We start from the raw sequence: 72089 nt of genomic DNA, 5'->3' as shown, positions 1-72089 counted from the left end.
ATGTTGGGATTTATTGGGATTTTTGTTAGATATACATGATATCAAAACTAGGGCTTGATCTCTTTGTTTGGAATTTTGAAGTATAGCCTTTCAATTAACAATTGGTGTTTGGAATTCATGTTTTGACTTGTAAAATGAGAAAGCTCTAGATTTTTATGGAAACGCTAGAATGGGTAAAGTTAGAGATTTTGATTGTGTGTTGAGATTTGTTTTAGAAAAATGAAAACTTGTGACGGGGATGGAAGATCTCTTTGGAAATGAACTATTATTGGGTTGTTGGAACTATTTTGTAGCAAATGAACATTTGAAAATTGTTAATATTAATAGTGATGAACTTGATTTAGTTATGCTCTAGTATTGTCAATTTTGAAATACTTGATAGAGATAACTGTTTTGGATAACCGGTGGCGGGTTGCATGATTATTGTAGCAATACTTGGAAGCTAGGGAAATGGAGACTTTTGAACTCATACATCTCATTTGCATTACATGTTTCCTTATTTGTATTGTTGAACATATTTTGAGGAATTTGTCTTTGGATCTTTTGGAAAATGATTTAGAATTTTGTTAAATTATTAAAGTAAATAACTTGGTTAAATCTGGGATTTGTAGAAATGCTTACAAATTGTTTAAGTTGGCTTGAGGTCCTCGGTGTAAGTCGGACACTCATGTGGAGTCAAGTGCCCAACTGCCCTTCTGGTTAATAGCCAGTAAATGTGGACTTTTTGTAGTTCTAAATAGACTACTTGCAGACACATCACTTAGGGATTTCCAGGATGTTATTTATGATTTAATAATTTGGTTTATGAATGATGCGGAACTTGTTCCATTTTTGAAGGAGTTGCATTGTTGCATTATGAGAAAGGAAAACGTTTTGACATGACATTGCATCATATGCATTCCTGATCGTATACATGGTAATCCCATATACTATTGTAATGTTATCTCTAAGTGGCGTTGAGCTCATCCCTTAGTGGCAAAAAAAAAAATTAGGTGCCAATGAGATGCTTCCTCCTCGTTGAAGAATTGGAGCAATTGGAGCACATATGCTTCTTTTTGTGTTGTTAATTTTGGTAAAGCTTTTGAGTTAAATTGTCTTGGGTCGAACCTCTTTTTGTCACAAGGTTACGATGTAAGCCCATAAGGCATCTACTTGCTATTTCTTTTGTTGTAATAGAAGTTCACATGCTATAGATTTAGAATAGAAATATCTTGAATGTATTAATACCTGTGAATCTCTTGGAAATTTTGATATATGTTGATGAATGAAAAACAATGGAGGGGAAGTTATTTTGTTATAATGAAAGCTTGTTGGTTGTTGCGGATTCTATTATATCAAGCATGTATGTACATGATGATGTGTAATAAATGAATGAATGTGAGATTATTTAATGTTAATCAAGATCATGAAAATAAGGACGTTACAACCACCATCATTACACTACCACTACAATCCCTTTTTACGTCCACTATATTACCACTTTACCATCACCACAACCACTATCATTTTACCTTCACCACCATTGCTATTGGCACTGACGCCACTATTACAATATACAAATTGGAAGTTACAATTTGAAAGTAATAAATTTTAAATTTAATCTTGTATATATCAAATAATTTGGTTTAGTTGAGTAGTTAATTTTTGTCAAACAACTTTTCAATTTAAAAAATTTAACATTCAATTTTTAATATTTAACTTTCAACATTCAGTTTTCAGTTTTAAATTTTATTAAACACCACTTTATTCTCTTTATAAAATAAGAAGGTAAATGCATATCTCTCCAACTTCTCCATAAACTTTTATTTTTAAATTTATTTAAATTAATTTTATCTCATAAACTATAAAAAAAATACATTTATTTATCAAATATTTTGACATAAAATGTTAAAATAAATAAATAAATAAATAATCTTAATAAATTGCACTAAACAACTACAGAGAATAATCTCATTACACATTTGTGTGAGGCCACATAATGTATAGTTGGACGGGCTTTCACGGCATTACATTGTGATAGAATGACTAACTGCTCTTATATTTGGCACATTAAAAAAAATAAAATCAAAATCAAAACAAAAAATAAAAAACTATTTGAATGTCATTGTTATGTGGTGGGGGCAGAAAAGTTAGGTAGAAGCTCAAAGTTAAAGAAAAGCAAAACTTCTCACTTTAAAATTTAAGAAAAAGCTAAACGTGACCATTCCAAGGGCAACAATCAAACAACTTTTAGGTCGGTGAGTCTCCAAAGAGTGCATCTATCAAATTTCTTTCAACCCCACCTTTTTTGGAGTCACTTACAACTTTTGATTTAATTTTTGGAGTCACTTCACCCCGTCATCCACCAGCTCTTCCTACCCACCAACCCCATAGTCACCTTTGGCGGGGAAGCTGTGTGGGAGGGTTGCTAGAGATGGTGGTGGCAACGACTAGAGGAGAGGACTAGGGTGAGGATTTTAAATGTTGTGGTTGTGATTTCAAGGGTTAGGATGAGGGTAGGTTTGAAATTTTATATTAGGGTGAAATTGTAATAAAAAATATTATTTATAGATGGGTCTAAAAAAAAATTTGAGGTGGCAAATAATGCACATGCAAATTTTTTTTTTTTCACATGCCAATTATTCTCAATGCACATATTTAATGAACACATTTTTACTACACACATCAAACAAACAAAAAATCATAGTACACATCTATTTTTAATAATATCCTCATCTTCAATTTCAAAACTCTAATTTTTTTTTTTTTTTTTTTCCATCTACCCATCCTTTTCACTGTTGTTGTCACTCTCAACCCTCCAGTACTACTACCGTTGCCACTCGCAGCTACCCTTTCATCTTGGACCTCCACAGTCAACCTTAAAAGTGGGTAGTTCATGGCGAGGGGATTGTGGTAGTGTATGGTTCATGGTGAAAGGTGGTCAGAAGTAGGAAAGGAAATAGGCGATGGGAGAGAATGACGAAGGAGAGAGGCGGCGCTGGTGATGAAAGAATGGTTGTGGTGTTTCAGAAATAGGATTAGGTGGAAGAAGATAAGGGTATTATGCCATTTTTATTTTAGAATAAAATTATATTAAAGAAAAAATTCATTAAATGTGTAAACTAAGCGGAATCGATACATGGAAATAGAATTACTCATAACACACTCATCTCCAAATAGACCTTCCGTGGGAAATTATATTTGCTCACCATATAAACTCTCACTACACACCATAAATTCGGATATATATTTCCGAACAAAAGTTAAATGTTCGGATTTAAAGTTATGAACAAAAATAAATTGTTCAAATACACATTCTGTTCAATGGTTTATATCTGAACAACTGTTTTATGTTCATAAATTTATATCCGAATATTTGATTTTTGTTTAAAAATCTAAATGTGAACACCATTTATGAAGTATACTGAGAGTTTGTATGGTATGCAAATAGAATTATCCATGAGTATTGCTATTAGCACCCCATCAATTATTTTGGACATCCCATTTCTTCGGACCCCACTTATAAATTGTAAAACCTTTAAAATTTCTTTTCTCCCCCCAGATAATACCAAAATTATTCTTGTAAAAACATCCCCCCCCCCTATTCAAATGCACACCCCCACACCTCTCACACCCCAAAAAGCCTCTTTCCCAAAACCTTAACAAAACCCACGACGGTGGAGCCTCCCAAAATCAGTGGAAAAAATTTGTGGTGATTAAGAAGTTTTTTTCTCTACTTCATTACATGGTTTGTCAATCTGTTTGTTTTTTTTTTTAATTATCTTTTTTCATACGCACAGCACAATCCACTTTCATATTTCTCTTGTTGGTTTTTTTGTCATTCATCCATGGCCTCATTGTACTTGTATGCTCTCTGTATGAGCAAAACTAGGCAGGATTTCACCCATCAGTCGACCGCCCGGTCAATCGGCCAATTGATTACCCAAGGGTGGTCCGACATTCTTTGTTTGCTTGTTTCTGTTGCTGCTTCGGCTATTTGTTCCTGAACAAATAAAAAATATTTGGTTACTTGTTCTTGAACAAATAAACAACGTTTGGGCTTGTGTTTTCAAATTTCAATCATATGTTCAGAAGTTTAGTCCTGAAAAATTGACAAATAATTTTTATTATTTTTGCCATTTTTTTTTCAAGAAACTTACTCTTATAAAACCAATCTCCTCTAAACTAAGAATATCATCAAATTTATGAACCTCTTCTAAGCTTTTATTGTTGTACTCCTCTTGTCTCATAGAGTTGTAAATGTGGGAAAAACTTTTACTCATTGTCATTGTCGGAGAAGTATATATAATCAAATGGTTGACACCATTGCCGCCAAAAATATTGCCGTTAAAGGGTTTTCAAGTTTTTGAGGGTGGGTATGTTTTGAAGATGAGATTTGAGGAAGATGGAAGCGTGGTGATAGAGGTAGGTGTTCTTATAAACCCTAACTCATGATGTAGTGGGCGTGTAACTTAATTGTGAGATGAGATATCCTAAAATTATTAATATCCATTTTAGTAATTTTATTTAAAATTATTATTGTAATAAAAATAAAAAATAAAAAAACTAAACAGTTAAGGGTCCAAAATAATTATGAGTGCCAATAGCATCAGTCATTACCCACCTTCCATTGCTCTGCCCGACTTCTCTGTGAATAGCCCTTGACTTCACTTTTATTTACTGAAACAACACTCGCAAATATTACATGACAAACTGGAAAATTAAGTTGAGTTGTAAAATAACTAACTTATTGAAGTTGTTTGTTAAATTTCAGATTAATTTATTTAAGTAAAAAAGTAAAATTAAACATAATTTGATTTTTTGTTTTGTTTTGTCTTTTTTGAGCTTGGTTCAAATTCAGTTTAATAAACTTGTATGTAGTATAAAAACCAAATTATTCAAGTTTGGCTCTATCAATGCTTGTTGGAATGCTTCAATACTTAATTTAATCTTCAAAGGAAAATTAAGCCAACATTGAGGGAAATAAGGGGAGAGAGGAGGAAAAGAATCCAAGAGAAAAAGAAAATGCCTGAAAGATATAAATGTTTCTTCAATTTTCAAAGGACACTTGGTGAAGTTTTAAAGATTAGAAAGGATGTGGTGTCTTCTTAGAACTTGATAGTAAAAAGATACAATTTTATTTATATATGATATGATATGACACTTGGTGAAGTTTTAAAGATTAGAAAGGATGTGGTGTCTTCTTAGAACTTGTTAGTAAAAAGAAATATTTTTATTTATATATTATATGATATGATATCATGTGACAAAAGAAGATAAAATATCATAAGTATTTTATATCATTGCTTTTCTATCAAGATAATTCACGATACTTAACCTTATACAACAAATTATGATTTTATAAATAAAAATTTAGAGATAAAATCACTTTTTAGAAAGGAATGAAATATTTTAATTGCCAAAAATATTCTTATTGTATTTTTAATGTATAAATTAGACATTTAATTAGTGATGAGTTACTATCCTTTTAGGACAAAAATTTTAGCCCAAAAAAATTAATCTTTTTGGCACAAAATTATTTTGTCTTTAAATGCAATTATTAGCGTATTTTTGAAAATCTTCTCACTAAAAGTCTTTTTTTTTTTTTTTTAACTTTTCGGGACCACTTTTTAGTGACGGCTCTCATGACAACATGAATTGATTTACCAATAATCTTTGCAACAAAATTTTTATTTTGAAGATAAAAAAAAAGGGTAAATTACACTAACACCCCCTGAGATTTGGTCCAATTACATCCCACCTCCTGATATTCTGGAAATTATATTCTTACCCCTATGCTTAATAGTCTCATTTCACAAACCCTCTACTTACATAAAAGGCAATAACTCCTATTAGAGAAAAAGAGAAAATTACATTGAAAAAAAAAAGTAAAACAAATGAAATGAAAAAAAAAAAAAAAAGAGGAAGTGAAGAAAAGCAAAAAAAGAGAGAGTGCATGAATCCAATGTCTTCATTTTGTCTAAATAATTACAATGACAGGGGGGTTAGTGTAATTTTTCAAACGTCAGGAGTAATATGTATTAAATCCAAATTTCAGGAGATGTAAGTGTAATTTATCTGTAAAAAAAATAATTTTGAAAACTTTTATATTTTTTAGGGTTAAATCTCATAAATTCTCAACATTAAGGCTAGTAGAGATGTCGCAGAATGAAAACGATTTTCAGATTATTTTGTTTGGCAATATATGCACAAAACTTCACCTACTCTTTTGTTTAATAATAAGAGGACTGAGGTGCCACCATCTGATGGGCACCAGTTGTTTATGAACTTCATGATTATTAATTAGTCAATTGAGTGACAAAATTAACTGTCCAACTAGTAACTATTCATTGAATGAAATCTTGAGTTCTGAATAACTTAATTCTATTTGTTTATGTCAATTCTTGATATAATTTTTGTCAATGGGTAAAAAATAATATTAAAAAATTAAGAGATTTATATCAGATTAGATATCTAATTATGTGAGAAAGTCTAATAATAAGTTACTATAAACATAACACAAGTCCAACAATCAAACACATAAATCACATAAAAAAGAACACATAAACAAATACAAAGAGGGAAAACCTAGGGGAGTTGATAGAGGCATATATGATAGGTATACACAAACATACCTATCCATAAAAATAGGATAAATTACACTCACTTTTTTTTAAGTTTCGAAAAATTACAGTTAGTTCCGCACTTTTGACATAATTCAGGTAATATTTGCGTCATTTTTATCATTAATTCGTTAGTCATATAGATAAAAAAAATAATGTAGTCATATCTTCTATACTAAAATGTATATTTAACTTACTTTTTTTAGTATTTTCCTGCCATTTGCATTAATTTTGATCGTTTTAACCTTATTAAAATGGAGGTTAGTGTAATTATGTCAAAGTTGTGGGGCTAACTGTATTTTTTTCAAACCTCAAGGGATGTAAGTGTAAGTAACCCAAGAAAATAAGATGGTTTCCAATTAATTTTTTACTTTAAATTTTAACAATAGTGAAATATTTAAAGATGATATTTGACATGTATGTATAGAAACAACTTTTTTTTTGTGTGGGGGGGGGGGGAAGTAATTTTATAACAAAAAAGAAAAAAAGAAAAAAAAGAAGAAGAAGAAGAAGAAGATATATAATAAAGTACAACACACATCCTATTGGGAGCACAAACATGATCAAACTAACTACTCCCACCAAAGGACACGAAACTAACCTGCAAAAGGAAAAAAAACAGCTCTTACAACAAAGAAGGATTCGAACTTTCGCTCCACTACTTTTCAAGTTATGAAATTTCTCTTTGAGTTTTTTTCTATTTTCCTTCTTAGTAGCCTCCCCATTATTGGGGTCACTTGGAGATGGACTCCCTCTATCATTTAGAACTAGGGGTGCAACTTGGGCGGGCTCAACCCGAGCAATTCGAGTCCAGCCCGAATTTTTTTAGGGCTTGAACAAAATATTTTCAAATTCGGTACGGGCTATTGAGCAAAAATTCAGAAGCCCGAATTAAATTTGAACGGGCTTGGGCAAAGATGTCAAACAACCCGAGCAACCCGAGGCCCGAATTATACATATATAGATATATAAAAATATTAAATAAAAATATAAATTATTAGTCATTACATGATGTTAAAGTAATTTATGTTATTAAATCATATTGAATATATATTATATATACAAATAACATAAATTTTTCTTTTTTTCCTTTTTATTTTCACCCATAAATTATTAGGACTACTATAGTGGCATCTCTCTTATATTATATAAATTATTTGTTTTGATGATATTAATGATTTTCTATAATAAAAAAAATAATAAAAATTAAAAAAAAAAATTGAAATTCATTTACAATTCGGGCAATTCAGACAACTCAGGCAATTCGGGTTTAGCTCGGGTCGGGCTTGGGCAGATAACCTCGGGTTACAATTCAGGCTTGAGCGGGCTTGGGCAAGTCTCAGCACAACTTGAGCTGGGCTTGGACAACCTCTCAACCCGCTCGAACCTGCCCGAGTTGCACCCCTATTTAAAACATTCATTTGGCAGAACAGTTGTTGACTTGATTCGCCATTCCCAAACTCTCCCATTTCACAAGATTTGAGGATTTCAAAGACATTAGATATAGAAGAGGCGGAAGACCATCTCCCTATCTCTTTGTTTATTTGTTACTAAAGCTTGCAGACCATCTTTTCCCTTTTTGTTCTTCACCAACTCCCACTTAGTCGGAAGTCTACCAACAACCTTTAACATTGCAAGAATATGAATTAGATAAAAGAAATTTAATTATTGTGCACCAAATTAAACTTATATTTTTTAATTGAGCATTACTATTCAAGTCCAAAAATTAGACCCACTTTTAAAACTCAATGATGTGGCAATCAATTAGGATATCTAAGGCAATACTCTCTCTCAAATTTTTTTCTAATCATCAACCAATCATATCACTTACACATCATTGGTTCTAGAAAATGAATCTTGAAAGTAGGCTTGTATATCATTTTCTATTTTAATTCACCACCACTTAAGTCGGGCAAATAAAATGTGATACCTTATTGCTTACACAAAGTTGATACTATAGGTAGAATAGCAAGCTACAAGAAAAGCAAAAGCAAAAGTAGCAAATCCCAAAAAAAAAATTATTTGGGCATTGTAGACACCTCATTTTTTTACTGACCCTAAGATTTTGGCCACTTGAAAGCTTCCCAATGATGAAATAGTAGTTGCTTCATTCCTAGAAATACTTGAAGTTGTTACGGACTGCTGTATTACCCCATTTTAACCAAAAATCATCTTTTTGTAAAAATAATCATTTTATCCTTGAACTCGTTTTTAGCCAAAACATGGTTCTCTAGTCTCGATAGAAAAAGGAGAGCTTGGTTGAACTTTAATTGATGGTATTTTCCAAAATCAACTACCAGTTTTATTAAAATATTGATTGAGAGGCAAACCAGGCTTACTTGGGTTCAAGCAAGCCAAAAGCAAGAAAGCCCACACTTGCAAGACACTCCTAGACACCAAGTTAGAACATGCACCCGCATGTGTGTTGTGTAGCCACAGCTTGGTTGTGCGGCCGCACATGGTATGTACGTCTGCACCTTCTCCTGATGCCCCAAATCTAGTTTCAACTGGACTGTATCTACGATTTTAAAGGGAAGCAATAAGAGGAAGTGATGGAGACAACCCTAGCACGACCTAGGGTGTTCCCCACAGCTCCTCTTTACCTATAAATAGAGTCTCTACCCCTTTCTCCTCCCTTGAAAGGATGAACACTTAGCCAACTTTTGAGAGCTTTTTGAATTATTTCAAAAGTGAAACTCCACCACCCAACCCTAACTCCAAAAATTTATATCAAAGCAAATCTAGGGTTTGAAGATCTTGAATTAAAGTGAAGCTAGAACCTGCGGGAAGCATTCAAGCAAGCAAATCTTTTGGTTTCCTCTCTTTTCGGTTGCTTTCTTTAGTTTAATTTAAACCAACAAGTAAGGCTACTCTTTCTCTTGATTTCAGTAGCTTTTAAATCTTGTTTTCAGTTTGTAATCATAGCTAGGGTTTCAGAATAGCATAAAACATCACGTAGGGTTGTTATTTTTGATGGAATAAAGAGTGACCACACCATAATTTGGTGTGACTCACTTCACTCAATCTTCTCTCTCTTGAATTGTAAAGAACCTTCCCGCAAGAATATTAAAGCTATATGTTAGTTAGTTAATGGTTTGAATTCAAACATCAATAGACACAACTTTTAGTGAACCATGGTGACTGTTGTTATATGAAACAAATTCAAATATTATACCTATTCCCAAAGGTCACTTATTTTTATATAAATACTTGACAGCAGGTTTGGAATAATTTATATATGAACTAGAAGATTTCCATTTTCTAACTTTCGGATAATCGATATTCTCGTGTGATAAACACCTTCACAGGTATTTCGATCAATTACCATTGTTAAGATTATCTTTCAGTGGTATCAAAGCAAGGTTACATTATCGCAGATGTCAAATTTTAGTCCGGAAGAACAAAAATTTTCCGAACTCTTTTTACCAAAAATTCATAAAATCATTGATTATCAATCTTCGACATTGGTTAATTTGGTTTGTTTATTTAATCATCACCAACATATTGTATTTCCAGAAAACTATCCGAAGAAAATAACTATTGGTGGTGCTATTGTTCCAAATCTTGCCGAAAGTGAGTCCGAATTATACCGTTGGAAGCAATTTTATAAAATATTTCTCGATTCAAATTGCGTCTCCAAATTGGCACCATCTTGTTCTTCACAAAATTTTGATCATAACGGAGAAATTCGTTGTGAAAAACAGAGAAAATTTGATCCACAAGATCCAACTTACTGTGTGTGGTCTCCTACCCCCACTGGAGAAGACAACTAGAGCAAAAGAGCCGTTATTTATTCTAATTCAAAAGATCAATCAATTGGGCTCATACTAAAAAGGCCAAAAATTAGGAAAACAGCAAGGAAGTCTGTTCCCTTGGGCCTAAAAATTAAAAAGAAATTTTTTGGGCCAATCCAGCCATCGGCCCAAGTCAGCCAGGCGGAGTCCAGCAGCCCAAAGCCTCAAGGGCCGACCAACCCAGCGACTCAGCCTAGCAGCCCAGCGCACGCCCAGATCCGCGCGTCGACCCAGCACCCCGCGCACCGCACCCGGACCAGCGTCTGTCTGCTCCGCACGACCCGCGCACTGATCCGCGCGTTGACCCATACGTTGACCAACGGTTCAAGCCAATTCAGCCAAAACATTGAACCGACAAATTGGTTCAAAGGGTTTTTCAGCTCGGTCTCGCTCATTTCAAGGCCATTTTCAGTCATTCAAAAGCCAAAATTTTCAGAATTTTTCTAAGAATTTTTCCGTGGGTATTTGCTCTACATTTTCAAAAGAAAAAATTCAAGGAGAAGGCTATCCAAGGGTGTTACCAAGAAAAACATCCAAAGAACATTGTTTAAAAGGCACCATTGTGTTCCTTGGGCTCGTAACTATTATTACAATACTCATAAGCAAAGTATTGGGTTTACTAGGCCATTAGGTTTTCATCATTCTTCTTATCCAAGGCAACAATACCGTTCTATTCTTTTACATCATTTTCATCATAGGGGCTGATTCAACAACTACAAGGTTTTTCCTTATTGTTGTTGTTTTTAATTTTGCTTATTTTTATTTTTATTTAGTATTGTAATATTCACATTTGAATTTTCATATTCACATTTGAATTTTCATAGTAGCACATTTTGTTTTTAATATGACTATTAAAAATACAATGGATTCTTCGAGAATCGAGATGCTTAATGGAAATAATTTTCGAGTATGGAAACGCCACATTTCTTATCTTCTTACACATGAGAAAATATTGCATACTTTATCCACTTCTAAACCAGATGATGATTCTAATTGGTTCCAAAATAAATGGATAGAAGATGATGCAATGGCAAAGGCAACTATGTTACATAATATGAAAGATAACATTATTTCGCTATTTGAAGAACATGAAACTGCCAGACAACTAATCGAAGCACTAGAAAGTAAGTATGGAGTTCGATCGGATACTCAAATTCAATTGCTCTTGGACAAATATAATAACACTCGTATGAGTGATAATGATAGTGTTGGTGATCATGTTAATCAAATGGAATTAATTGCTAAAGAATTATCCAACACTGATCACTCTTTGTCAGACAAGATGCAAGTAACAACCATACTTAATAGTCTTTCATTATCTTGGGATCATGTTATCACATCTCTAACTCATAGTGGACGAGAGATTTCAATGGTAACATTGCCTGTACTCTTAATTTTGGAAGAAGAAAGAATGAAGCGCAGGCGTAAAGAAGGATTGTCTTCTAACTTGTTGATGGCACAATCTTCACCACAACCACAGAATAATACCCATACTCCATTCAACAAGAAAAAGACGACTTTTTTCAAGAAAAAATGGAAGAAGGGATTTCAGAAAGGATGGAAGAAACCACGAGAATAGCAAAAACAACAACATCACAAGCATCAAATTGGCCCATGTTACAAGTGCGGTCAAAAAGGTCATATCAAAGCCAATTGTCCTCAGAAGAAGCAGAAAAAGGAGCATAACCCTGTTGTCATGACAGTTTCTGAAGCAATGGTGCTTGAACCTTCATCAAATTCATGGTGGATTGATTCTGCTGCAACTAGGCATATTGTGCAAAATAAAGATATGTTTGTGGAGTTTACTGAAAAGAAGGCTGGTGAATACAGAATCTACATGGGCAACAACTCCTATAGTGATGTTTTGGGCATCGGCAACTGTCAATTCTCTATTAATGGAACTTCTATTGTGCTTCATGATGTGCTTTATGTACCCAACATTCGGCGAAATTTAATTTCAGTTCTGGTGTTAACTCAAAAAGGTTTTGAGATTACTTTTAGGTTTAGTACAATATTGATTAAGAAAGGAAGTGTATTAGTGAAAGGTGTAAGAGTGAATGATATGTACTCTCTTCCTATTGATAATAAAGTATGTATTTCTGATTATATGCATATTTCTACTAGTAATAGTTCTTATTTGTGGCATTTAAGGTTAGGTCACATTAATAAAAATAAAATGTCTCGAATGTTTAAAAGCGGCTTATTGCCTAAAGTATGTTCTGATGATTTTGATATATGTGAACCATGTATCAAAGGCAAAATGACTAGCAAGCCATTTTCAAACATTGGAAATCATCGGAATTACTCGAAATAATTCATTCGGACATTTGTGGGCCTTTAAGAACTAAAACTCATCGAGGCACGGAATACGTTATTACTTTCACTGATGATTATTCAAGATATGGACATATCTACCTTCTTAAACACAAATCAGAATCAATTGAAAAGTTTAAGGTATATAAATTAGAGGTAGAAAAGCAACTTGGTCGGTCCATTAAACAGTTGAATAATGATAGAGGTGGCGAATATGAAGCTATGGATTCTTTGTGCAAGGACAATGGCATAAAACATTTGTTTACAATGCCATACACACCACAACAAAATGGGGTCGCAGAAAGACGAAATCATACTCTCATGGAAATGACACGGTCTATGATGACTCATGCTGATCTTCCTATTCATTTTTTGGGAGAAGCCTTGTCCACCACTGCATACATATTAAATAGAGTCGAAACAAAAGCCAAACCGCTAACTCCTTACGAATGCTGGCATGAAACTAAACCTAATGTTCAAAATCTCAAAGTTTGGGGATGTAAGGCACATTTACTTATTCCCAAACCTTTAAGGGATAAATTCGGAAGCACAACTTGGGAATGCAAGTTTATTGGTTATGTCGAAAATGGGAGTGGTTATCGTTTTTACCATCTCGAACGTGGATTAATAGAAAGTAGAGATGCTATTTTTCTTGAATCCACTGATCTTGTTACTCCTATTGAACAAATTGAATTGCTCTCTGAAGTATCTCAAGATTCTTCTTTTCCTTCTTTATCACATAGTCCGCATATTCTCCCTGCATCATCTAATAGTGGGAGCAAACGCAAATTACATGACATTGTTTTACCTGCTTCGAATCCTGAGATAAGTGGGAGTAAGAGAGCAAGACGTCCATCTATGTTTTTGAAAGATCATTATGTTTTTCAAGTTGAAGAACTTAATAACTTAGTGGATGATCCTACTACTTATAATGAAGCAATAAGTAGCAATGATCCTACTCAATGGCTTGACGCAATGAATGAAGAACTTGACTTGATCAAGAAAAATGATGTTTGGGAATTAACTGATCTCCCAAATGGAAGAAAAGCCATTGGTTGCAAATGTCCATCTACGTTTTTAAAAGATCATTATGTTTTTCAAGTTGAAGAACTTAATAACTTAGTGGATGATCCTACTACTTATAATGAAGTAATAAGTAGCAGTGATGCTACTCAATGGCTTGATGTAATGAATAAAGAACTTGACTCGATCAAGAAAAATGATGTTTGGAAATTAACTGATCTCCCAAATAAAAGAAAAGCCATTGGTTGCAAATGTCCATCTACGTTTTTGAAAGATCATTATGTTTTTCAAGTTGAAGAACTTAATAACTTAGTGGATGATCCTACTACTTATAATGAAGCAATAAGTAGCAGTGATACTACTCAATGGCTTGACGCAATGAATGAAGAACTTGACTCGATCAAGAAAAATGATGTTTGGGAATTAACTGATCTCCCAAATGGAAGAAAAGCCATTGGTTGCAAATGGGTTCTTAGAAAGAAATTCAAAGTAGATTGAAGTTTGGAGAAATACAAGGCCAGGTTAGTAGCCAAGGGTTTCACTCAACAACCTGGAATAGATTTTGTAGATACATATTCTCATGTTGCAAAATTTGCCTCAATAAGGATTCTAATGGCTGTAGTAGCCAGGATGGATTTGGAATTGCATCAATTAGATGTTAAAATTGCTTTTCTCAATGGAGAATTAAAAGAGAAAATTTATATGATTCAACCTGATGGTTTCCAGAACCAAGGTAACGAGGATAAAGTCTACAAGTTGAAGAAATCTCTATATGGACTTAAACAATCTTCAAGACAATGGTACTTGAAATTCCACCAAGCCATTTTAGAAATGGGCTATGTTGTGAGTCCATTAGATCACTGTGTTTATATCTGGAAAAATGATGGCAAGTTAGCGATATTATCTTTATACTTGGATGATATATTGTTAGCAGGAAATTGTCCAGATATGATTATAAAAACCAAAACTTTCTTGGCATTTAGATTTGAAATGAAAGACATGGGTCTTCCAACCTATGTTCTAGGAATTAGAATTTCAAGAGATAGAAATTCAAAATTATTATATCTAGATCAAGAGAAATATCTTGACAAGGTGCTCAAAAGATTTAATATGGATAACTGTAATTCTTTAAGTACGCCTGTTTGCAAGGGACAAAGTCTTAGTAAAAGTATGAGTCCTCAAACTAAGTCTGACATTGAGGAAATGAGAAATGTCCCGTATGCTCAGGCAGTAAGCAGCCTAATGTATGCTATGACAAGCACTAGACTTGACATCTGTCATGTAGTCGGATTGGTAAGTCGGTTTCAATCCAATCCAGGTAAGGAACATTGGCAAGCAGTCAAAAGAATATTTAGATATTTAAAAGGCACTAAAAATTTGAAGTTATGTTTTGGTTTGTGTGATTTAGACATAAAAGGATACACTGACGCAGATTTTGCAGGAGATGTAGATGATAGAAAATCTACTAGTGGTTATGTGTTCTTGTTTGGTGGAACAGCAGTTTCTTGGTTAAGTAAGAAACAGAGTTGTGTTGCAAAGTATACTATGGAAGCTGAATGCATAGCTTGCAGCACAACCGTTAGTAATGCAGTCTAGATAAAACGATTTGTTGATAGTTTACAATTAGGTATACATGTCAGACCGGTCAATATGTTTTGTGACAATCAGTCCGCCATCTCATTAATAAAAAGTGGAGCAAATAGTTCCAAGGGAAAACATATTGATGTAAGTTACCACTATATTCAGGACATAGTAGAGAGAGGTGAAATTAAAGTCAGTTATATAACCTCAGAAGAGATGGTGGCTGACCCTATGACCAAAGGGTTGTCTCTGGAAAAATTCAGAGAACATGTAGCTAATATGGGATTGAAAAATGCCTAGCTAGGTGGTTTAGCTACTTATATAAGAGCATAGTCAGATGACTCTAGGGACGCCTAGATAACCGATGTTTTGCGACTCTATCTTGCATGGAAACATGTGTTTGGTCAGGTAACAAGATAGAGGAACTGATAATGTATGGATATCATAATTAGCATGAGATGTAAAGTCCATTATACGCAACGTGCTACTAGATGATATTGTCTGCTTGATCAGCAAAAAGTCATTGATAAGGTGTGTTAAGGAAAACCTTCAGGAATGGGTCTTAAAGGAAGTATTTAACAATAATTTCAGTGCAGGTCGATACATGAAAAATGTATGCGGCTGAAGTCGTCAATGGTGATTGGGTATGGACTATGAACCCAGCACTAAAAATTGATGCCGTTCATTTGAAATATAGTGAATTGAAGTCATCTGGAGTATGTTGTCAGTGGGAGAACACATTCGTACGAGTGCGGTCAGATTGGTGGCAAAAATATGCGCACGTATGGCCAAGTCACAATCAGACGTCGATCTATGAGGTAATTTCATAAATGAAAGTTGGCATGAGGCAAAATTTTGGTACCAAGGTTAAAAATGCTCAACTCAGGTTTATCATCTTATTGTGGTGTGTTCAAGTGGGAGATGATGGAATAAAGAGTGACCACACCATAGTTTGGTGTGACTCGCTTCACTTAATCTTTTCTCTCTTGAATTGTAAAGAACTTTCCTGCAAGAATATTGAAGCTATCTGTTAGTTAGTTAATGGTTTGAATTCAAACATCAATAGACACAACTTTTAGTGAACCATGGTGACTGTTGTTGTATGAAACAAATTCAAATATTATACCTATTCCCAAAGGTCACTTATTTGCATATAAATACTTGACAACAGGTTTGGAATAATTTATATATGAACTAGAAGATTTTCATTTTCTAACTTTCAGATAATCGATATTCTCGCGTGATAAACACCCTCGTGGGTATTTCGATCAATTGCCATTGTTAAGATTATCTTTCAATTTTGCATGTTTTTCACTTTATTCTGCATGTTTTGTTTTGTTTATATAAACAGCATGTTTAGGTTAGATTAATCACGTAGTAATCATGCATGAGGCTCGATTTAATCCTTGTATATTCTGCATGTTTAGATTATTTACTTGTTAGTTGATTTTTGTGCATGAAATCATGATTAGTAGCCTTAAATCGGGTTTAGGTTAGATTAATCATGTAGTAATCATGCATGAGGTTCTGTTTAATCCTTGTATATTCTGCATGTTTAGATTATTTACTTGATAGTTGCTTTTTGTGCATGAAATCATGATTAGTATCCTTAAATCGGGTTTAGGTTCATGTTTGTATGTTTAGTAGTATATTTGGGATCATGCACATTATTTATTCATATCTCTGCATGGCTTGACACGTGGCACTAAAATCTAGGTAAGGTTTCCTTCTTTCTTAGCATATACTTGTTCTTGGTGCATTATTTTAAATAATCAAAGTTAAATGCTTTTTGACGCAAAATTGGTTGTTTTGAATTTTTATTTTTATTTTTATTTCTTTATGGATGTTGCTTGATTTATTTCATGTTTATCGCCATTATATTCAAAAATATCTTTTTGATGGAAAATTGTAAGTTTTGGTGGAAAACATGGTTTTATTCATTATATCTAAATTGAGTGATATTTATTTGTTTAATCATCTAGTTCTAGGTCTAGTAAGAGTTTTAGAGTTAATAATGAATTTTGTGAAATAATTAATTATTAATCTCATAAAATATAATATTATTAGATGCCAATTACTTGATTGGGTGAAAAAGGGGTGCATCATTCAAAGACAAGTTCCCGAACCTTCATTATTAAGTTTTAGAGTTAATAATGAATTTTGTGAAATAATTAATCATTAACATAAAATATAATATTAGTAGATGCCAATCACTTGATTGGGTGAAAAAAGGGTGCATTATTCAAAGACGAGTTCCCAAACCTTGATTATTTGGTTGTGACGGATCAGCTCTTTTACTTAGTTTTCATTATTAAAAGTTTCTTAATTTCCCATAAAAATTAAGTGGCAACTCTATCGATGTAAGAAAGTGAAGTTGGTACAACATAAGTGTGGGAAAGCGTCTTATAACAAGAAAGGCATGACATCCACAAGCATTAGAACAAATTATAAAGTGCATATATTTTTAAATATACACGCATAGAAAGTCAAATCACAATATTTAAATTGTGGAAAATAGAAATACAAAATCTAAAATTGATGCACAAGTACATAAAAATAAATGAAATTTATAAATATCTACTTGAAGCAAAAACAAGACTGAATAAATAAAATAGAAGAGTACAATTTATATTGTCTTATAGATATTTGAGATAAGTTTTTTGTGTAGAAAAAAATTTGGTCGCACTAAATGTAGCTTTGACAAGGTTAGTGAGCATGAACTCTAGTGAACATTGATTGCTTGCGATCACAAAAACAACGAGTATTAACTGGCTAGAGTATTCGCCTAGAGGGCACTCTGATACTTAAATCAATATGCTTGTTATAATTTGGCAGAATGCCTACCATGTGTGTAGTATTGTGTACCTAAACATCCAGCCATTACTATTCATAATTTTCAAAATATCATTATCATATTATTCTAGATGGAATTATTTATAAAAAAATTTATTTGTGTAGCTCTCTCTCTCTCTCTCTCTCTCTCTCTCTGTGAATTGGATTTCATCATCTTAAATTTGCAAATTATTAGAATTGAACATGTGGATGGTAAAAGCCAAGACTTCATGTTGGTAAGGGCAACATTTCCTAAGGTAGAGGTCTTGATTTCGAGCTTCATTTCCCATCTCCCTTATATAATGATGCTCTTTCAAGATATTGTAAAAAAATGTGGATGGTAAGTGTAGGTGTCCCAAAGGTACTCAAGCATGCACAACAGTTCAGACTCTCAATTTCGAATTTTATATCACTAGTGCAGTGTGAAACAAAAAATGAGAGTTCAGATCTGGCAACTTTATAGAAAATCCATTTATTACAAAATATGCTAGAAATAGGCTGTATCACCAGATCTCAGAGTCGCCACCTAATTTTTTTAGGAAAACTAGAAAACCTATGACTCATACCAAATGCCACTATTTATCATAACCAAAGATACTTCGGTTTGAAACCTTAGGTATGGGGGGAAGGTCATGAATTGAGCACCTCCGCTCACTAGATTAAAAGATCGGCCTCTACTAAGTTATGATATAAGTTTATAGACACTATATGCTCATGTTTTGATTTATTAAATAATACTAAAAATTACCATGTGAAGCAATCAAATATAAATCATGTTACTTATTTTTGTTATGCTTTGACTTCATGTATTTAAAAAAACCCTTTTTGTAAAACTCAAAGAAAACTGAGTTCACACACATAACCATCAATGACATTCCAACTCGAGCAACACAACCTCCATCTACTGGCATTCATATAAATATTCTAGATAAGCAAGTAGCCACATGGTATAATGCCGGACATAGTAGAATAATAGACATACACAAGATGCTAAAACTGGAAATGCTCACTTAGCACTCATCCATGGCAAGCCCCAAAAGTAATATGCTATAAACATATGCATGATCCTATATGCAAATATCTAATGCAATACATACACAAAATGCAATTAAAGATCCAGTTACTAATACATGACATGCGTATTATCTCAAAGCATGAGGTAGCCCATACAACTACGTTTTGAACGATAAATCCCACAAATACAGATGTGCTAAATCTAGATGCATGAAAATGGATGCTAGGCATGAATGTGATAAATAAAACATGATGCTTATCGACATGTATGGAAAGTGTAGAAGTAAAAGGGATACAAAGACGTGGGATTGGAAGTTATTACAACAATGAATGAATAAAGATGTGGGGTTAAAAATTATAACAACAATGAATTGATCCAGCTAAATGGAAGCTAAATCTAACAAATCATGATAAAATTGAAAACAAAGTATAAAAGCTGTCACAAATGCCCAAGAAAGCACCCCTCCCTCCCCCGAAACTGCCTTGTTCTGCTTGGAGAAATCATCTGGCCATATATAAAAATCATCCAGCTAAAGGAATAGAAATCTGATCGTATATAACATCCGAGGGAAACTTTGCTTTATGCAAAGAACCAAAACAAAACCAAAACACATCTTCCAAAGGGATGTTCATCCTTTCTATCTCTTCCTCTTGCAGAGATATTCAAGGAAGGAGTAGATAGGCCTCAAACCCTATTTAACAACACAAAGACCTATATACAACATGATATTTATCAAATGAAATAGGAATTGAGGTTGGAAGAAATTCAAGTCCAAGAAATAAATGGCAACCTACAATCACCTCTTTGTGAATAAGGATAAATTAATACCCAAATTTATGCTATTAATTGGAGAGGGTAGATTGCCACAATTCCTTAAAGCCTTGCTTTGAAAGTAGAGATTCATTAAAGTTATTGAGGACTCTTCTTCTACTCATGGAATAAGGATGTTTCTATCCCTTTCCATGATCAAAATAGATTGAGAAGAGAGTTTTCAACACCTTTGACTAAAAAGCTCTTACTTTACTTCCAAGAAAAACATCATCAAAAATAAAAGACAACAACCTCTTCAACACCAAATCTCAAAAATCATCCAACTAGCGCCATGCAACAATCACAAATGCTCATCAAAATTGAGTATGGATCGAAGCATATGAGCCAACATGCTTGAATGATGAGATAGGTGACAAGAAAGTGTATGAAAGTGAAAGAAATAACACTACATAATCAAACTTTTGAATGGATGGCTACTTTCTGACTCCCTCTACATCCACAAGGTTCCAATTAACACATCTATATATACCAATAACGAATTATAGCACTAAACAGTAAGGAAAGAGTACAAGAGTATAAGAAAAAAAAGAATTCAATTAACTCAATGGATGGGTGGCTACATCCTACTTCCCCCCACATCCATAAGGATCCATCACATGATTACAATAAGCTAACAGTGAAGCACAAGGCTTGACAGTGAAGAAAGAAAGAGAAGTTAAGGAAAAGAGGCAAAAGTTTACCTCTTGTAAGAAGGGTGAGTTTCTTAGTGTCAAACCCTTTTCCTAGCACCCTTAAAGTTCTTGATTGAGTCCAAGAATCCCTAGCAAGGTGCTCCAAGTCAAGGTTTAATGGTGTTTAGGTAGTATAATCAAGAAAGAGGAAGGTTGAAGAAGAAGTAGGTGTGTAGTGCTCTTAATCAAATCTCTTGCCTTTGGAAATTTTTGTAACCCCTTTTTAATGAAGTAGGGAAGGTCAAATTTATAGACTTTTGGGCCCCCCCCCCCCCCCCCCAAAAAAAAAAAAAAGAAGAAATTCTAAGAAACTTGCAGAGGAAACTCAAAGGTAAAATATCTAAGATATTTGTGGAAAAAATTGAATTTGCCGAAACTGCTTTGTTTCTCGGACAAATCATTTGGCCAGCAAAAAAAATCATACGGCCAACACAGTTTTTTTATAGCTAGATGAAAATTCATTTGGCCAGCACATTTTTTTCCAGCACAACCAAATCAGTTTTTAAAAGGGAAAACTTTTTTTTTTCTAGAGAATTCTTATTCTTTCCACTCATCTCCACTTTGTCTTTGCTCAATTTACTGAAAAAGTATAATACTTGAATTTTGAAAATGTGAGCCTCGGAACTTTGTAGAGATGTTTGGATCACAAGACAAAAAAACTTTTGAAAAGGGTTTTAAGGTCTAAAATATTTTGGCAAAAACGAGTGTAACGTTGGAATTAAAGCTTGAACACGGCTCTCCTGCTAAGGAATTCATAAGATTGCACATTCCAACTTTCATTATCGGGTGTTCGGAAGAAAGCGCCCAAGTCTTAGGGCCGGATAAAATGGGGTGTTCACAGTAAGTTATTGTAATTGAACATGCAAATGGTAATAATATAAAATAAATAAATAAATAGATAATTCGGCCAATACTTCATATTAGCTATAGAAAAAAAAAGAAACATAACTGTGGGATCTCCGAAGCATATCTGGTGTGCTTGATAGTTCGCCATTTTCTTGTTCACAATGTGCAATGTCAAACGAGTGAGGATTTAAATTTGGAAAATTCACAAAAAAATTGCTAATTTATCAACATTCCAAATAAAGACCGTATCACTAGACCTGAAGTTGCCACCTAATCTTTTTGGAAAAATTAGAAAATCCTAACTTCTACCAATATAGGCCACTAACTCGCCATGACCAAAGAACTTGGTCTACAAGCTTAGGTGTGAAAAAAGAAGGTCATGAATTGAGCACCCCCAGCTCACTCGATTCAAAAATTAAGCTCTACTAATTCTTGATATGAGAATCATTGCCAAAATATGTCCATATTTTGATTATTAATGATAATTTTACTACATGAATCAAACAAGTATAGAGTAAATCACCTAATTTGGAAATTTTCTATCATCTCTATGATGAAAAATGTTTTATTGAGAGTTTTCTAGGAAAAAAGATGAAAAAACTCTTGTGAGAGGTTCTTATGAGAGGGATAGAGGTATTTCCAATTTAAGCGAAATGCCTTCCAACCAATGAACAAATATAGAGATATATCTCAAGTGAGCAAAATAGCCTCATGGTAGCATGCTGGACATATTAAGAAAACAAGCACAAGCAAAATAAAAAAGAAATGAGAGAAACTCATCTAGTACTCATTCACATCAAGCCAAAAACATAATGGGTTAGAAAACAAAGAAAAAAATGCATGGTCCTAGATACATGAATCTACTAAATGCAATAAAAATCATAAAAATGAATGTTATAGGCCCGATTGCTAGTAAAATGTGATGTGAATCATCTCAAGCATAGTGAATCATCTTAATAAAAAAAATCAGCTCAACAATATAATGACAATATTTATAAAGCGCAATAAATTGGGCCTAAATGCATCTACAAAGCTAAGACAAAATAGAAATATAGAGAGTAAAGAAGGAAAGCAAAATAAAAAATAGATGATGGTCTAGATCTTCCCCTGAAGCTTGAAAATAGGCATAAATCCTCCTCGAAGGCTGTAAAGGCCTGATTCCATAAAATAGTCAAATCAAGGCAATAGATCTAGCCATCATCATGAACTAAGTTAACGAAAAAGAAAAGGAGACAAAGATAGATAACGATTCAAATCTACTCTCAAATGCATGGATAAAGGCGTAAATCTCTCATAAAAGTAAGACAAAGACCAAAATCCATGAAATAGTCTAGAGAAGGGAATAGATTTCAATCACCATCAAAGAAAACTAAACTAGAAGTGTACGAACAATAAAAGAAACTAGATAATGATCAAAATCTACCTCTGAAGCATAGAAATGAGCATAAATCTAGTTCAAGAAACTAGATAAAGGTTCAAATCCATGAATTAGTTTATTAGAGGATGGTAAATCTCACCATCATCATGAACTACATGATGGAAATGCTATACAACACAAAAAGAAGAAGAAATGAAGGCAAAGAGTGACAATGACCCAAATTTACTTCTAAAAGCATGGAAATAAGTGTAAGTCTTGCCTAAAAGGAAAGACAAAGAATTGAATCCATGGAATAAGCAATAGCAGGGGTAGATTCAACCATTATCAAAGATATAATGCATGTTTGGCTACAAAGAAAATAGAAAGAAAAAAAAAAAAAAAAAGAGTAAAATTTGCTTAAGGTAAAGAGATCAAGCGAGGATATCAACTATACATGCCAAAATACAAAGACTAATTCACTAATATAATCAATGTCAAAGTCATAATAATATCTTTGGATACAAAGAAAACAAAGTGAGAGAAAATGCAAAAAAAAGAAAAAAAAAAAAAAAAAGTATACCTTTCCTCAAGTTTATAGCAAGAATAAGTGAGACCAAAGCAATGGATGGAGCCTTCCAAGCTTCTCTCAATACTTCAATGGAGCTAATGAACCTCAAGGACCAGCTATCGGTGGAGGGAGATGAGAGTTGAGAGTATATTTTGGCATAAATTTAGCTATGTGAGGGAGAGGGAAGTTGTATTCTCTTTCTCTACCAAAATGGGTGTATATAGGCCAAAGGAGGGGCCTGAATCAACCTGTATGCAAGAATATCCAATATATGTGTGTATAGGATATCCCAAGATGTTGACAGGACCATATTGAAGAATCTGCCTAAGAGAACTACTACTTGCGACAGCAGGTTTTTACCTGCGAAAACTTGCGGCCGCGAGTCCACCCGTGTGTTGTCTTAGACAACTCCATGGGGTAAACTTCAAATAGGCTTATTTACTTCTTTTGGAGTCATAATTAGGTCAATTTTGTATCTAAATAAGCCCTAGAAGAAAGATTTGCAATGGTTTCAACATCACATCAAGATTCAAAGTGCAAAGAGAGAAATGAGTAAAAGAGTGCAAACTACAAAAAATAAATATTCAAATTTGGGTTTTTTAAAAAGAAAAACTTACATCAATTGAACATGTGAAACAATGATTTGAAAATATTTCTAGAAAATTGGTTTTTTGGGTTTAGAAAACATTTTAGCTAAAAGTAGGTTGGGTTCGGGATCTCACTATTTGAATAGTTATTCCAAAAGGTTCAAAATTATCCATTTTTGTTTCATCATTGAGGAGTTTTGCAAGGAACCTAAGTCTTAGAGCCGGTCAAAATGGAGTATCTACAATAACCTAAGTTATTTTAGACCTTGGTTGTATTGCAATGATGAGATTTCTTGAATTTAAACGAAAGGAATTAGTTGAAAAATTAATATAATGTGTATTTCTTTGTTATATGTAAAACATATAGGTTTCTAGTTATTGGGCCGAATAATTCAATAGAGGTCAAAACCATCATTGAATCATGGGATGCAAAATTTTATGAGAATAGGTTCACATCTATTGTATGAATGTTTTGGATGAAAGTCGGTTTGGTCTAAATTGAACCAATTTGCAATTTGTTCCCTCAACCCTAAAGAGAACTGAGTCAAGCTCATTCAAAATTTTAAACCACATGGCTTCCCCTAACAATTAACGATAAAAGCAAGAAAAGGCTCCAAATTTATAATTTTAATTTAGGAAAATACTTAAGAAGTTTAATTACTTTGACTATACACGTGTATCTACACCTTTTAATTCATAGATTAAGTTGTATTTTAACACAAGCAGAGTTACATCACAATTAGAATATTTTGAGTGACAAGTAGCTTGATGTATGATATATGCCATGCTTGTACATGGCTAGATATAGCATATGCTATCTGTAAACTTAGTAGGTATACTAATAACCGCGGTAATGTTCATTGGCAAGCAGTGAACAGAGTATTGGAGTATTTAAGGAAAACTATATATTATAGCATAGTTTATAGTGGGTATCCAATTACACTTGAAGGGTACACAAATGCGGGTTAGATAACTAAGTGTGATGATCCCATCCAAAATCAAGCTATATGGTAGGAGGTTTAAAAAAAATATACAATTTTCTCTATTAGACTTACTTTATGCAAAATATACAATATTTTTAAATTTCTTAACATGTGCCCTAAGGATATATATTAACAAAATCTGTAATAAAATTGATTGTGTAGTGTTGGTTTTGTGAGATGAGATGAGTAACGGACAGAAACTGAATTACATAATCAAAAATGACTTCTAAGAATATTTTTGGTAATCTTGAATAGTTAAATACTAAACAAAGAAGCGCTTTTATTTGCACATAGTGGTTTAGCTTAGTACACACCATTTCTTAATTCACACCACACACCATTTTATTTTTTTATGGGAGTTTTTTTTAGTAAATCCCATTCTTAAGACTTATGTTCTATCTAACCTATATTGTTTTTAGTATTCCATTAGATCCTATTTGGTGTAATATGACCAAATCACCATTCCAACATTCTGCGCTTATTTCTATTTTCAAATTAAAACACAATAAATAATAACAACAATCCCTTGTTCTATGGAGAAGATCTCTCTCTTATTCCATGGAGAAAATCTCTCCTTATTCTAGATAGAATCTCCTCATTTCAAGAAGAAAATCTCTTCCTTATTGATTGAGGCCAAAATGTACAACATCGAGGCTGATAATTGAGATTTCTTAACCCTCTTCTTGATGAAATTTTGTACATTTTACTAGTGTTTGATGTGAATCATGTTGGACGCATTTGAAGTACAAAGCCAAAAAAATGGAATTTTGACTGAAAATTTATAGCGACCCTAGTTTGAATCCAACCCATTGATGTTTTGGATCTGGGTTTCATTGCCCTTTTGGGTTGTTCATGTCTTGCTTCTACTAATTGTTGATTAAGTTTGGTTATTGGAGTGTCTTGGTTGCATTAGGAACATGTTGGTAACTTATTTCTCAAACTGTTGTTGCCCAGAATTGTGCTTCTGTGCTCGAGCAGTCATTTTGAACTTCCAGCACTTTTGCAGATCTACAGAGATACTGAGAGTTGTCATTCTTCACTCAAGCGGCCATTCTCGCACTCGAGCGGTGTTTTCTCGAGCGGTACTTCTTGTGCTCAAGCAGTGGTCCCTTATCTGTAAAACTTTTGCGAGTTTGTATTCTACACTCGAGCAGCACTTCTTGCACTCGAGTGGTCACACTTTTTTGTGTCTGGATGCTTGAGCATCACTTCTTGCACTCGAGCAAACTACGCGTCTATATAAGTCCGTAGTACACTAAAAAAGTCACTTTTTATTATTCTCTCTCTTCTTTTTCGCCATTGTTAGGGTTTCTTGGACCTAAAAGCTTGGGTTTCATCTAGTTGCCTCCATTTTCTACCTATAGTCCTATAGATCAAAATGTGGAGGGTTGCAAGGGCTTCCTTTTGATCTGAGCAGATCGTGTTTTCCTCGCCAGTGGATTTTCAGCTTCTCTCCCCTTTGCTCCAAGAGGTAGGGATTGTTGAGCTTCTCTTCAATACCTCACTATGGATAGACTTGTGGTAATTTTTATGGCATTTAAAAACATAGTTTATTGTTGAGTTTTGTTAAAAAACATATGGGTGGATTTGGGTTTATATCGGTGAGTTTGTGGGTTATGTGTAATTTGTTATGAGTTATAAATCGTGTTTAGGATATAAATTGGAACGGTTGGGTGTTTTGTTTATTGATTTGGAATATAAAAGAGAAATTTAATGTTAAATAAAAATGAGGTTATAATGTGGTTATTTATGAATAATTGGAGTTTTGATTTAATGTTGATAGACATGGCCACTGTGATGTTTGTTGGGATTCGGAGTACAAAGGTTTTGCTTTCAAAACAAAATGGAACTAATTACTCCTTTTTATAAAACTTAAGAGTTGGCAATGAACGGGAGTGTGAAATTACTTAAGGTGTATTTATGATTTTGGATTATGAAATCGGTGTCTAGAGTTTTGTCCTTGGCCATCGGTGGAGGATGGTATTGATTGTTGTTAGATATACGCCATGTGTACTGTTGTAGGATGGATAATGTGATATGAGATGATATAATGTTGGTTGTAAGTGAACACTGTGAATAAACAAATTTCGGTGTTGAGTTATTGATTATGTTGTTTAAGAGGTAATTGGAATGTTTATAAATGTTGTTTCTATTATGAGACTGTTGTTAAATAGTTATGGTTTTAAGGTGTAATGCTCCATGATGTGTTTTGGGAATGTTTGAAATAAAGGAAAACCCATGTGGGACGGTGGTTTGCGGAGTATATTTTAAAGGAAATTAGTTAATGTAATTAACAGATTGTGGCTATTATGGAGATAATTGAACTAGGTGTATGTATTACGCCCGTGTAGTATTCTATTTATTAGCTCACATGCTTTTAATGTGATATTGTTTGGGGTTCGTTTCCCACCGTATTGTAGCCGGCAAAGCATGGCGCCTTGACGGAGGTTTCCTCATCCCTTTCGGTTTGCACTCGGTAAAGTGTGAAAACGGGGTGTGTTTCCCGCCGTATCTTAGCCAGCAAAGCGTGGCGCCTTGTGATAGGTTCTTCGTTCTCTTTCGGTTTGCGCCCGATAAAGTATAACTTGAGGAGCACCTTGTAACGCTCCAAATTTCTAGCCCAAATGATAATACAACAATCATGGCTCTTTCAAGGAAAACCGAATATAAATCTCCAAACTTACATTACATGATACAACAGTTCTTCATGCAACAATATATTAATCCAACAACAAGTAAATAAACAAATAAATACCCCCAAGGGGTTTACAAGTTTCCAAGGCTTGAGCCTGGTTACACAAAATGGTTATTCAAACCCACACACATATAGCCCTTGGCTTACACACAGAGTCACAACAAAATGAGAGTCTCGTACTCTCAATACAGATTTCCTCGCCTCTAGTTAGGCGACATCACCACATTTTTTCCTACACAAAAATCCCATAGGGTGAGCATAAAGCCCAGTTAGAAATCCTTAACAAAGTATATACATTTTATACAAGTCTCAAGAGATGAAATGCACATGCCATGCTATACCCTTTTGAAAGAAAAATCACATCTTCATCTTTGAAAACCATCATGCTCAATGATGTCAAGCAATTTCAATTCTTCAAAACTTAACAATTCATTTCAAGAGCGATAAATATGACTCTGGTAATCTCTAGGTTGGTGTTTGCAAGTAGACTATACAAGTACTACCAATTTGTCATTTTTACCAATATTGACTAGAAGGCTCGACACCTATAATCTATCATTTTTACCAGTATTAACTGGAAGGCTCGACGCCTATTCAATTTCATCCACACCACCTGTCAAGACTTACCACTGTATTTACCCCAAAACCAATTCATGGAAACTTGTTTCCCAACATTCTTTTCTCAATGCAAGTTTTCAAATCAACTTTCAAAGTTTAATGTAATCAAATAAATTGATATGCCAATAACACAAGATGAATATAAATATTTTTATTCTAATTCATCATCCAAGGAATAACACAATTCCCTCTTCTTAAGTATCCTCAACAATTAGTCATTTCAAGACTATTTTAACGTTTTGAACAATAATTTCCAAAATGAACAACAATTCTCATATTCCCTGAAATTCATCATTTATATAATTATAAATAAGAAAATTTTCAAACATCCATTTATTTTGACACACAAAATAAATATAATAATATCATTTATAGATTTTTAGTCTCTTTAAAAAAAATTCCCAAATTCTAGGTTTTCCCACCAAAACTATACAACTTAAATCTTTTGAAAGAAAACTTTCCAAAATCATCTTTTCTTCAATCAACGAAGATCAAAACCCATAAAATCATTTTAAAAGAACAAGAGACAAACCCACTTTCAAAATCGCTCAACTTCTTGAATTAACAATCAATTTTCAAAGCTATCGAAGGATAATTTCGAAAATCATCTAGATCTTGCAAAAATATATATATAACTCTAAAAAAATCCCTACCTCAAGTTTTGAAGAAGAAATGAGATGAAACCCCCAAAATCAATGGTGTCGAAACTCGATCTTCACCGCACACAACGAAGCCCTCGAGAAGTTAACCAACTTTGAGGAAGAACCTATCACAGAATTCTAATGGATCTTGAGAAATCAATGTTTTGATCCAATTTGGGGTAGAGAAATGTAGAGAGAAGGGAGATGAAATGCTTTTAGAAAGAGAGAGAGAGACATACAAAAGTGATCTGAAATATCAGATTCACAAACTGATATAACATGGTCCGCTCAAGCGTGGAAAGCCCTGCTCGAGCATCGAATACACCTTCCTAGTACTTTTGCAGACAGGTCAAACTTCTGGAACCAAACATTCTCTGCTCGAGCGCATAATGCAATTGCATTTTTGCTTCGGGGGCTCTGTCTCTCGACCCCGCCAGGGCGTTGTCCTCGGACCCATCAAGGGGCGTTGCCCCTTGGACCCCTGCGAGCTGACCGGGTAGCTCGATCTCCGACCTGTCCAGTCGAAGTGGCAAAATATGAAAGAAAGTTCGAAATCGGGATCGCTACACACCTCCTTCTGGGTGAGGTCGATAAAGTATTATGTGGTATTGGTATTGTTGGATTTGCCATCGGTGTTGTAGGCCGGTGGAGATGAGATTGGTGGTATGTATTACTTAAGTTATCCTGTTTTGGATATATATACGTGTCGTCGGTTTTCGTATTGTGGAGACGAGATTGGTAGCATGTATTACTTCAGTTATCTTGTTTGAATGTATATATGAGTTAACAGGTTCATACTGGTCTTCTTTTTATCCTTGGGCCTATGGTTAGGGAAGGTTGTAGATATATATGTTGGGATGTAAATGGTTATCTAGTATTGAGAGGTAGGATGGGGATTGTGATTTGCATGTGGGGTTATATTTTCATAATGGTTATTTAAGTGAGATTTTATTTTTCTATTAACGTGGGAAGTTTTATCAAAGAAATAATGAGGTTTAAAAATATTTTCTTTTGGAAGTAATGATAGGAATGTGAAAGAGAAGACTTAATTTTATATCGAAATGTGTCAAGAGGAACATTTTGAGAAAAACACAGTTATATTTGTATATTTTGGATATTAAACGTCACACTACTTATATGATATGTCTTGATGCATTCATGATCATTTTTATCCATATGTTGTGATTGGTTAGTTTAGGTTTTTATTCTTGGCAATCCCGTTTGACAAAACTCCTTTCAATTGTAATTGTATTCGATCTTTTATTTCAGTAAGGCTTTGAGTTTTAGATGCGAATCCAACCCAAATTGCATCTTGCAGAGATGTTTCAGAAGTTAATTCTTTCATGTTTGCCACTTCACTAACTATGTCGGGAATCGAGCTACCTGGACAGCTCGTAGGGGTCTAGAGGGCAGTGCCCTTTGGCGGGTTTGGGGCAACGCCCAAGTGGGGTCGAGGGGCAGTGCCCCTGAAGCCAGAAGCAAAATTACAGTCAAAGTTGCTTGTCCGCTCGAGCGGCCATTTGTGCGTTCAAGCGGAGAATCTTTGGCTCCAAAAGTTTGAACTGTCTACAAAAGTACTGAAGGTTGTGTTTTTACGCTCGAGCGGAACTTCCTATGCTCGAGCGTCCATTCTTGCTCTCCAGCGGAGATCGCAGAACAGTTTTCTATAAAAGGTGCAGTTCAATCAGATTTTAGGTTACGGCTTCCAAATCTTCTTCTTGGATATTAGGATTTATATTTGGAGGTTCTTTGCTAGTCTCTTTGATGTTTGTTTGAGTTTAAATCTGGTTTTAAAAGTTTCGATCAAAGGATTGTTTGTTTCATTCAATACAAAAAAGAGTGTTGTTCTTCGGTGGATTCTGTGGAATTCAGGCCTAAAGCTTTGGTGGATTCCTGAGTGGCTCATCGTTGTGATTCAACATCAGTGTTGTGGAATCAACATTGGGCAAGACAATTCTAAGGTGAAGATGGGGCTAGAAGAGGCACATAGAGGTCGGTTCGATTTGGACGTGGATTCACTAGGAAATTAAGAGTACACTTGTGTAATTCCTTTATGTCTTCTTAGTGGATTGTTTTATGGCTTTTGCCCATGATTTTTTTTATCATAATTGGAGGCGCTTCAATTGTGTTTTTCCACGTAAAATCGTTATGTCAATTTGTCTTGATTGTTTGATTGAGATTGTTATTTACTGCTTAAAATTGATACATAATCACAAATCAACATCTAGGGGATTTCTAGATTTTTCAGTTAGGATCTTTGGGATCTCTACTGGACTTAGTGCTCATTCCGCGTGTTGATAAACTTTTTCAGTTACAAGGCTGGAGGAATCGTGTATGACTTGAAGCCTTTTAATTGTTGGCCATGGGGCCCTTACTTGTTGGTCGTGTGTCATGCATTGTATAAGGAATCCCTTCTGTTTTATTTATCATCATTCATTGTACCATGCCTTATTTATATCATCATTGTTGTCATGAGAGAATGTTGTTATTTATTCTGGTTCATGTTCTCAAATAAATGGAATTATTATAATGGATTCGGTTAATAAAAGTTGAGGCATGACAAAATTCATTCCTGCATGTGTGGCCTCTCAGCCTGAAGTCAAAACCATACTGAAAAATCCACACAAGCGAAGGGTTTTTCCCGCACTTGCAGAGCCTTTGCCGCATGTGCAGTGACATTTCTCGCACGTGTGGTCCCATCTTGTTTTGTGTGCATGACGTTCTAAACTTGTTTTGAAGCCTGGAAGGTATAAAAGGAAGAAAGAAAAGCTGGAAAAGGGTTCTGATATTTTTGAAAAGAAAAGAGAGGCTAGGGTTTGGAGAGAAAGAGCTTAGAGCTTCAAGGATATCTTCCATGATGGCTTTTTTTTTTCCTACCTCTTCCTGCTCCTCCATGAGTGGCTAGTCTTCCATTTTCTAAGGTTTTAATGAAACCCTAGCCATGTAAAAAGATTTTTCTTAGGCTTTGATTGTGAAACAGTTTGAATAAATGTATAGATGTTTTAGAAGTTTATAATAATTTTCCTTTTCATCTCTTCAAGTATTTTACTCTCTGTGATTGTTAAATACTTTTCATACATTAGTTTTCTTTGTGTTTATGTTCAAAGTATGAGATGAGTCATGCTATGAGAGACGAGTCGTGTTGCTACCGTAGTTTAGAGAGAACAACTCATGCTACTTGAGATGATTTGTGCCTGTATGTTGAATGTAGCAACCTCTTGATCAATGTTTTCAAACTTGTAGTTGTGAAACATTGGGTAGTTTAAACCGGATTGCAATTGATGGCCAATGTTAAATCTTATTTATGTGGTTAATGATGAATTCTTTGCCTTGGGATTTTCCCCAAATCAATATCTCAAACCCTACTTTCAATAATCAATTCAATTTCTCAATTTCATTTAATTTATCATTTAGTCATCATATCCCTCAATCTTTTTACCAAAATTAATTTAGGAACCTAGCAATTAAATTAGTTTAATTTCACAATTGTCCCTATGGATCGATACCTAGACTTGCCTTTATTCTAAGGAATTTGGATATAGTTTAGCTCTTTATTTTTGTTGTTCCAAACAACACATCACTTATTCTATGGAGAAAATATCTCCCTCATTCTAGGGGAAAAAAGCTCTCATGTTCTCAAAATCCTAAATCGTCTACCTTTTGAAAATCTCTAACTAAATGTTAATGTGAATTTTCACATTACAAATGTATGCTGATAAATAACATCTCCTCATGGAACCCTACAAACACTCAATATTACATGAGTGTGTGTACATAACATTAGGGCGATGTATTACAGAATTAATGTGAACATTCACATCTCTATGTACACACTATGTTTGTGACCAAAATAACACATTGTCGTTTGTGCTAGTATGACTACTACTATACAACTAACTTTCGAAAAAACAAAACACATACCTAAGTATAATATGAATGTTCACAAAAAATAACAAATATACAACTAACCTTCAAAAAAATAAAACTCATATCAAAATAAAATGTGAATATTCATAGTTTACAATTAATATATAACTACCCTTAAAAAATTAAACTCATACCAATGTGAACAATCATACTACAACGTGAAAACATAAAATAAAAATGAAAAAAGTGAAAACCGACTATTTTGATTGTTCAGTGGTAACAAAAATGATTGTTCAACCAATAAGTAACAAAAACAACAAACATACAACTAACCTTTTAAAAAATAAAATTCATATAAAAATATATGTGAATGTTCATAATTTACAATTAACATACAACTAGCCTTTAAAAAAAAAAAAAAAAAAAAAACCTCATACCAATGTGAACATTTACACTTCAACGTGAAAACACGAAACAAAATTAAAAAAAATGAAAATCAACTATTTCGATTGTTCAATGGCAATAAAAATGATTGCTCAACCAACAAACATAGTAACAAATATATATTGTAGCATTTTTTTAGGAAAATCTGTATATAATCAACTCCGGCATAATATCGACGAATAAATTATACAATATCGATGACTACACAAACCGGCGAAGAGACTATGGTTTATATATAACAATGGCAAAAAACCAATTGTTCATCGCCGGTTTACTATCATCTCTGTTGCGAGTCCATCATCATCTCTATCATTGGTCTACATGTTCAACTAACTTTCTCTTCCAAAAGTTCTTCCATGGCAGGATCTTATTGTAAAATAATGGTAAAAGAAAATCTTTTATCAAGTGAATCCCTCGCATTAAGGCAAATAAAATACTAAGAATAATAATCTTCTATTTTTTTACACAATATTTTATATATATCATAAATGAAATATATCTAATAATAATTTTCTCTCTTCTAAGTATATGGCATAATATATATATATATATATATATATTCTAATAAAAGCTTATAAGGGTAAAATAATCCATATAATACTTCTAATATGGAAAACAGGCCTACTGGAATATAAGTTCAAATGTATGGGACTAGGTGGAATACAAAAATACTTTGTGGACTTATTGGACTATAAATGGGATTTATAAAAATCTCTCTTTTTTTTTTCTTTTTCTTTTTTCCTTTTTCCCCTCTTAATTCAAACCACCTAATGCCCAAAACACCATAACTTCAACCCTACCCTTCCAACCCAATCGCAATTCTATCCATTCCCAACTCCGACGACCCACTCCCGCCTTCGTCTGCCCCTCCATAACCCATCATTGCCACTGTCGTCCTCCCTCGACCCTGCCCCACTCCACCACTACTATAGACATTTTTTGACAATCTCGTGACCACTACCTCCAATCCTCACGATTAACTTAGGTAGAGAAATGAGAAGTTGACTGAGAGAGTGAAAATAAAAAAGAAGAAGCATAAAGGGCTCAAGAAGTTGCGAAATAAAAGGGTTACGTCGTGGAAAATGGGGGTCGGTGTATGGGGGTTGCCTGAGGAGGTTGTAGTGTACAGTGGGATTGCTGCAGGGTTGTTGCAAAGAAGAGGTGTCATTGAAAAGGGGGTGGTGAGAGGAGTATAGGAGGTTTATAAGCGAGTTTTCAAAAATGAGAGGGTGGCAGAGAAGGTTACGATGGTAGGAAATGGGGTTATTGGAGGTATAGGTAACGAGGAATGGTGTGTAGTTACAGTTGGTGATGGTGGATTGGGAAAAAGTGACAACCAACGGTAGTAAATTGAGAAGGAGGTTGTATAGATAATTTACTTGAAGATATAATGATAAATAAAAAAAATAAAAATTGAAGCAAAGTATGAACTAAAGGGGAAATTCTATTTCCACCCACCTGATAAACTCAGGGAACACACTTAATGAAAAATTAACCTAATGACAATTATATCCTAATTAAAAATTACTATAATACCTATTGATCAACACTCCTAATATTATATATATAAATTCTCTATATACATCTTGTAGGAATAAAAATATCTCAATATACACTTTTTGAAACAAGAAAATTAAACCCTAATTTTTCTTTTGTGGTCACTTTCCTTCTTACACACTCTGTACTCCTCTCTGTTATTTGCAAACAAAACATCTCCCATATTGCTTTAATCTTTAAGTTTAAACTCGATTATTAACTTTGTTTAATTATTAGTTCAACATTTTTTACTTGATTTTGATATGGAAGAGTTGCAAACCTCTGGAAGTTCAAACTCAAGCAATGGTGACAGCAACATCAGTGATGAAAAGGTAAAATCGTGTAGTATTTTTTTTTTTTTTTTTGCATTTTTTAGTCAGAAACGCAGTGCCAAATTTTTTTAATTAATTCGGAAATCAACCACCGAAATAATATGAATGTGTCATTACTTTAATTACGATTTTTTTAATTTATTTCGGTTATTAAGTTCCGAATAAAATTAATATTTTCAGAATCATAGTTCCGAAATTTGTTGTTATTTTTGCTTTTTTAGGGCCGAATTTTTTTTATTTATTTCGGCTCTGTAGAACCAAATTAAATTTTTTCTCCCTCCTCTTTATATGGCATGCACTGAAGAACCTGAGGTTCGATCGGATATTATGGTGGATTGTACTAGTCATTTTAAGCTAGACAGGTAATTTTTAACATAAAATTTGTAAGTTCATAAATTTGTATTAGTTAGTTTGTTTAGTTTGTTCTTATGAAAGTTATGTGACATTGTATATAGGTTTTCGACAACAAAGATGAATTGCTCACTTGGGTACATGATATTGGAAGGATAAATGGCTTTGTTATTATTATAAGGACGTCGGACTATGGTGGCGGTCGTAAGAGACCAAGAATTTATCTTGCTTGTGAGTAGAGTGGGAAGTATAGATTGCATAAAAAGTAGAAAGATGGCTCAAAAGACTTGTTGAGACAAACTGGTACAAAGAAGTGCGAATGTCCATTTGATTTGAGGGCATTCAAGTTGAAAACAAACGATAAATCGACATTGAATGTAGTTTGTGGGCTGCATAACCATCCAGCTGCGGAGCATCTCCAAAGACATTCATATGCAGGGAGATTGTCAGCTAATGAAAAGTCGCTATTAGTAGATATGTCAAAGAGCCTAGTAAAACTAAAAGAGATACTCATTACACTCAAACAAAGGGATGCCCTTAATATGAGCACAATGAAGACAGTTTACAATGTACGACATCGATGTAGGGTTCTACAGAAAGCTGGTAGATCCCAGATGCAACAACTGCTGGGTAAATTAGCGAAACATAAGTACATTGAGCGTCATCGATGTGAGGAAGGCTCTATGCCTGTCACGGACTTGTTTTGGGCACATCCAGTGAGTTTGGATTTGCTTTGTACATTTCCTCGTGTGTTGATTATGGATTGCACATATAAGACAAATAGATATCGGCTTCCTCTTCTTGAAATTGTGGGAGTAACATCAACTCATATGACATTCTCCGTGGCTATCGCATACTTGCAAACTGCGCGGGTTGATAATTATGCATGGGCGTTATAAACATTGTGTGATCTTATGGATGACAGTGTTTTACCTGAAGTCATTGTCACAGACAGAGAGCTTGCTTTGATGAATGCCATTGACAACACCTTTCCGAATGCTTGACATTTGTTATGTCGTTGGCATATTAATAAGAATGTATTGAGAAAATGCAAGAAAATGTTTGAGACAAAAGAAAAATGGGACAAGTTTAACACTACATGGAACTATTTGATATTGTCATCGACTGAAGAGGAATACAATGATCACCTTGCAACACTACATAAGGATTTCAGTAACTATTCGGAGGCAATCAAGTATGTTACTGTGAGTTGGTTGAATCCGTATCAAGAAAAATTCATTGTGGTACATACAGACATGTGTATGCATTTTGGCAATGTTACAACCAACCAGTAAGATTTTTTTTTTTAATTTATTATAAATCATATTGTTATTTTTAATTATTATGCTTGACTATTTTGGTTTACATCCATATAAACAGGGTTGAAAGTGCTCATGCTAGATTGAAGAGGCAATTAGGTTCAAGTCAAACGACATTTGAGATTTCATTTAAAATAATACATTTTCTACTTGAGTTGCAGCACATTCAAGTTAAAGCATCATTCGACAAGAGTTTGGCAACTGTGCAACATCAATTCAAACCTTCTCAATTCAGAGAGCTCCGGGGTAATGTGTCTATTTGTGCATTGGAGTACGTGTTGGCAGAGAGTAAGAGAGCAAATTTAGTTGAAATTGATGTTGCAACATGTGGGTGTGTTCTTAGGCACACACGTGGTTTACCTTGTACTCACAAGATTGCAGATTACATGAGACAAGGCCGTCCTATTCCACTCAGTAGCATACATGTATATTGGACGCGCCTTAATATATGTGTGCATAATCCGAAGGAACAGAAGTTGGAATTGACTTGTATCCCAGAACTTGAGTTGATTTTGAAGCGGTTCAAAGAGTCTGATATTGCCACGCAATTGGATATGTTGAAGAAGTTGAGGGAAATTGCAAATCCAGCGAGCACTTTTCTTATTGAGCCCGATGTGAAACCTAATCCATGTCGAGGACATAAGAAAATTGATATATCTTGTCGTCGTGACCCGTGTGCATTTGAGTTGGTTGACGATAGGCATGATAGCCAGAGCACATTAGCTTCCAATCAGTCAAAGAAAAAGAAAACTTCAAAAGTGCATAAGAAGAAGCAGAATGTGAAGACAAATACATATCGTACAAGAACAAGTTCACCGAGTGCATATGTTGCTGACTTCCCGCCTATGTTAATATCATTCATAAAATTGATGAAGGATGTAGATGGTGATGGGAATTATGGATTTAGAACTATTGTAGGTTTACTTGGTCTTGGAGAGAATGACTGGGTGCAAGTTAGGCATGATCTGCTACTTGAATTGAATAATCACAGAGATGAATACGTCGTATTATACGGGTCGCATGAGAGGGTTAAGGAGCTGACACACATCCTTTCATAATTTGAAAATAGCCCAGGCTTTGATCGTTGGATGACTATGCCTGACATGGGGCATCTTATTGCATCATTTTATAATGGTCAGTTTTTTTTTTTAAAAAAAAATAAAATATTATATGCGTTACAGTTTTCTAATTTATGGAATGGATGTCATAGTATTTTTACATTGTCTGAATACAAAACATAATGAAAATAATATTAACCAAGTGCAATTGTTGTTAAAAAGTAATAAGATTAAACAAGTATGTAAAATATATATATATATATATATATATATATATACTAAATAGTAGTTCAATCCATCCACACCATCACAAATTGCATGTGTGCTTCCAAAAAATACATAATCTGAAGATAATAATAATATTTGTCTCCTTGTACATCCACCAACACCATCAGAAACTACTTGTGCTAACATTATGAACTGTTATTAACTACATGACCGGCGAGTGTAATGTGCTCCAAAACGATGTGCAATGGAAGAGCTAGGTGCAGACCGACCCTGAGCGGATGTGCTGGGTACAGCTTCACTAATGTGCTGATCTTGAAGAAGTTGTTCGATTGCATCAATTGCGTAGTAAAGCCTATCAAGATGTTGAACACTGTCCTCATAGCTAGCCTCAATGAAAGGATGAGTAATCTGATATATCTGTGACATACGTTGCATTACGAGAACAAATATAACATTATGTACAAACTTGTAACAGTTTACATAAATAATTTGCAATGTAAATGAAAAAAAAAAAAGATACCTGTGCATCTTGGCTAGGATATTGATAATGATGGATATTCAGGTCCACTTGAGAACGACGCGCTGGGTTTTGTACATACATATGGGTAATGGTTTATTACCAATCCATGTAACCAGGAACACAATCCCAAGGTTGCCGTACCGGTGTACTCCTCCTCCGATCAGATAACACATAGTTGTCCCATGCCTCCCAAATGATGTCCAAGTATGAATACATAACATTGTAGCGTGGAGCTGTGGCTCCTCGAGAAGCACGCATAGGGCCAAGTGGTGGATTACGGATTGTCTGCACTCTGCCAAACTGTCTCAACACTCTATCAGGGTGATATGGTTCAACTACTTCCAAACACATTAGGCAACCGTGGTAGAACGTAACTGGATGACATGGATGAACATCTCTGCAACTCTGGTACGGGTCCCAAATAACCTACAAACAATAAAAACTGTAAGATATGACAACTGTAAATTTTGTATGGCATAGAGTTTCAAATTTTGAAGGACTTTTTAACTTACATCATGTACACCCAACCTATCAAGCTCCTCTCGAAAAGCCTGCAACTGTGTCTCTTAGGGATGGCAATTTGAACCCGGCCCGACGGGGACCCGACCCCCCGTCCCCGATAAGAGTGGTTTTTCCTCGAAAAATACCCCCGACGGGCCGGGGATGGTATTCAAAAATAAATCCCCGGTGACATTCGGGTCGGGGACGGTGATACATATTTTATCCCCGGCCCAGCCTCAGTTTAGCCCCGATTTATATTATATATATATATATATATGTTTAGGGTTTGGTTTTGAACAGCAGCTCCACTTTCTTTAAATATTATATATATATATATTATATATGTTTAGGATGGTCTTACACTGTAATGGTTTTGAACAGCAGCTCCACTCTCTCTCTCTCTCTTCTCTTCTCTCACTCTCTCTCCTCTCCACACAGACGCAGTCGGAGTCCAGGCCACCACCGCCTCCTCCTCCTCCAGGCCACCACCGCCTCCTCCTCCATCGCCTCTTCCTCCTTTTCCGTATCCGAAGTCGTCGACTCGATCCTCCGACACCGTTGCCTCTTCCGACGCCACTACCTCCTTCGATCGAGCATGATGGAGTCAGATGCTCTCAGATCTTTCTGTTAAAAAAATTTTGTGATCTTTGTGCAAATGGATTTTCGCCTATTGTGTGAGTTTGTTTTGTTTTGTGTTTTTTAGGTGAATCTTTTGTTTAACTGGCATGTGGGTTTGTTTTTATTCTCAATCTAAGACTCAATTCTGTGTCTTAGATGCTTGGATCCTATGAATCTTAGATAAGATTTGAAGTTGTAGTTGATTTCTGAGAGTGAATATGTTTGATTTTGATGCACTTTGTTTTTGGTTTTGATGTGATGATGAGGGTTTAGTTGATCTTTATGTTGTTGTTGTTGATCTTTCTGTGTATGTTGTTGAAAATATATGTGTGATGTTATTGAAAAAAATTTAGGCCGGGGAATTTTCGGGGTCAGGGAAACCCGATCCCCGATCGGGGGCGGGGGTGGGGAGAGTGATAGGTTTCCCGTCGGGGATCGGGGCCGGGGACGGGGCCATGTTCACCATCGGGGATCGGGGACAGGGAGTGTGATCCCCGGCCCCGCCCCGCCCCATTGCCATTCCTAGTGTCTCTTCACCAGACTCTTTCCGAGAAGTCCAACGGTAAACATGTGGCATGTCTCGAGTGTAATTCATATTCAAGTGTAGTCGGAATCCATGAAAGTGCTCATAAATCCATCCCTCAATGAGTGTCATGTAACCGGCTATTTGTTTCACGCCGGACTTGCTAGCATACCCCATCTGTCTTTATAAGTATGCCAATGCAGCAGCACCCCAAGCATATGAAGATACAGTCGTCAAATCGAATAACAAACTCAAATAAACAATGGGGACCCTACTACAAGTCTTGTCACTGAAAAGTGTACAACCCAACAAAAATAGTAAGTATGATCTACTTGCACATGCAATTCTTTCCATTGAATCATTGTCTGTGATATTATGAAAGTGTGCCCTCAACCACTCAAGCCTCACTGAATTGCCTTCAGCACTACATATCTCATGTCTGACGTCTTACTCATCAATTTCCAAGATATTAACTACTAATGCAATGGCCTGCCTTTCTGACAACTTACGCACACTAATAGGTTTGCCTACAATAAGAAGCCCTAGGATAGTGGCGGCATCGTCCAATGTGATAGTCATCTTTCCAATAGTCAAATGGAAGGTGTTTGTTTCCGGTTGCCATCTCTCAACAAAACTAGACACTACAATTTTATTGACAAAGCGGTACGTGCAATGAGCTAATTGTGCAAGTCCTGACATCTCTACAATGTTTACAAATGTAACGTTGTTTCCTTGTTCCCACCACGGCCACGAACGAATCTTAGATGAGTGATTATGACACTTTAAGGGCCCTCTTTCATCAGCACCATTCTAAATAGCTGAGGCAACATGACTTTTAAAACTTTTAAGGATTAATGGATCAGTTGGACCTCCTGGAAATGGCTGAGTAAGGATATCTTCATCAACAATGTCAGCATCATCACCAGTAGGGTCATCATCCATAGCAATATCATCCATAACCGGTGCACCATGTAAAGGATCATCATCCATGGCAATGTGCATGTCATCATCATGCACTCGAGCACATCTACGTCCACGTCCACGTCTCTCTAATTCACGGAGTCTTCTATTCGAAGCTATTACTGACCGACGTTCACCAGGACCGACATCCATCTGCATAAGAAAAGTTGTTCTTATCAACCCAATATAATGAAACATAATAAGCACTCCCATAAAAGGATCACATCAATGCAGGTAATAAGTAGCCTAACCATGCTACCTTAATGAAATCTAATACGCAGTTATAGACCATTAAATTCACAATTTGGATGATGTGAAATTAACAAAATAAGTTAAATACATAACCCTACTACTTATGAAAGATTTAGACTAGGATTTGTTGAAAAATTACAATGTAAACATGGATATAGTAAAACTATTTGTATTCTATACAAACCATTCACCAATTAGTTTGGTTGATGTTCACAACATGTGAAAAACAGATTAACTTCATTTTGGCCAATTTACCAAGGCAACATGGTCATTAATCAATACTAACATCATTTTTCAAACAATCAAAGGACTGGCCATCACTTGTCTTTGTACATGCCATTGATTGTAAACTTGTTATAGCTGTAAGCATACAACCAAAGACCAAATTTGGCACCAATTTCAATGCTTTGAAATGACAAACCCCAAAGGCAAAATAACTCAAGCTTTAATACTCTATATAATGCAATTGTTTTGTTCAGCTATTTAGCTAACAAAATTTATGAACATCCAACTACTAAGCTAACAATATCATGTGGAAATATCAATACTGCACATATTTTTGTTTCTATTGTTATGCATTTAATTTCAGGAAAAAAAATAAATACATAAGCATACCCATAAAATAAAATTTTTGGAAAAGAACCTAAAATAAAACAAATATTGGTGGCCTATGTAACCTGGTTCTATATCATATATTTAAAAAAATAAAAATAAATAAAACCATTCAGAACTTCAGGACCGAACATACACAAATATTTCTATAATTAAGTACCGAAGTCATTACATTTATTCGGCATAAAAGAACCGAAAACATAGAATAGATTCAGAAATCAAAGTGTGAAATTATATATTTTTTTCAGAACTAATTAGACGAAATTATACATAATATTCGCTTACCAAGTTTCGAATGAAACACACAGATTCGGCAACTCAGTGCCGAGATCTACACAGCACATCCAGCTACGGAAAAATCACACTTTTATGCCAATGGAGTGAAGAGATATCCAAAAATTGTCAATGTAATAATAAAATGATAAATGTAATAATAAAATTAAAAGATTTCTTACCTTAAACAAGGTTTTCAACATTGTTTAGTAGATATTCAATGGAACTCTTGAAATCTTCAATGGAGCTGAGGAAAGTGAATTTTTTTTTTTTTTTTTTTCCTTTGTTTCCTATTTGAACGAACTTCTTCCTGTTTAAACCAAGCCACTTTGGTGGGTGGAAGTAGAAATGCAAATTGAGATAAATTGAAGTGTCTGTATTTGAGGGTCAAGTGTGTGTACATGTTATGAGTGAAGGATTTATTTGTAATTTTAAGAATGTGAATTGAAATAATTACTTAATAATTAAATTAATAAAAATGTGCATTGAGAAGAGAGATTTGTCCAGAATTTATTAAGTGGGTGAAAATAAAATTTTCCATTGAATCATGATTATTTTTTAAGAAAAAAACAAAAAGATGACGTGAATTGAAAAATAAAAATAAAAAGTAAATAATAATTAAAAAAAGTGGTAAGCAAATAGGGAAGGTTGCTGAACAGAGTTTCCAGTCTCCATGTGAGGCCCGCTTCACTTTTCCTTTCGCTGAAGGTGTGCTTACTTTGGCTTCGTCTTCTTCTTCTTTTTCGTTTTTTTTTCTTCTTTAAATCTGCGTGCGTATTCTACAAAATCAACCAAGTACTCTTTTTTCTCTCTCTCTATATCATCAATCTTACAGGTTAGGGAAGCAATATTGGTAGTGGTAAGAGTAGAAGAGAGTGAATAGAAAGCAAATATGGAAGAGAAAGGAGTGAAGTCGTCGTCGTCTTCATCGATGATCTTCGAAGACATGAAGAGAATTGAAGAGCTTTTCAGCAAAGATGATGATGCAAAAGTTTACTCTCAAATTGCCCTTGGATCTCATCCACCTTCCTTCTTCTCCGATGTCGCTCTTCAGGTATCAATAACCCCCCTTACCTCTCCTCTCCGATCTTACCTTTCCCCTTTCAAAAATCGCCTCTCTCTCTCTCTCTCTCTCTCTCTCTCTCGATTAGTATTATAATTATTATTGTTAGTAGGGTTAATTACACAAATTTTACTCTTTAGTTTCTATGGTTTAAATTGAACAATTTGGTCCATACTTCATAGTAGTTTTAATTTGTTTAAAATTAGTAATTTTGGGACACTTGGCCATCTCCAATGGATAGTTAAACAAAGCTTGTTAGGCATTTTAACCAATATAAGTCTAATTTTGAGTTCCAAGGACTAGCTATTTTACCATTTTTTTTTTTTTTGATGGCTACAATTGAAGAGCCCCAGAGGCTCTCCAAACAATTATGTATGTATATTTATGTCTTGGATTTAGGATTTTATATATTATATATACGTGTGTGTATGTAGTAATTTTATATGTTCTTTCAATTCTGTTTGATGAATTACAGAATAACTTATTTTGTATTTTGTATTTTTTTTTTCTCCTCATTCTACAGATTTTGTATGTTTGTTTGGGCAAATTTGTTATTATTGCAAATTTATATTAGTAAAATATCAACAATTAGTATTTTTAAAAGAGCATGGTTGGAGAACACAATAGCTAAAGTAATTAGGTAAAATAAAGAGTATACCTTTTTTTGTACTTTAGCTAGTGAAAAGTAGAGAGTGTGGTTGGAGTTGCTCTTAGTATATTCATGTAATAGAAGAAAGGACCAAATCGAAACTAGATAGAGACCAAGTTGTTCAAATTGAAATCATAACAAGTAAATTTGAGTCAAAACTAATTAACCCTTATTATTATTATTATTATTAATCTTTTAGTTGAATAATTTGGTACATACTTTAATACTAGTTATAATTTGTTTAAAATTAACAATTTTTTTTTTTTAAACATATACATGTAGTCAAATAGAAGAAAGAACTAAATTGAAATTGGATGGATAGAGATGAATTTGTCCAAATTGAAATAATAATAAGTAAAATGAAATTATAAGGGTGAAAAACTGTAATTAAACCTTATTATTATTATTATTATTTATTGTTGTAATTTTGCACTAGAATTAGGTTGCTAAATCAATTGAGAGTTCACATGTCTCTCTGGGATTTAAAAATGTAAAAATGTTCAAAATTGCTAGAGACCAAATGAATTACCAAATGTTCTATCTACTACTTACATGACATGACCCACACCCATGTGAGTACACAATGTGAGTATTGTGTAGATGAATTTTATACTCTTTTAACTGAAGAGGTACCCAATTCTTACAGTAAAGTTGTGTCGTCTTCAGATGCTCCATTTGAAACAGAGTTTAATGGCTATAAATGGGTTTTTAGAAATAATTTGAAACTTGATGGAAGTATAGATAAGTATAATACAAGACTAATAGCCAAATGATTCAAATTTCAAACAAAACAAAGACATATAGATTATTATGATACCCTATTCACCATTATCTAGGATAACTATCATTAGAGTTTTGGTAGCTCTATCTTCTATATATAATTTAGTGATTCATCAAATGGATGTCAAAATTGCATTTTTAAATGGAGACTAAGATGAAGAGATTTATATGAAGCAACTTGAAGGATTTGCGGTTAAGTGTCAAGAACATAAGGTATGTAAGTATGTTAAATCTTTGTATGGATTTAAACAAGCCCCTAAACAATGGCATGAAAAGTTTGATAGGGTTGTTCTAGAATATGGTTTCAAATCAATGTGCATGATAATTGTGTATATTACAAGGGGTAGTGAGTGAAGATGAATGTGTTATTTTGTTGTGTTTGTATGTTGATGATATTATTGTTTGGAACTAGTTTGGAGATAATAGACTATGTGAAGTTATCTAGGAAGATTGATATGAAGGATTTAGGGGAAGCAAATATATTTCTAGGAATGAAGATGAAAAAAAGGGCATCTAATGGGTATTACATTAAACCAATATGTTCTTCAAGAAAAGTTGCTGAAAAAGTTTAATTATTTTAATCTTAAACCTGCCTCAACTTCATATGATCCTAGTATGAATTTAAAGAAAAATAATGGTGAACCTATATTTCAACTTAAATATTCACAATTATTTGGGTCACTTCTTTATTTAGCTAATAGGACTAGGCCTGATATTGCATATTTTGTTGGAAGACTTAGTAGGTATGACCATAAACATAGTAAAGAGCACTACGTTGCATTTTCAAATACTTCAAGAGGAACTTTAGAGTGCTGTCCTTATTATCAATGATTTCCTTTATGTGGTTGAGAGGGGTGTTCATGGGTCGGTTTGGTTCGGTTTGGCACTAAATTTAGCATCAACCAAATCACAATCGGTTTTAAGTTTTTGGATTAGAACCAAACCAATCATGCACTAAAACCAACCCAAACCATCCCAATGTAGCGCAGATTGGTTTGGGTTGGAACCATGATTCCACTATATTAAAAATAAATGAGTTAATCAATAATAAATAATTAAAATAAACAAATCTTTATCATTTAAATATAGTACAAACAAAGAGCAAAATATTGTTTAATACAAGTCAATACAAATTAAATCAAACTCAAGCTTAAACTAAACAATACATATTAAATCAACTGCGAAATCTAACTCAAACTTCTATTACTTCGTTCACTTAATAATTCTTGTATAATGAAAGTTATTAGGTGTAATCAAGTCCATTGTAATAGTTCAATTAGGTGAAGACAAGTCCATATAAATAAAATTTTAACATATATATATATAAATAGGTACGGTTTTTGGATTGGTTCGGTTTAGGCCTTGCCTAGCCTAAACCGAAGACCAGCCCAATTCTATCGGTTTGATGATTTGAATACCCAGAACCAAACCAACCCAACCCAATCCAAAGAGGTCAATTTGGTTCAATTCTTTGGTTTACTAGGTAATTTGAACAGCCCTAGTGGTTGATGTTTATGGTGTTGCAGATTAGATAATTGATAGTTAGGATATAAATCCCACTATTGGGTATATATTTATGTTTGAAGATGCAACTATTTCTTGGGGTTATAAGATATGATGATCATTTCTAGAAGTACAATGGAATCAAAACTTCTAGCTTTAGATAGCACCTGTGTTGAAGCTGAATGGATTATAATGTATTTCTTGATATTCTTTTTTGTTGCCACACCCTTACCTGCTATTTCGACACTGTGATAATGGAGTTGTGATAGAATTAACAAGGCAACAACATAACAGGAAAATGGACAGATATATACAAGTAAGATTTTTGTCAATTGGAATGCTGGTAAACAAGAATGTTGTTTCTTTAAACTTTGTGAAATAAAAAAGAACATTGATGATCAAGTGACCAAGGCTCTATGTAAGAGTGCAATCTTAGATTTGTTGGGAGGAAGGACCAAAGCCCACAAGGAATCACCTAAGGAAGTGACCCGACTTCTTTGATTGGTGATGCCATGAAGGAAGTTTAATGGGTAGATTCATATTCCCACGCTTTTTCTTTTCTTTTCTTTTCTTCTCTCTCTCTCTCTCTCTGTTTTTTTTTTGGGGGGGTTCTTTTTTTTTTCTTTTTTGATAACAAAAGAAAATATAATATTAAAAGAAGCAGCAGTACAAGGAGGAGAGAACAAGGAGTTGTCCAAAGATGATCAAAAAGAAAATAAAAAGTTTCACTACAAATCGTACACTGCCCTCAAATCTCTAGATATCAAAAATAGTGGTATCTTCCTAAAAGGAGAAGATACCGAAACCTAAATAGAGGCCAAACATATCTCCTGTTCATCCCTAAGACGTGAGTGCTGATGAAGTATGATGTTACTGAAGGGTTTGATCATAAATGAATCAGATGACATACTCTTGCAGGATATACACATCACCTATATCCTTCAAGGATTCAACTAAGAGTCATTGTGAGGCTGCGACTATGAGAATTGGGTTGTTCTGCAGTAACTCCCATGAGAATCCAGATCTAGCACACGACCGTTATTAGTGCTAACCCGCACCTAGTATATGTACCAATACTATATATGTGAAATGTTGAATTTTGGTCAAAGGGGGAGACTAAATGAAAAAGTTATGAAATTTGTGTGTAAATCGAGACTAAAGTACTGCCAGAAAAAAATAAATAAATAAATTTGATGTTGTTATTGCCGCAGTAGCTTTACCTTTTACCGAAGGATCCACGTAAGGCCATTTAAAGCAATTTGAATGGGATACCTTTTTTAGTAAAATAAATATATGTGCTAGGTGCTTGGACTCTGGACACTAAGGGTGCTTGCGGTTCAGGTTCGGTCGGGTGGCATCCCATCCGGCATCTGTCCAAAAGTAGGCAAATTGGAAAAAATAAATCCTCATCTGTCCGCTTAGTTGGCGGATGCAGATTGTGCAGATTATTGGAGTGGCGGATAGATGCGATTAGCTTGCCAGTTTAGACTTTGCAAATTTTCAACATTTTTTTAACTTATAATTCACTACTTTTTAGGCCTTATTTACGTCTAAAATTTGTATTCTTCATTATTTTTATAATAATAAAAATGAAGCCCTATATTTTAATTTTTTAACGAGTGAAACCAATATATTCTAACAAACACAAAAACTGATTACAAATTAGAACCGAGCACAATCTCATGATCAACATATTAGATAGTGAGGAAAGATTTAAAAAAACTGTTTAAGTGATTTAAAAAGACTCTCAACAATGTAGCCCAGCCAAAATAATAAGCAAAATGAAAACCCATCAAAGAAAAGTATGGAATGGTTTTCAACCCAGAAAAGTTTTTCTTTTCTGGGGTAAAGAAAATGAAAACCCATAAAAGAAAACGATTGAATGGGTCAACGCTAACACATTAACAAACAGATTGTTAATCCTAACAGATTAACAAACAACAATAGAAGAAGAAGAGGAGAAGTAATTACCGCCGCTCACTGCTGCTTGTCGATCCCTGCTTGCCGCTGCTCGTCGATCGGACTGATGGAGTGGAGGAGATGATGAAGATCTGCCTTGGGGTTTTTAGAGAGAGAGAGAGAAGTGAGAAAGGTTAGGGAAAATTTTGTTTTCTTTGTTGGGGGCTGCTGCCCACAAAGTCTGGAGAAGAAAAAAAATTAATACAGGTGGGTCAGGTTGGTGCGGCTCAGAGGCAGGCGATCCGCCACCCACACAAAAAGCATGATTTCACAACCACATCCACCCACCCAAAACCACACATCCGCCCAAAACCCTTCAGGTTAGGGCGGGTCGGGGCGGATGGATGAGCACCCCTACTGGACACATATCATAAACATAAATTGAATGTGCTCAATTAAATCATGTAAATGCCTTCCCTGCTCTTCATCCTCATCCTTTCATTCCCTTAAAAGCAAAGAAGATGAAGGAAATAGTCAATGATAATTAAATTAATAGAAATAAAATAAGCCAGTTCCTTCTTGTTGAAGCTACCTGCTCATGAATTGCTGTCTATATCTCTATACCCTATAAAATAATTATATACTCGCATGTTATCCAGGAGTTCAAGAATGGTTATCCAAGTGGTGGACTAGCAGATAGCCTTCTATGGTCTCAAAATATCACTTCCAAGCAGTCCAGCATCACAGCACCTCTTGATTCCCAGTCATCAATATGTGGTATGATAAAGTTTACATGGACATCTCTACATTTATGTGTGTGTGTGTGCACTCATATACGTGTCTATCTATACACGTGGTAAACAATCAAGTGTGGCAAACAACTTAGGTCTCACATCTTTTGTGTTGATAAGAAATTCACCGTACAGTTGGTTGTTCATAAGGATAATCCTCACTGCAAGGCTGGCCCTTCCCTTAGGTGAGCGACTTCTCTAAGGCTCCCAATTTTTTCTAGGCCCCAATTTTCATGCTCTTTAATATTTGTCAAAAGGCCTACAGAAAAATAAAAATTCTTCTTGTCTAAAAACCCGGTCAAATTTAAAAAATCTTCATTGTCCAAAGGCCTAAAAAAAATTTCTTGTCCAAATTCCAAGAAAAATAACAACCTCGTCCATAGGCCCCCAATAATAAAGACTGAATAAATTACTCCTTGTCCAAAGGCTGAACAAGGAAAAAAAAGAAAAAAAGAAAAAAAACTCTTCAGAAAGCCAACAAAATAAAAACCTTTTGTCCAAAGCGGTAAGTCCATCTTAATTACAAAAATACATATGTTAAGAAAATGAATCTTGTAAGTAAAAAATAAATAAATAAATACAATGTTAAAAATTAATTATATTATTTAAATTAAATATTTGATATTAAAAAAATCGCCCTTTAAGACTTCGCCCAAGGCCCTCAAGAATATTGAGCCAGCTCTGACCCTTACAAATCTGAATTAATATGAATATTTCTACATTTATAAGTGTATAGTATGTAGGTTTGTATGCATGCATACAGGTCATGGTATTAACAATCAAGAGTAATAAGCAACTTGGATCTGACATGTTCTTTCATGATAATAAGAATAAATGTATTCACCATGAAGTTGTTTGGTCATAGACATAGTCCTCAGGGAATTTGGTGTAATTACTTTTCTTTGTTGTTGTTTATGAACATGTGATTGGTTAGTCAGCAGTCCATATTCAACTACCAAACCGAAAGGCAGAGATAATCAAGCAACAGGAGCTACCAGTGGTTCCTCGCATGAGCAATCAGATGATGATGACCTAGAGACAGAAGCTGGTCCTTGTGAACAGAGCACTGACCCTACTATGGATGTAAAACGCATCAAAAGGTAGATTAATGTCTAAGAATCAGAGTATACAAATATGGGTTAGATCTTGAACAAGCCTACGTGGTCTTGTTTTTATTTTTGGTAAGTGCCTACATGATATTGTTTCTGTGGTTTCAGAATGGTTTCGAACAGGGAATCTGCTAGGCGCTCAAGAAGTAGAAAGCAAGCACAGCTGGCAGAACTTGAGCAGCAGGTAACCAATTTTTCCTATCATGTATCATTTGAATAGGCTAAAGTTGTGCTTAATGCTCCATTTGGATGCTAAAAGGACAGTGGAATTGAGAGGGGAAATTGGAATTGATCTTAAATTTATTTGGTCTTGGACGCTTTTTGGTAAAATCTATATTTTTCTTGTTTATCTATGCTCTTGCAAACCACATGGAGCATGGCTGCGAATTAGAATGAGTTTTTAGATTGAAAAGTTTTGCTTCAACTTCAAATTTGTAGAGGATTTTTTTTTCCCCTTTAATTAGTTTCATGGACACAACGATGCTGTAGTTTTGAGTTCCTTCAAGTTTCTTTTGGATCATTGATTTTTTCTCTTAGGTTGACCAACTGCGAGGAGATAATGCAGCTTTGTTTAAGCAACTTACGGATGCTACTCAACAATTTAAAGATGCTACCACCAATAATCGAGTGCTTAAGTCAGATGTAGAAGCTTTGAGAGCCAAGGTATCGTGGTTTCCCCTCTTCTTGCCACAAAAGGAAGGAATGGCATTGGATAATTAATATCTTCAAACTCATTGTTGCAAGTCCAACATAACATGGTTTTGTTTTAACAAATTAAAAAATTGGAAGATAATACAAGCAAAATCCTACATTTACTGGTGAATAAATAGTTCATTCATGGCTTTCATTCAACATTTACTGGTGAATATGATTAAAAACTACATTAATTGATTGGGGAAAAAAGCATTAGTGCGTTAAGCAATTAAGGAATATTACAAACGCTTCCACTTCAGTCTATTTGGCAAGTCTTTACATTCAACTGCTTTTCAAGGCTGGTGAAAAGTATTATGATCTCTCATGGATGTTGGACTGCTACTTCAGGTGAAGCTGGCTGAAGACATGGTTGCTAGGGGCTCGTTAACGTCTAGTTTGAGTCATCTTCTACAAAATCATTTGACCACTCCTCAGTCATTCAATAGTCAGAACATGTGCGGACTGGGTAATCTCTCACCAACTATCACTGTAGGTGGAGATGATGTCTCATATCCGGGAATGACAGTTTCTGGGAAAAATTCAACTCTTGGACTGGAAAATGCCGATGCCTTCAATGGCAGTGTCAAGAATGGAATTGTCAGTGAGACCACCAGCTGTGTGTCAGACAATTGGCTTTGGGAATCTCATGTACCTACTACAATGTCCAAATAGAAGTAATGTTCTGGAATTTGCCCCCGGTGCGTTCTTTTGTTGTTCTGCAGGGGCTGCTTTTCATTCTGTTCTTCCTTCTTTTTTCTTTTCCTCGTGGTTTTCTTCTTTGGGATTGTGGTTTAATCTGGGATAGTGTTATTTCCTTTTTATGTTGGACTCCTAAGTGGTTTGTGCACTACAAAGGCTTGTTTCTCAACCTCCCACACTTGAGAATTGTAGGCTGTTGGACTCTGTATTTGGAAAGGAACACCCAAGTAGGCATGACGAGCTTCCCCAACTCAACTTTTGGTAGACTTTTTGCATAAGATTATATGGCTTGAAAAATAAATAAATAAATAAATGGTCTGTGTGGATATAAAATTTGGAGGGCTGCTACTAGCACCTCAATTAACACACTTGGCTATTAAATTTTTTTATTACAATAATAATCTCAAATAAAATTATTAAAAAGAAAATAAATTATTTTGGGACACTTTATCTCACAATTAAACTCACCTGCTATTTAAATCATAACATTGGTTTTATAAATCATAACATTGGTTTTATAAGAGCATTCAACTTCATCACAATCAACACACTTCAGTACACTCAAAACTTATAAACCTCCAAAACCCTTCATGGCAACAAAGGCAATTATTCGGTAATACACATTTTTTTGGCAATGGCAATGAGTGAATTTTTTTTTGTGAATCCCAATACCATGAGACAAATGGAGCATCACAATATAAGCTTAGAGGAGATTCACATCTTGGATGATGATCGTATCCCGGTGGAGGTTGACCTTGTAATTATAAGTTTTTTCAAACAAAAAAAAATGGTGAAAACGGTTCAAATTTTTTTGGGTACTAAACTCCTGAATATATGCCAAAAAAAATGACAATAGAAGGCCAAATTAAAAGCATGAGTTTGGCAACATCTAATCGAACATTATTCATATGCTCTGTAACGCCTTGATATTTTAATCAATTTATAATTATTTTTATCAGTTTGGCATCAATCGTGTATTTTTATTTCCATTTCACAACAGATGTTGGCGTGAAATAAAGAAATAGATGGAGTCAATATGATGATAACAAAAATGCTTCTTTTTCTCCTTGAACTTCTCAAAAGATTATAAAGTTCACAATACAACACCACATTTTCAAGATACAATTAATAACACTTATGGTTCAAAGAGCTAGATAGATACAAATAAGATGTCCTAATGGTTTACAACTTTCCAGACATGGGTCTTGATTTCACAAAAATGGAATCATGTTCCCAAATACATAAGCTCAATAGCTACAACAATTAAACGTCTAAAATGAGCTTTCGTGCCCTATTACAAGTCTCCACCTTCTTGCCAACGGAGTAGGATTTTGTCATATTGACCTAAAATGTTATTTATGATAGGAATGAGTAAGATTGTTCAGTAAAAATACATTTAACAAAGTATATAAATATTTGATGCAAGTACGATCATACCTATGAATATCCTTCACTTTTATTCCAAAAACAAACCAATACCAAATAGAGGGTAATAAATGTGCACTAGAATCCCACAAGTATCAAACACGTATATAGAGATTTTATATGTTAATGTCCCAAATTTACTGGCTCAATACGGAAGCACGATTAGGCATCTAAAATAATCATTTTTCTAAATTTATCAGCAAGGGTTATTTGTGATGTTCTAAATAAATGTACTTTTTGACTTTTTGAACTAAAAAGTTGAAGAAAAAAATATGATTATTTGAGATAACTTTTTGACTTTTTATGAAAAAATATGTATTAAAAAATTGTATAATTTAGTGTATACGAGAAGAGAGAGAAGAATAGGCAGTATGCTGGGCAAAGCAGTGGGCAAACTAGCATATAGGATATGCTTGCCTCCTTTTCGGGTATTGAATTAGACGGTGATGTTCGGCCCGTGAGGCCAACTACGGGTTTCATTTTAGTAATCAGAACCGTTCAATATGTAGAACTCATCGAGTACTATATGCTTGTGAAAAATCACGTTGATCGAATATCGATAGCTATCTGATCGGATTAGTTTTTTGGCAACCATTAACTATAATACCATCTATTTTTTTATACAAAACTGATTTGATCATGTTGTTAGCGATATCCGATCAACGTGATTTTTTACAAGAATATAGTACTCGACGAGTTCTACTCATTGACGGTTCAGATTATAAAAACGGGACCCGTGATGGGCCCCCACAGGCCGAACAACACCGTCCTTAAGCTTGCCTCTACCAGTGTAATTTGTTCTCACCAAAGTCAGGTAAAGGCAACTCACGTCGTTGTACCTTTTTTGTGTAAAAATAATTTTTTTTATAATTTTTTTTTTGGTGAATAGTAATAACTTTTAAACTTTTTTAGTAACTTTTTGAATTTTTATCTTTTTTTTGAAGATGCCAAACTAAGCCCAAGTACAGAAGGACAATTGGGCACTTAGAAAACACTTTCCCACATTCGTCCGGCATCAAGCTCAAAACAGGGCAATTGGGCACATTAACTCCCTGCGCGGGTACCAACACAATACTCAACACATTTCCAAAACCGATTCTCTACTTAGATTACTATGCCATTTACCCCCTTTCCAATATTCCGATATTCATGATGATAAAATAATGTGAGCTAAAAATCATGAAATGCAAAGTGATGCATGAGTTCACAAATACAATAATTTTCCTAAAGTCCTTTTTTAATTTCATAAGAAATAAACATTTTAATCCATGGGAAAAAGGTATTACAATCTCATAGCTTTCAATAGCTTCCATAACCATCCATCATTTCAACACAATTTCCAAGATTCACATTATTTCAAGATTTCCAAATGTATCAACATATCATCAACTCAATTTCATCACAAGTGGCAATTTATTCTCAAATCCCACCTTTAAAATCAAAATCACAAATTAGGGTTTTCTAAAAATTTGGAGGGGTTTCTCATTTTCCTTCATCTATCAAAGGATCATCAACAAATGCCCACTTTTACACAAAACTTTCAAAATATTCAAAAATTTGAGTAATAACCTCATTTTTAAACATCAACACCTTTTTTTTATTAACAAAACCATCTATCTCATAAACCACTATATCTAAGAAAATACCACATACTCATTTCAAAATATCGATATACAAGGTTAAGGTATTTTTATCTCAAGAAGGAGAGAGAAGAGTTGAAGACCCAAACTTCGACGACCACAAAAACACGATTCGATCTGTTCCAAACATAGCCCTTGATATGTTCTACCTTTTCCCCTCAAGGATTAGGGATAGATTCTACCTCTAAGGAGATGAAACCCAAGCTTGAAGCTCTCAATAACTAAGTAAGAAGAAAGAGAGTAATGGTAAAGAGAGAAAGAGTGAGGAAAAAGTGAGAGAGAGTTTCTATTTATAATGGAGGGGTAAAATGGGTTATAGGGCCCAAGAATATATAAAATATAAAGTCAAAAATTTCAAAAAGTGGGGCCCAAACATGATTGAAATATCTTGGGTTTTCTGTCAAGTGTCTACACCTCAAAGAGCGGTATCGACACTCGCGTGCATGAGCACGAAGGAATAAGTTCACAACTGGTAAGGTGTCGACCCCACATTACCCATGTGTTGACACTTCCAAGCAGTGCGCACCTAAGTCTTTCTCAAACTAGACAGTGTCGACACCCACTAGAAAGAAAAATGCTTAACAAAAATAACAAGAAAGCAAATGTCGACCCCAGACTACCTCGGTGTTGACACCCAAAAATAGAATGTTGAGGAGAAGAGGAAGGAATGCAAGTATCGACACTCAGAAGCTCAGTGTCGACACTCAGATCAAATTTCTAAGGTTCTATATCATCTTTCTGACAGATTAATGCACAAATTAACGTTCTAATCAAGGTATGGATCGAATTTCTCACTCAACCAACATCAATATACACCAACCAAGAGATTTCAATAACAAAAGAATGGAATTAAATGCATTCCAAAGGCTTATAAATCACAAGCGTTACATGTTTGACACTTTGGATGTAACCTTAGTGCATACTAGTGTTTTGGTTATGTGATGAACTTTAGTTTTATTTGTTAATCAAACTGGTAGATGCATACTTATCTTTGTTTGTTAAACTTTGATGGGTCAAACCTGTTCACATACACAAGATGTTTTTATAATATTTGGTAATACAAGTCCAAACATGTACAAATTGTTCAGTAACATAGATTCGAACATGGGTAATTTGTTCGGCAACACAGGTCCAAACATAGCGGCTGAAAGATCAATGATAGAGAGAGGTCGGTAGTGAGAGATCAACTATGACAAAGATCGACGACAAAGAAATCAATGGCACAACTCTTTCAACTCTCTTGATAATGAGAAGAAAATTGGTGAGTTCAATTGTTAAGGATTTTAGGAGATGAAAGGTTTTTATAGGGGTATGCATTTTGGTGAGTGTAATGTTTTTTGAAAGATAATTTTGATATTATTTTGGGAGATTTTAGAAATTTTTAAGATTTCTAATTTTGTAAGTGTAGAGGGTCAGAAATTAATGTCAAAATTAAGTATGGACCTAAGTGCAGAGGTCGCCCTATTAGGCGACAGGGAATGATTAAAAGAGCATGGGCTAAAGCCTAAGGGAAGTGGGTCAATAGTGGGTCGGGATAGGTCCGACCTACAAAGGGTCTGAACAAACTCCATGAAGAAAAATGTCTAAGTCAAGTTCCAGAGGCAACACTTGTAGCGATCAAGTTACTGAGGCACTTTGTCTCAGCACCACCATTCATAGTATTGTCGGCGCCGCCATCTCAAGTATTGTTGGCGCCGCCATTTGAAGTTGCTGAGGGAAAGAGTAAACCGAAGCAACTAATTTGCAGATACAGCACTTGCAATGGCCAAGTTACAGAGGTACTTTGTCAGCACCGCTATCTCTAGTATTGTCGACGCCGCCATTTGAACTTGCCACAAGAAACAACCGTCACAACAACTACAACTACCACAACTAACTTGCGAAAGGAAGACTCCACCAAGGTGATAACAACCTTTGAGAGAAACTCTCCCTCCACAAGTAGAGTCTAATACTTGGCGCTGATAGCAGGCCCCAAGGCGTTACTAGCCTAGGGCTAATAGCAGGCCCCCAAAGTCATCATTAGCTCAGCGCTAATAGCAGGCCTCGACACTCACTAACTTGGCGCTGATAGTAGGCCCCAAAGCTTACTAGTTGGAGTTGATAGCAGGCCCAGAAAAACCAGTATACCGTGGTCACCTTGCAAAGAAGGAAGTAGGGTGTTGAATATAGAAATTAAAGTACATAGAATCTTTTTATTTTTAGTATTATGTATATAATCTGTGATTGTGTCAATCACTGATTTAGTATTGTTTCCTTAGTTATATCATTTCCTAAATTGTATCATAAATCTATTATATATACATGGCCTCTACCTCATTCATGGGTAAGCCAAATAATTATTTTCATTCTTTTTGGTATTAGAGTTAGGTTAAGTACCTAGTAATTTTGCTTTGCCGACAGGCGACAGCCTTGCCTTGGTCGTCCGCCAGACCTCAACCTATTCCACAGCCATATTTTCTTTCAGTATCACTTCATGGTGATCTCTTCCTCTATCCACTAGTTGATTCATATTCCAAATATTTCTATCATATTTTTCTTTTTACTTGTAATCCTTTTTTTTTTTTTTTTTTGTGTTTCTGTTCCACTTTGTCTTCCCTCTATTTTAACATCAAATAGGTTTCTATCTTCAAACCTATTTTAGTTTGAGGGGGGGTATTATACCTATATCATGGAGAGAATGGTGGTATACCATGTGAATCACCTAAGCCGCCCCATCTGGCGCACAACCCAAGTCGCCCCCTTGGCGCACCACCTAAGCCGTCTCCTTTGGCGCACAGCTAAAGCTTCCTCCTCTAGTGCAACACCAAAGCCGCTCCCTGGCGCATTTTCTAATAAGACGCCCCTTGGCACACTCAGTCATCTATTGCCATCATCATTTTGCACCATGTCATAAGTTATGTGCGTGCCACATTTGCTGGTTCAACATCTAATTCTCTACATTGGTTCAACATGACCCTTTTAAACTGTTTCGACACTGATTCCGGTTAGTCTCTACAACGGTCCGATATGACTCCTTAAACTGTCCCGATATTGATTCTGATTAGTTCCTACAATGGTCCGACATGACCCTATAAACTGTCCCGACATTGATTCTGGTCAGTTCCTACAATGATCCAGCATGACCATAAATTGTCCCGACATTAGTTCCGACCAATTTCTACAACGGTCTGGCATGACCATAAACTATCTCCCAGTATCAGCTCCAGGCTCTGATGTTAACCAGGGTCTTGTTGGCAGCCGACCAGGATGTTTCCTGGCCATAGATGTTTCGGCAACTCTTCTAGGGCAGTTCAATTGCTAATTTCTTTTTTCCCTTTCTATAGTGTGGTGCTAATGTATTAAGCACTTTTTGGCCTTTTTTATTTAGTGGACTCTCAGATTTGTTCGATAGCATTTATTTGGACTAGTTACTGAGTTTTTTTCGACTTAATCCAATTATCTATTGGCAAGCTGCAATTGTTGTATATTTTCACACCAGCTTGAGAGAGAATGTAAAATATAGAAATAAGAGTACATATAATCTTTTTATTTTTAGTATTATATATATAATCTGTGATTGTGTCAATCACTGATTTAGTATTGTTTCCTTATTTATATCGTTTCCTAAATTGTATATCATTTCCTAAATTGTATCATGAATCTATTATATATACATAGCTTCTACCTTATTCGTGAGTAAGCCAAATAATTCATTTCATTCTTTTGAGGAAAACCCGAGAGTAAGGGACTCCCTTTCCATTACCCAGGTCATGGACCTGCCTTGGTTGCATAGGCAGGACCAAGGAGTCTCCCTTGGGCTTGGTACTAAGACACATCATGGCTGATAGGAGGCTTAACTGTGGCTTTCGCCCTGGGAAGCTGAGGAGTTTGTGGTTAGGTGGCTAAAGGTAGAAGCATCAATGGGGTGAATACGAACATAGTTGATAGCAGGCTTTAAAGTTCTGAGAATGAATATCTTGGCTAAACTGAACTAAGAAGGTGAGTGTAGCGGTAAACATTACAAGCCGCAAGTGCACTTGCTGAGGTTCAAGTAGAGAAGACAAGTTGCAACGGCAAACATTTCCACCGCATGTGCACTTGCTGAGGCATCTATGCCAAACAGATAGTACATAGTAGATGCAGAGGGACACAGAGCACCTTTAGCCTGGTGGCCCAAGGCAAAATATTCCATGTGATTCTTAGGGACATATGTCCTCACTTTATTTAGCCACTTGGTATCCTTTGGTGCCAAGGAAAAGCCTATAAATTGGACCCATTTCCCAAGGTCCAAGAAGAGGATTTTTGGAAAACTTTGGGAGATGTTGTCCATTAGTGTACTGCTTTTCTCTTCTCCTTGAACTACTTGCTCCACCCTCACCTAACTACTCATTCTCCAACTTTTCCAAATTTTTGTTGAACCATCTCTCCCGCCACTCATTTCTCCTACAAACTTAGATTTGTTGGACTATTAACATAGTTTTGCATCTCTAATCACTCCCTTAATCGCTATTCACTTCGAACCCCCTACATTTCTAGTAACTCTAATGGGGAGGCTACTTTGTTGATGGTTCATACTCGCAGTGACTTTCACACTTCACTGAAAAAATAGCAGAAGGTGAAGTTCAGCAGCAACCACGGCAGTAAGGTTCTTCTAATAGCAGAGCAGCACATGCTGAAGACCACGACCACAGTGTTGTAGTGGAAATAGTATAGTCACTTTAGGATATATAGAGGGAGATCTTGACAGAATTACAAACTCTCACCGAAGCAATTATGACCATGGCATCCAGGCTAGCTCCAGCACAGGCATTTTCACCTGTAGCAGTCCCAAACCTAGCACCTTACCCACTCCGTGAGAATCAGGCTCTGATCCAGGTGCCTTCGGCGGTACCTCAAACGAATGACACAACTGCTGGTTCAACTACCCAGGAGCAGACTGGTCCTTACCAGCCCACTCACTTCGTCACTCTAGCCGACGTCTACGCTATGCTTGAGCAAGAGTGTAACAAAAAGCAGCTATCATCTCTTCTAGATCCAAATGTTAAGCCCTCATTTCCTCAGAAAATACTGGCTATGCCATATCTAACTGGGTATAAAGTGCCCACGTTTGTGAAGTTTGATGGAAAACAAGGTATGCTAGAGAACATGTGGTGAGGTTCATTGAAACCCATGGTGTCCATGGTAGTAATCACCCTCTGCGCCTTCGGGAGTTTTCCAAATCACTCACTAAAAGGGCCTACAACTAGTACGTGAACTTGGTGCCTAACTCAATTAAGAATTGAGAGGAGATGGTGAACAAGTTTCATACGAAGTTTTTTCAAGTCTAAGAAAAAGTCATAACCCTCACACTTAGGCGAGATGTCCAGAAGGAAGGCGAAAATATACTTGACTATGTAAAACGATTCCAGGACAAAGCCATTGACTGCCACAAACTAGTGCATGAAGCTCACGTAGTCAGCATATGTGTGGAGGGTGCCATAGGTAACGACAAACTTTTCTTGGTAAATCATAATCTATCTACTTTTTTAGCCTTGATTGAACCGGCTAGAAACCTCAGCACTACACCCTTTGCACAGATCTCGTAAAAGTCATTGCTACTCTCGCAGTAGTAGAGTTGTTGCGATAACCCCCATAGGAGGGAGCCGCTCGCTAGGAGAGACGTCATCTTCTCAGAAGATGAAGAGTTATGAGGACAGGAACCCTTATCCTTGCAATCTTGAAAACGTCAAAGCCTTAGTCAAAGAATGGATAGCTGATGGTGAACCTACTTTCTGATGTTCCCTGACCAAGAAGGATAAAGAGAGTCCAGATTATTACATATATCATAGAGCCACCACACACCCTACTAGGGACTGTTGGACTTTGAAAAGTATCTTCAAGAAAAAAAAGTTACTACGAATGTGTTGAAGTTCAAAGATGCGGGTAACTGTGATATGAGGAAAGACCCTTATCTTAACCACAAGGAGAAGGGAAAGAATGTACATATGATTGGGTATCTTGGGCTTGTGCATGATCAAGTGCACATGGCATCCTTATATGATGAGTTGGAGGAAATTGCAGCGGGCCAACTTTCTGAAGCAATACCTGCGGAGGGAAAACTCGCAGAGGATACCCATGGCCATGCCTTCCAAAACTTTGTCAAGTTTCGTACCTTCTTTGACGAACTGGGGCTGAGCCAAGCCACCAGGTTGGAGGCAACAAAGGCCCTCATCAACATCTCTGAAGTGTATCATACCAAGTTGCTAAGGCTAAGGAGTATGTGTCTCGGCGTATCCAGGAAGACTATAAGTCCATTACTTTTTCAGAGGCAGACAGAGCGTACCCATTCCCCCATAACCGCCCTTTCTTCGTCACAAGTTACATAAATGATGTAGAGTTCAAGCGCGTTTTCCTTTATAGGGGGCATCCATAAACATCATGACTACGAACACCTTTGCGAAGGTTAGTATTCCAAAGTTTAGGATAGTGTGCCAACCCATTACTATGACAGGCTTTGGTGGCGAGAAAAAAGTAACTAAGGGTTATGTTGAAGTGGACTTGGCAGTTAGTGAGATTCGCTCCACAACTAAGTTCCATATTATTGAGGCAGATACAAATTACCATATGATACTTGGCAGAGCTTGGATGCACCGATATGGGGCTATCCTATCAAGTTATCATTAATGTGTAAAGACAAAATTGGGCAAGAGAACAGTGACCATAAATGTGTCTGAAAAGCCATTTGGAGTAGAGGAGGCACACTACTTTGATGCAGTTTTCTTTATTGAGCTATCAACTGATGAAACCCCAAGGACTAGCAAAGTTGCGCGGGTAAAGTTTCCAAAGTGGAAAGACATTCGAGATACGAAGGCATCTCCAACAAGTAGTGGGCACAAGAGGAGTAGAAAGTCCACAAGTCCCTCGCCAAAGATTGTTAAAATCTGCGAGGACGGCAAGACTGTTTACTACTTGTGACGGTCTTGAGGGCCAGATTTCATACCCTGGGAGGATGACACCGAGAGGAATAAATGTACGGTGAACCGCCTTAAGAAGGATTGGTTAAGATCGGAAATAACTCTAGAATGCATGCAAGATAGGCCTAAGCTGCAATAAGAGGTACTTGCTGAGGTTGACCTCAGCAACATACCAAGGCAAAGCAAACCTTTGTTTATAAGTAATACAATGGCTCCAGCAGCTAAGGCATAGTTGGTAGCACTACTAAAGTAATATAGTGATGTCTTTCCTTGGACATATAATGAAATGTCTGGCCTTGACTCATTTCTTGTCACCCATCACCTTGACACCATTCCTAACTCCAGGCCATGCTAGAAAATACTATCCTGATCTTGAAACAAAGATTAAGGAAGAGGTAGAGAAGTTGCAAAGGACTAAGTTCATTGAGCCCATACAGCACCCAACTTGGTTAGCAAATATTGTGTCTGTGAAGAAAAAGAACGGCCAGATCAAGATCTGCGTGGACTTTCACGACCTGAACAAGGCCTATCCCAAAAACGAGTTTGTTGCCCCATGTCGATACCCTCGTCAATTCCACTGCAGGCCATCAGATGTTCTCCTTTATGGACGAATTCAATGGCTATAATTAGATAAAGATAACACTAGAAGATGCAAAAAAGACAGCATTCAAAACGCCCTTGGGAAATTTTTTCTACACGGTGATGCCCTTCGGTTTGAAAAATGCAAGGGAAACCTACCAATGGGCTATGACTGCAGTATTCCATGATATGCTACATCACGAGGTAGAAGTGTATGTAGACAATCTAGTGATAAAAAGTCTATTGAGGCGGACCGACACCTCTGCGACTTGGAAAAAGTTTTTCAGCGCTGTCAAAATTTTTGCTTAAAGATGAACCCTCTCAAGTGTGCCTTCGGAGTTACTGCGGGAAAGTTTCTTGGTTTCCTAGTACACCAATGTGGGATTGAAGCAGATAGAGATAAAATAAAGTCAATCCTGGAGATACCACCGCCACACTCTCAAAAGGCCTTGAAGAAATTCATAAGCAAAGTGTCATACATTAGGAGGTTTATTTCAGCCCTTGCTGAAATAACCTTTTCCTTTGAGACACTGCTAAAAAGGAATCAAAAGTTTGAATGGTTGTAAGAACACCAACAGCCCTTTGATATGGTGAAGAAAACATTTACCTCACCACTTACCATGATTGCCTCACAACCCAGAAAGCCTCTGCTACTTTACCTTACCTCCACACCTCGGCCCATTAGAGTTTTACTTGTCCAAGACATAGATGGTACTGAAAAGCCAGTCTATTACATCACTTAAAAAGTCAATGGTGGGTATACCCCGATTGAGAGACATTGTTTGGCCTTAATCTTCACAGTGCAGAAGTTGTACCACTATTTTTTGGCACATCCGATCCAGGTTATGACCAAGAGTGATCCAATCCAACTTATTAAGCAAGCCTATTCTAACTAGAAGAATGGCGAGATGGATGTTGGCTCTAGCAAAGTATGACATCACGTGCATTACACCAAGGGCTATCAAGAGCTAAGCACTTGCAGATCTACTAGCACAATTCCCATCTAGCAAACATGAACTTGCAAAAGTAACTCTACCTAGTGAGGTTCACGTCTCAGCAGTAGAAGTTGAGGCTTACTCAGACTTGAAATTTGATGGAGCCTCCAGGGCTGGCAAATGTGGTGCTGGCATAACATTAATGAGTCAAGATGGACAGAAGTTTCACTTATCATACAAGCTTGACTTTGAATGTTCGGATAACGAGGCTGAGTATGAAGCCCTAATGTTGGGCCTAATTGCTGCTCAAAAGAAAAGCCTCCGCAAGTTAAAAATTTAGGGTGACTCTAAGCTGATCGTAAAGCAAACACTTGGTGATTTTGCCTTGAAGGAGCCTTTTTTGGCCCCATACCACACTATAGTTCAGAATTTGCTTGCCCAGTTTGATGATGTCCAAATCCAACATACCCATTGAACACACAACCGTTTTTCCGACACCTTGGCTATACTGGAGGGCAAAAGTGGATATACCTGATGATAGTATAGCCATTATCATCGAGAAAGAAACAACACCAATAGTATTAGCTTAAGGACATACAAAGCAAGATGCTGAGGGGTAGAAAGACATAATTCAACAGCTGAAAACATGCCAAGGAGCTATCAGACCAGCAGAACTTGCACCATTCCTGCTCCTCAGAGGAGAGTTATGTTTTTGTGGCCCCAACAATCTGTTAGCAAGATGCGTCGACAAGCAAAAAGTAACTTACAGACTTAAGCAGACCCATGCTAAGTCCTGTGGAGACGGAAATATAAGTCTACACCAACGGATATAAAGGCAAGATTATTACTGACCAGAGATGGAAAAGGATAACACTGAGTTGCAGAGGCAATGTGCAAAGTGCCAATCCTACCCTAAAGAAGAAGAAGCTCATTTCTTAAGCAATGCCTGAGAACAGAGCCAATGCAATCAGAGTTAAGAGGTGGGCCCTCCGTTTCTTCTTTGACCAAGGAAAGCTGTATCGCAAAAGTTTCGAAGTGGCACCCTTAGCATGTCTGTCCAAGGATGAGGCAAATGAAGTCCTGAAATAAGCCCACAAAGTAGAGCATCGAAGAGGACAGCAACTACATGAGCACCTTATTCACCTCAGCCACTACTGGTTGAAAATAAAAGAGGATGCTAAGAACTTTGTGAGGAGGTGCCAGTCTTATAAAAAAAATTGGGAATCTGATACATACGCCGACAATTGAGCTGCACAATGTCAAGACATCCTGCCTGTTCCATACTTGGGCATTCGACTTGATAGGCCCTATAGCACAACAGTCCAAAGGCTACCGATGGATACTTGCAACGGCTTAAATCAACACCAAGTGGGTATAGGCCATACTAATGAGAAAGACGAATGGTGCGATAGTGGCCAACTTCATCAAAGAAAACATCATTTGTAGGTTTGGTATACCTAAAGTGGTGTTATTCGACAATGGAACTCCATTTGTAAACCGCCATGTGGGAAGGCTGCTGGACACTTATCGAATCAAGCACCACAAGTCCACTCTATACTACCCCCAAGGGAATGGCTAAGCAGAGGCAACTATCAAAACCCTTATCTGAATATTGAGCAAAAAGATGGATGAAGCTGGAGGACTCCCTTTGCATTACCCAGGTCATGGACCTGCCTTGGTTGCACAAGTAGGATCAAAGAAGCCCCCTTGGGCTTGGTACTAAGGCACAACATGGTTGATAGGAAGCTTAGTTGTGGCCTTCACCCTGGGAAGCTGAGAAGTTTGTGGTTAGATGGTTAAAGGTAGAGGTATTGCTAAAGTGAACACGAACATAGCTGATAGCAGGCTATGAAGTCTTAAGAATGCATGTCTTGGCTAAACTGAACTGAGAAGGCCAAGTGCAACTGCAAATATTACTGCCGCAAGTGGACTCGTTGAGGTTTAAGCTGAGAAGGCAAGTTGCCGCGACAAACACTCTTGCCGTAAGTGCACTTACTAAAGCATCTATGCCAAACAGATAGTACATAGTACATACAGAGAGACACGTGACACCTTCAGTCTGGTGGTTCAAGACAAAATATTTCATGTGATTCTTAGGGACACATGTCCTCACTTTATTTGGCCACTTGGTATCCTTTGGTGTTAAGGAAATGCCTATAAATAGGACCTATTTTTCAAGGTCCAAGAAGAAGATTTTTGGGGACTTGAGGAGATGCTATCCATTTGTGCACTGTCATTCTCTTCTCCTTAAACCACTTGCTCCACCCTCACCTAACTGCTCATTCTCTAACTTTCCCAGATTTTTGTTGACTCATCTCCCCAACCACTCATTTCTTCTACAAGCCCAAATTTGTTGGACTATTAAGATAGTTTTGCCTCTCTAATTACTCTCTTAATCACTGTTCACCTCAAACCTCCTACAGTAAGTAAAAGTCCAAAAAAATGAGGGGTCTAAATATTAATTGGGGTGTTAATAATATCTAGGGGTGAAAGTTTAACCGACACAACCGAACAGACCGACAAAACCGGCCGAAAAAAACAATTCTCGGTCTGTTTAATCCCTTAGAATGGTCGGTGCGGTTTGAATTTTATTAAAAAAATTTGACTCGGTTCGGTTGCGGTTTTCTTATATGAGAGACTGAAACCCACCGAACCGGACCGTTTGTTATTTTACATCCCAACCATCCACACATATCCTAGAAGTAATCTGAGTCGTCCACACATGTAACATATATATCGCCCTCAATCATCACTCACACAGCAACTAAACCCCTTATTGCTCCTCTCTCTCTCTCTCCAATAGCTTTTTGTAATCACCATCAAAGTCCAAAAAGCTTTGGCTCATCGATGTCTTCGATTTACCACTCTCAGCCAGATCTAGCATCTAGTAATCCATGTATATGCTGCATGACAGAGATCCTCATCTTCCTTACCAGATCTGGAAAGTGAATTGAATATCTTCCATGGGTGGTGATTTCTCTCTACTTCTATTACTCCACATCTTTCCCTAGAGCTTTTAAGCCATGTTTGTTTGGGCGGACTGGATTAGCATTCCTATGACTAACAATCCTAAGATTACGAATCTGTTGGATTATGTATCCTATCTTAACTAATAGTCAAGTTTAAAATAATTAGTCCGTACTTCAATTGTTTAACCAAACATCGGATTAATAATTTTATTGGACTATTAGTCCAATCCCAAGCTCATGTCCACCCAAACAAACATGGCCTTATTGTTCTGTTTCAAAATTCTACGATTTTGAGTTCTCATTTTTCTATGCTCCTTTTCTTCTGCCATGGAAAGTGACCTTTAGGGTCTTCAAATATTTTCTTCTTTCTGTTTGGTTTATAAGAAAATCAAGAAAAATAGAGTAAAATAAATATTTACACCATCTCAGAATAAACCGAACTGAAACCGACCGTACCGATATAGAACGGTTTGGGACGGTTGAAAGCTTTACTTGGTCGGTGTCGGTGCACCCATATACAAAATCGAAGGGTTCAGTTCGGCGATATTTTTGCTCAATAACCGACCGAATCGAACCGATTTCATCCCTAATAATATCATTCTAAATTTAGGAAGAGATTTTCGGGACAGAATAAACTAGAAAGGAAAAAATAGATGAAATGTAAATTTGAAAGTGTTAGATAGTTTGCTTCTAAATGAATATTGATGTACCAAGTTTTGAACTAGATGTCGTTGGCCATAATTCAATTTGTCACGCATTTGATGCTGGTTATTGATTTAGGAGCTCGTTTACGCTGTTTGTTAGTGGTCATGTGTCTAATCTTGATTCGTACGAGAATTTTAGAGAATCCCCTATTCCCATGTTTGCAACATGGCTCTCATTTAGATGAATAATATTGGATCGGGTAGTTTAGAAATATTGAATTTTAGTTTAAAAGTTAAAAAATTATTTTTTAAAAAAAAAATTAACATTTTTGTGCATTTTTTAAAAAAATTAAAAATTTATCCCAAACATGCTAATTTTTTTAACTGATTTTTTAATCAAAAAGTAACTAAAATAATATGTTCCTAAATGAGGCTAATAAAGATTCTTCTAATTATCACATTTCATTAGCAATAATATACAAACATAAAATTCATACAAAATTTTTATATATAATGATGTGGCTCAATATGAATTTTTAAACACTTATGAAGATGAGTTTATTTATAAAGATAATATTATTACATCATTCTTATAAAAAAATTTGTATGAATTTTATATAGAGTATGAAAAGAGTCTTTCCTTGTATAGATAATGAACATTGAAATTTTAACTTCTCGAAATATACCCATATTAATGATGACGTTAACCACAAAATAAATTCACAGGTCCAAACTCATGAATTCGGATCTTCGGTAGCACTCCCCTGTCGCACTCTCCTGTCGCCCTCCAAAACGACGTCGTTTTGGAGGGTTTTTTTTTTTTTTTTTCTTTTCTTTTTCTTCTTTCTCTTCGGTCTGCGTCTGGTTTTGAAGAAAAGCAGAGAGGAGAGGGGAGGGGAGGGGAGGGGAAGAAGAGAGAGAGGAAGGGGATGAAGAAGGACATGAGGCCGGGTTTGCTGGTTTTCTTTTTCCTCTTCTTCTTTCTTATTCTTCTTCTTGGTTTTCCTGCCATCTTCTTCCCTCTTTCTCTCTATTTCTGAGTTTTTTTTTTTTTTTTTTTTTTTCCATGAAAAGTTGCCCCAAAACGACCCAGAAAAAAAGGAAAAAAAAATAATTCCTCCTGTGATAGCCATCTTCTTCCCTCTTTCTCTCTGTTTCTGAGTTTTTTTTTTTTTTTTTTCCCATGAAAAGTTGCCCCAAAATGACCCAGAAAAAAAGGGGAAAAAAAAAATTACCAACCCAGCAACCATCTCCTTAATTCGAAGTAGTTTTTTGGGTTTTTTTCTTGGATCTGTATGTAAGTTAATATATACATATACATCTCCGATTTTTGAACCTCAGATTTTTTTTTTTTTTTGAATCTCATGTTCAAGTGTTATTGATCTAATTTTTTATTACATATTCTCTACATTTCATGTTCAATACATATTCTGTATTGATCTATTTTATTTTATTATTATTATTATTATTATTTTTGATCTAATGTTCAAGTGTTTGTATAATTTTTGAACCTCAGATTTTTTTTTTTTTTGAACGTCATGTTCAAGTGTTTTTCTGTATTGATCTAATTTTTTTTTTATTAAATTTTTTTTTTTGATCTAATGCTCAAGTGTTTGTATTGTTGTTTAAAAAACTGAGATGTATGTATACATCTAGAAATGTACCACAATCAATCTCTCTCTCTCTCTCTCTCTCTCTCTCTCTCTCTGTGTGTTCATGTTCTGGGTTTTTTTCCATCATCTTCTTGTTCCTTTCCATCATCTTCTTCTTGGGTTTAAAAGTGAACACAGAGTATGATCTAATTTTTTGGGTTTTTTTCTTGGATCTGTATGTAAGATAATATATACCTATCCGAAATTTCAATCAAAAATTTCAAACCCAATCAAATCCATCCAAAATCTGATTTGAAAAAAAGGAGATCCAAAATCTTCCTCTTCCTTAACAAGGAGATCCAAAATCTGATTTGAAAAAAATCTGATTTGATTTGAAAAAAAGGAAGAGGAGAGTGCGACAGGGAAGAAGGAGATCCAACCAATTTCAAATCAGATTTTTTTTTTCTGGGTTTGTTGATGATGATGTTTGTTGAAATCTGATTTTTTTTTACAGATTTGAAATCTGAATTGGTTTTTTTTTACAGATTTTGATGAATTGGTTTTTGTTCCAGATCCGGCCGGAGTGGAGGATAGAGGAGAGGTGGTTTGCTTCAACTCTTCTTCTCCCTTCCTCTCTCTCTCTTCTTCCCCTCCCCTCCCCTCCCCTCTCTGGTTTTCTTCAAAACCAGACGCAGACCGAAGAGAAAGAAGAAAAAGAAAAAAAAAAAAAAAAAAAACCCTCCAAAACGACGTCGTTTTGGAGGGCGACAGGAGAGTGCGACAGGGAAGTACTACCAAAGATCCGAATTCCAAACTCATGCGCTTTGACAATAACAAAATTACAACAAATAATTAGGGGCAAATAATTAGTGGTAAATTATAAATATATTTCTTTAAGATTTGCTTAAAATACTAATTAGTTCATGTGATTTTAGAAATTATATCTCGCCTTTTAAAAAATCTCATAACAAATAACATTTTTCATTAATTAACCATTAAGTTAATTAATAGTTTTTAGGGAGACTTATTTATAAGTCTTTTTTCAGACGATCTTACATAAACGTAACGTGACGTGATATTTACATAAACGTAACGTAACGTGATACCTACATAAACGTAACGTAACGTGACACCTATATAAACGTAACGTGACACCTATACGTAATGTGACACCTACATAAACGTAACGTAACGTGTCACGTTACGTTTCGCAAACTTAATGAGTTTTTATTTTTTTTAATTGAATGTGAAAATGTTGCTGATTTATGTTGGTGTCACGTTATGTTTCATATAAATATGATTTATGGTAACATTCAATTTCCTATAAGAAATTGAATGCTGCCATAGATCATAGGTGTCACGTTACGTTTATGAATGTGTCACGTTACGTAGAGGTGTCACGTTACGTTTATGTAGGTGTCACGTTACGTTACGTTTATGTAGGTGTCACGTTACGTTACGTTTATATAGATATGATCGATGGTAACATTCAATTTCCTATATATGATTTTATTATTATTTATGATATTAACAACTAATATTGAGGGTAAATGTGTAAACAAACTTCCCACAGGACTTATGGGAACATAAATTTTTTAGTAAGATCATATGTATCATAAGTCTCCCTAATAGGACTTATAAATAATTTTCCCTAGTTTTTAATGATATCGATAATATATTTCAATTATCATTTTTAGTTTTTTTTTTTTTTTTTTTTTTTTAACTTGAAATTTTATTCCACACAAAACACAAAAAACACAAGTAACAAGGGCATGCCCCTGCACTCCAGAAACAAATCAACAGATCAAAAACCAAATCAAACAACAAAACAAAAGAAAGCTATAAAATCTATTCAAGTCTGCAAACTGGAGCAAGTCAGCCCCAACCCACACAGATTTGCCGATTTTGCAAAGAATTCTTAACTCTCTTGAGAGAACAAGCTCTAGCTCTAACTTCCCGGACCATTCCACCCACTATCACTTGTGATTAACGGACAGTAAAAATTCTCCTGGAAGATTTATTGTTGTATAGGAGGATAGTTAGAAATTTTATTTCTTCTGTTAATTTTGTTAAATGAAAATTCTGACAATGGACTGTAAGACTTCACTTAACAGATATACCCATAAAGAAGAGATGCTGAATCTGAAATCTGTGTTTAATCACCCTGCTAGTGCTACAGTAATACTGTGTTTGGTTGGGGATTTGAGGAGGGATTTGGAAAAGAAAATGAAAAAGATAGGTGAAATGTGAATAAAATATGCCTATATTTCACCTAGTTTCACACACTTTTTCCCTTTCCCTTTCCAAATCCCTCCCCAAATCCCCTAACCAAACACAGCGTAAGGAACCTTATTCTTTTGGAGCAAAATAAATGGAATGTCCCTCTAATTAATTCACTCTTTCCACCTCCCATTGCTTTACTTATATTCTCTTTTTCTCTTTCACAATTTGAATTTCCTGATAAACACATATGAGGCTTCTCTCATTCAGGGGACTTCTCTGTTAGTTCAGCTTATCACCTTCTTACTAATCTGAAGCATCAAGAGATGTTTCCCTCATCTTCTCCTGCTTCATCTCCTTCTTCATCATCTTCTTCTTTTCCCTCTTGTGATTTAGTGCCCTCCTCGACTATTCACACACCTATTGGCCTAATTTTATGTGGGACCAACTTTGGTCTATTCCAATTCCTTTCAAAATACAATTTCTTCTGTGGCAAATCTGCCATGATTGTCTTCCTCTTAGTGAGCTTTTTTCATGTGTCTGTTGGAAGGGAGATATCTTTTGTCCTTTTTGCCATAGGTGAATTGAAACCTCAAGACACATTTTTCTGCTTCGCGATTTTTTTAGATCAATTTGGCTTGGTTCTCGTTTGTCCTATTGGTTGGGTTTTTTGTTTAATTTTGCCTTCAATTGCAAGCCTAAACAATTGGACATTCTACTCCAAATTTCTTGCATTTTGTGGACCATTTGGGATGCTAAGAATAAAATTGTATTTGATTTGAAAAAGCTTTGTCCCCTGCAAGGTACGCTTCAAGCGAAAATCCTTTACTCTTCCTTTCACAAGCACACACTGTCTCTGCCTCGGCTCATATTTCCTCTGCTCACCAACTTTCAGTTGAACCTTGCATTCAACCCTCTTTTGCACCATCACCTAAAACCTTTAACTTCTCTAAATTCAATGCAACTTGTGAAGATTCCAATTTGGCTGTCCTTGACATTCACTGTGGAGTTGTTTTCAACAATAACGATCTAGCAGTGGGGATTGGTGTTGTGTTCAAACTAGTAACTGTCTTGTGGGTTCTTTGTTCAAGAAAATTATTGTTCAAAGGCCTTGTGCTCACATTGCAGCAGCCATTGCTGCTGTCAAATGGGCCCAAGAGCACTCTTTTGTAAATGTCAATATCATTACTAACTCTCAATCTTTCTTTCAACAGCTGGAGAACAGTAAAGAATTGCAAGCTATAGCAGTCCCTTTTTTTTATTTCTGCATTTTAGTTCGCTCTTTTAATATCTGCAGAATCTCACTAGATGGTAGCTGGTTGATCTCACAAGCTCTCCGTTTGGCTGGTTTTTCTGCTTTTTCAAGAATTCATGCAGAAAGCAATACTTCCTTCCCTTTTGATAATGGATGAAGAGGCATTTAGCTATGGAAGCTTACCGACTATTTCTAGTTTTTATTTGTATTACAGTATATGCAATTTTGTTTTGGGGTTGTTTGATTTTGTATGAATGCTTAAACTCTTGTAATCTTTATCGCTATCAATGAATTTCTCTTTTTACCCAAAAAAAAAAAAAAAAATACCCATTATATAATTTTATGAGTATCTTTACAGCTT

The 72089-nt window shown here is 35.4% G+C and overlaps 3 protein-coding genes across 4 annotated transcripts; all 3 read left to right on the top strand.

The window, feature by feature from the left end:
• The first annotated feature begins 34515 nt into the window (after window positions 1-34515).
• Window positions 34516-36386, top strand: LOC114280614 (uncharacterized). Its single transcript, XM_082890399.1, has 4 exons — window positions 34516-34540; window positions 35042-35136; window positions 35592-35718; window positions 35869-36386. The coding sequence occupies exons 1-4, from the start codon at window positions 34516-34518 to the stop codon at window positions 36384-36386; spliced, it is 765 nt and encodes a 254-aa protein (XP_082746525.1).
• Window positions 36387-36545: 159 nt separating this feature from the next.
• LOC145800673 (uncharacterized) lies at window positions 36546-37864 on the top strand. Its single transcript, XM_082890397.1, has 2 exons — window positions 36546-36692; window positions 36968-37864. The coding sequence occupies exons 1-2, from the start codon at window positions 36546-36548 to the stop codon at window positions 37862-37864; spliced, it is 1044 nt and encodes a 347-aa protein (XP_082746523.1).
• A 5078-nt stretch (window positions 37865-42942) lies between these two features.
• BZIP9 (basic leucine zipper 9) lies at window positions 42943-51706 on the top strand. Of its 2 annotated transcripts, XM_028223013.2 has the most exons (7): window positions 42943-43059; window positions 43187-43405; window positions 48905-49022; window positions 49971-50136; window positions 50254-50329; window positions 50683-50808; window positions 51187-51706. In XM_028223013.2, exons 2-7 carry the CDS (start codon window positions 43244-43246, stop codon window positions 51508-51510), a joined length of 972 nt encoding a protein of 323 aa, XP_028078814.2. In that variant the 5' UTR covers window positions 42943-43059; window positions 43187-43243; the 3' UTR covers window positions 51511-51706. The 2 variants fall into 2 exon arrangements, with proteins under 2 accessions (XP_028078814.2, XP_082748336.1); XM_082892210.1 differs by lacking the exon at window positions 42943-43059 and having other exon boundaries at window positions 43080-43405.
• Window positions 51707-72089: the final 20383 nt, after the last annotated feature.

The sequence above is a fragment of the Camellia sinensis genome, chromosome 10, assembly GCF_055761805.1.
Source record: "Camellia sinensis isolate YWXY chromosome 10, ASM5576180v1, whole genome shotgun sequence".
Classification (NCBI taxonomy): Eukaryota; Viridiplantae; Streptophyta; class Magnoliopsida; order Ericales; family Theaceae; genus Camellia; species Camellia sinensis.
This window is presented reverse-complemented; position numbering and strand designations above follow the sequence as displayed.

Coding starts and splice junctions, on each gene's coding strand:
- BZIP9 (XM_028223013.2), top strand. CDS start 43,244: ATGGAAGAGAAAGGAGTGAAGTCGTCGTCGTCTTCATCGATGATCTTC. Junction 50,137..50,253: donor GATGTAAAACGCATCAAAAG/GTAGATTAATGT, acceptor CTGTGGTTTCAG/AATGGTTTCGAACAGGGAAT. Junction 50,809..51,186: donor TAGAAGCTTTGAGAGCCAAG/GTATCGTGGTTT, acceptor CTGCTACTTCAG/GTGAAGCTGGCTGAAGACAT.
- LOC114280614 (XM_082890399.1), top strand. CDS start 34,516: ATGGTAGGAAATGGGGTTATTGGAG. Junction 34,541..35,041: donor AGGAAATGGGGTTATTGGAG/GTATAGGTAACG, acceptor TTTAATTATTAG/TTCAACATTTTTTACTTGAT. Junction 35,137..35,591: donor GCAACATCAGTGATGAAAAG/GTAAAATCGTGT, acceptor CATTGTATATAG/GTTTTCGACAACAAAGATGA.
- LOC145800673 (XM_082890397.1), top strand. CDS start 36,546: ATGTTTGAGACAAAAGAAAAATGGGACAAGTTTAACACTACATGGAAC. Junction 36,693..36,967: donor AGGCAATCAAGTATGTTACT/GTGAGTTGGTTG, acceptor CTTGAGTTGCAG/CACATTCAAGTTAAAGCATC.